Below are 72,089 nucleotides of genomic sequence, written 5' to 3' on the forward strand. Positions count from 1 at the left end.
TTACTCCAGGTAGATATAGTTGGAATCCACCTAGAAGGATATGCGTACGCTGAAAATAGCTTCGGAAAATCGATATTTCTCTTTAGGACCGGGTATATGCTCAGCGGCGACGAAGGATAAATCACGTGAATCCCGTGTGTCCTGTGAAGGAAAGAGTGTGCGAGAGCGTGGTGCGTCTCGGTGTCATTGTTCGATTTTGGCGGGATAATGTGTCACATTCACGAGTCCTTGACCAATGATCCTGCAAAGACGTATTCGACAGTTATACAAGAGCTCATAGACACTGTTCTCAATATTTGAGTGTAGTTGATCAAGTGCTCGCTGGAGTCTGGACTTTTGATTAGAATGTTAACTTTAACGCGAAATTCTGTCTACTGCAGCTAGATGAGGGAGCTGAGTGGGGAAGTGGCCCCTGTCCTATAACTTTATCTCTAATGTACACGTTCAACGTTCTCTATCATTTGTCGGTTCTAAAATCGGGAATGAAATAGCCAGCTTCATTATTAGAAAACTTCCAAATACTGTTCCATTATTAAAACGTCACTTTAAACCATGTGTATAACATTATCTATCTTCGCTGTCGCTTTGGATTGTAATTTATACTGACTTTTATGGTATGGATTCAAAACAAGCCACATATAGGCTAAGGATCCAGATGATACTGTCAACCACATTGTATTACACTGTGCCGGAATAAATACTTCTCTCGAAGAACGAAAGAAAGTTTTAATACTTTCGTTTCACGTGCCCCTACGCATACCGAAGGCTTTACTAAAAAGCGTCCCGTTTTATGTAAGGAGAAAATTGCAGCCCAAACTTTATCGTGGCTGCGAACTAAAGCGAAACCGTCACACTTAAGAGACGACGAGAACCATGTTGTGATCTAATAAACTATTGATACCAAGAATGTCTTATGACAAACTGCTGATCAGAATTAACGAGTTGTTTAAATGCTGCTTTCTCCGGGGCTGGTATAGACTGCATTCCCTTAGCGCTGGAATGAGTTGCAATTTTCTACCAAAGAAAGAGCTTTACAGCGAGAGCTTTAATCTTTGGCTTCATTGTGCGATTACGTGGTCATCGTTCGATTCTAACCGCATAAGCTTGTCTCTTATTGGACGAGAGACGTGGAGAGGGCGACGGAGCGTGAAAAGGCTGTCGCCGAGCGGAGAGCAGGAATGTGTAGCGACAGAGCGTGGAAGGAGGGAGAGGAGGAAATAGGTGGGCGCCGCCACGATGGGAGGGGCGTTATCGGGTGACGTCACAAGAAGCCTCGGTTTTAAAACGAAGCTTTCTTGGCCGTAGCCCACCACAGTTTCGCATCCGGGAGTGGGTCGGCGGTGGGTACCTCGCCTGATTGTAGATAGCAAACCGGCCTATATACCACAGAATTGACTATTATAGTACCAGTGAGCGCGCATCTGTGTTCATTGTAAACCTTTGCGCAACGACATAAAACCTGTACTCACAATATCGTCCAGTGTAATTTCTCAAGCACACTCCCTTCAATCCCCAAATTGGTATTTACATTGGCTAAGCTGTCTATAGCTTTCCTCTGTATGTTATGCCTCCTCCTCCTCCTCAACGGCTTCTTTATTATTTGAATGACAATTAGATTATTAGAGTCATTAGATTGTTAGAATCGCGCGCTTGTCGGTCGTTTGCCCTTAAATTTTAGAAAAATGTCTCCTGAACGCATACTCAGTCCTGCCGGCATACGTATATATTCGCGCACAAGTAGCTCGTCATTTTTAGGCTGATAAGAGTGCATTGAGCAGAAAGAGCGTTGAGGGGAACCTGACACGGAACGTCAAGTGTCCATGCGTGAACACGAGAAGCAAAAGAATCTTCGTCGTAGACGCGAGCATTATCGCTGTCGTCAAGAAGCGATGAGCGAAGAACTGGGTAAAACACTGCCGATGATTACGAAAGTCAGTGACATCTCTCTGTAATTCCGCTCCATCACTACGATATTCTACGTTATATGACATTACATGTCATATAACATGACATTACATGACATGTCATGTAACTTGCCAAAGTGCGAATTATTTACTGATCGTAGGAGCTCGTCACGCTGCCCATATATGGTAGCTTCTTTTATCTCGCACCCTCATATCTTTGCATCATGAAATAAAGGTAATTGGATTGAAAAAGAACGTGTCGTGTTAATGCAACGGAGTTCCAGAAAGCTCTCGATGACTGTCATAATAAACGGCAATGATTTCTACCGTATTTTTTTTTCCGTGAAGCGATTTCCTTAGATGGAAGGCCGGACGACCAATTGAAGGAAAGCAATTACACAAACAATGGTTCCCGACCTGCATCACAGCTATCGCCATTAAACGCTAGCGCTTTCCGGGAGCCGTGGTGGACAAGTTGCGAAGCACACTCACGCATTTCATGCAAGACCACGCGTGGCGGTCTAGCAGCGCCCCTCGCGGCTGATTGGGCAGTCCGGCGGCGCGCAGGCAGCGCAGGTGGTAGCTGTTTCCGCAGATGCGGCACTTGAGCATGTCCTCGAGCAGCGTCTTCGGGTGGGGCGGGTGGTGGCCGTGCGAGTGGCACACCTCGCACAGCGGCTTCCCCACCACGCGCATCTGCAGCGAACGAGAGCGTCAAGATATATATATATATATATATATATATATATATATATATATATATATATACACACACGTCGGGTTCGTTAATACGCCATCCTGCGCAGGACTACACGAGAGTGTGGCAGGGACAGCAGCATGCTTGTGCGACTGCGTCCCTCTTGCGTACTGCGTCGGGCGCTGTGCGTAAGCTTCTCGAAGGGGTTTAAATGGTTCCTATAGGGGCCCGATCTAGAGACGCGTAAGGAGTGTTAGCCTCTCAACAAAAAGACACAGGGAACCGTATTGCGATGCACGGTGGCAGGCTGCGTCCTCCACACCAATTCAGGTCAATTCGGCGAGGCCAAGGCATCAAGCCTTGGCTGTTTTGAGCTGAACTGTTCCAGATTGCGTCATTGCGTTCCTCATAACTTAGTATACCTGACCACGCGAATAACTTAAATAACAATACTGGATGCATACTGAGAGCAGGAAATATATCACTTCGTTATTGTCGACCTAGCTTGATGCATCTTTTTGTTTGTACTTGCACTAGATTATTATTGCGATAGCAATTATATTCTGAAAGCGCGCGAGGGACGCGCGCTTTCACGGAGAGCAAACGCACAGCGGAGAGCAAACATGACGTGCTCCGTCGTGCAAAATTCCGTGGGGGGATGTGAGGGAGGCAGGGGAGGCAACGTTTAGCTGCGGCACCAAATGCGTATCTTGCGACCGGGCGCAAGGGGAACTAGTGGCTCAATCTCCCATGCGAGAGGAGGAAAGTCAGAAGGCAGCGCGGAACGGAGAGGCGCGGCTTCTACTCTGTCACCAAGTGCGTACTTGTACTTTGCGCGGCTGCGGACTGTCACGCGCACCGTATCTTGAAAGCGATCTCCACACGGCTCTTACCTTTGTATGCACTGTGCTTTCGCCGCTCAGTTTCCGTTGAAGCGATAGACTACACGGACCTTCGATCGCTGCAGCCGCGCATGCTCACGCCAGCGTTTTGACAGTGGTTTTTGGCGGTCATCGAGTGTGATTTATTCATGCTTACTTGTGCGCGCTGACACCATGCTTGCTAATTCAGTTAGTAAGCGAATGTGTCCAAGTGTATGCAGCCGATAAAACTACTATCCTTACTCCGTAAAGCTCTCTACTAATTTCCTACCGCAATTGATGCTTCGGCTTTCAGATGAAACAGCGACTTTTTTGCTCAGAAGGCGCCAATGTACAAACCCTGCCGGCGTGTGCGTTATGGGGTCTGTGATATTCTGATTGGTTGATTGATGATATATTCGCATTGATATTCATTGCACGAAAATACCAGTTTGAAGAGAAGAAAACTTACTGTATTTCCGTTATGTAATCATCAACATACCAACTGACCCGACATGCCACCTCAGGTAAACTGCTAGTACGAATTGCAAGTTGAGAGACGAGCGTTCTTGCTTGAGGTGCCTGGCGTGCAGAGCTTCCGGCCTGCGCGCTTTTTTTCCCGCGTATACTCACGATGGGCAAGTCCTGCTCGTAGTCCAGATAGTCCGGGCTGGATGCAGGCTCCGTCGTACCCGGCGAGTGGTCGCCCGCCGGGTCGCGGTGCTTGCGACGACGCTTGCGTCCTCTGCACAAGAGGCACAACCACATGCAAAAGGAGCCTCGCACGATGACCAGAGCACTTACGTTACATCATTTTTCGAAACTCCCCAATAAGCCCCATGTATGGAAAGCCGGACACAGTGGCAAACAGCGGAGGGGGCTCAGCTGAGTGTAGCATCACCTATGAACATTAAAACTAAACATAAAACGCCGTTTTCTCACCGCAACAACAATACGAAACATTGACACGTACTCTGAGCAAAGGCGAACGGTATTCTCAATCAGCACCGTTTTTATAGTCCGATTGTTTTTTTTTATTTCAAGCATTCTTTAGTAGGAAATGAGTGGTTACGAGGTTGATTTTGTAGCTCATAGTATTAAGGACAGAGTCAGAAACATGGATGATAAGAAATGGGCAGCTAGAGTGCAGAAACATCCGTACCTCAAAAGTGTAGGCACGTAATGGAGGAAAAGGTAAACAGAACTGGCAACCAAGTACTGGTAGCTGGACGGGAAACTTGGCCATTCAGAGTCATGAAAAAGACAAAAACGAAGATGGCAAATTGGATTCAAAGGAATGTAGCAAAGAAAAAAGTTCATCCGGCTTTACAAGGGCGGTAGACAAGAAATCCTGAACGAAAATTTGTGGAACACAAAGGGAGACGCAAGCTGGCTGCATGATCACTAAGACATACAGGAAATAATGTTACAATAAACTGGGAGACGAAGATAGCCCAGCTAAAGTTGCAGAAAATGTCCACCTCTCAAGAGCACCGGGGTTCTCAGAGCTGATACATGAGCGTGAATTTGGAATCAATTGAAGGCAGCAAGAGCCGATCGGAATTTTGGAGCAAATAAAGCCGGGCATAGATGGAAACGAGATCGTGAGATGTATAGGTAACTTAACAAGATAAAGCACGAATAGGCAAAATTTCTGGACTACCGTATTGCGAGCACGTACGTATTGCGCACATGTTATAGGTCGCTATTTGTCGTCACCCAAATTCGAGCGTAATGCATTATCGATAATTATCGTCATCATTATCACCGGAGTTTGAGACTGTTTCGGGACTTGTGTAATTGAACAATACCGACGACAAGCTGCGCAAATAAGTGGTACTCTGGCATGAGTTACCGATGCGCGTTATTGTTCGCACTAACAAACACCGGGAACATTCTTTTTGACCAGTTATAGACGGCAAGGTACCGCAGCTGCAACTGATTGAGTGGCCGAGGCTTGTTTCTCCAAACTCAGGCATTTCCGTCATATACCTGCTCTTTATTTGCTGTCAAGATAACTTTAAAAAAAGGAAAGAAAGATGCAGTGCGGGGCAATCCGTGAGCTTATAGCGGGTACAACGAATACAATGTAAGCTGCGGTGCGTAAATACGAGGAGATATATCGTTAATAATTGCGTTAGAAATAGAGAAACTTGCATCAGGAAGCTGCACAGTTGGCGGTGAGAGAGAGCTTCGAAGGAATTTGAACTACGTGGCGTTCAATACTGTGCGGGATGATTTAGCTATACGAGAACGCGTTGCGTCTCATGCCTATCGCATCACGGCCGCCCTGGAGGGAGTCGAACCTGTAAACTTTTGGCATCAGAACACCGTAGCCCCGGAGCCACCGCACTACGGGCTAAAAATCTGAGACATGAAATCTTAACGTGCAAGCGAGATATCTATTAGCGTTTCTCGTCACTTACAAGATTGCCGAACTTCCCCACATACCTTGGACTCTGGTACAGCCGAAGAATGCACGCGTCTTCCTCATATACAAGAAATGACGAGCGTAGACAGATGTCTTGCGAACAATGGAGAGCATGCTTTATTACGGTTCATTTACAAGCTGAGTGGCTTTTGATGTCGAGAATGGCCTGGCAGGTGCCACGCCTACGCACGGGCTTCATTCACTACGAGCAAGTCGCAAATGTGGGAGTTGTAAAAACTCCCACACCTAAAGCATGGGAAAGGGGTGGTAGGGGGGGGGGGGGTATTGCGTTGCAGGTTTGTGAAAGGGTAATCTCGAAGCGGCGGCGGATTCAGTATCTTACGTATATGGTTGAGTGCGCGGATGAACGGCGAACCGAGAAAGGGGAATCCGCCGCGAGCGTCGAGTTGGTGGTGCGAAACGGGCAGTACAAAACACGAATCCTAAAGTCTGAATCAACGCGTAAAATTGGAGACCGCCTTGCACTATTAAGATGGTGTAGATGGACTCTTACAAGTAGAGTAGCAGAGTAGGCTTTTGCCCTAGAGGGTAAGCGTACTCCATCATGATGTAGATGTAGTTTGCCTGTAGACAGCACTCACTTGTCCTTTGAGTGAGCTACACTTGTTGATTATGTTAAATTACAGCCGCTGTTAATTACTGAGTACAGTTTGCGGATATGTGCAAGTGTCGCTTGTGCGAACACGTGGCTGCTCCTGTGCCCGAGCGTTGTTTTTTCATCCACGTATTTTGGCGTGGCCAAACGCGAATTGGCTTTCCGAACACCACGACCCCTACGCATAAACTCCCGGGAAAAAAACATCGTGCACAGCTGTAGCAGGAAAACTTGGGCGAGTTGGTGGAAGTTCATGTTTGACAAGCAGCAGTCCTAAAAACATCTAGGATAAAAAATTGGCAACAACTTAAGTTTCCTTGCGTGATTTGAATACGAAAGCTTACCGACTTCAACTAATTAACTGGTTACGTCCATGACACGTGACGTCATACAACGTCATGTCTCCTTCACAACTCTACCTTAATCCACCTTGCTCTAATTTGTACCAACCCTAATCCACCTTAGTCCACTTGAATCCACCATAATTCACCTTAATCCACCTTACTCTATTTGTACCATACTTCTTTCACCTTAATCCACCTTATTCCACCTTAATCGACCTTGCTCTAGTTTGTACAAACCTTAATCCACCCTAATCCAGGCTGATGATGATTTTTGTTAACACTTTTTGAGGACAACGCCGGCTTCTCTGCCTCATGGGACATATGCCTTCGCACTAATAAACTTTTAGTTGAGAGTCAGCGCGTGCGCTGTGATCCTCTTTTCTACGTACTCGTCTTTTTAGCTCTGCTGCTCGTCAAATCGTGCCCAGCATTCCGCGTGCTTTAATTTGTGAATCACGCCAGCATATATACAGAGACGCGGCGCAACTCACAGAGGCGATCCGAATTTGTTGAGGAACTTGTGCCGGTGCGAAGACGATGGCTGGGACCAGCGTTCGTTGAACGAGGCTCTCTCGGCGTTCGTGTAGAGTACGCCGCCCGTCGACTTGCCGGCTGGACGGCTCATCGTAGGGACGCGTGGTCCCACGCTGATTGCCGCTCCCCGCGGCACAGCCTTCTTCCTCTTCCTCTTCGTGCCTCAAGACGAACAGATGATGGTGATGATGATGATGATGATGATGATGCCTCAATCAATGGCACAACCCACTTTGGGAGATAGGCCACGAACCGGGTGGTATTATGATCGAAATTTAAGATAAATTAGTTTAGAAATAAATAAGTAATAAATATTAAAGGAAAATAAGTGAATAATTGAAGATGGGAAACGAAACAATAATAAAAGAACTAAGTAGTCTATAATAAGTTAGTCAGCCTTGCCTAGATAGGACTAGTAATATGAATTTAGTAATAAAATAAATACAGTAAAGCATAGACGTAAATTTTGAATAATCATATAATAATAATATAATTATGATTTTGTGACATTAATTTCTGCATTTGTTAAATCTATAATTTATTGAAGAATAAATAAATCAATGGTGGAAAAATGGGAAAAATTAATGAGGCAATCTTTTTGTATCACAAAGAAAATTATAAATGGCTCGGCAAACATTCCCGTGGCCATATCCTAACACCGTGACTCCAAGTGAGAGTATAACTGAACTGCTTAATGGCAGTCCTAGATTGTGAAGTGGGATTTCCAAACATCGTTGTCGATTATTAGAAAACCTCCGACACGATAATAAAAAGTGATCGATGGATTCTGGTTCATTGCAGAGGTAGCATAATGGGGATGCCGCCAGACCACATCTGGCGGCATCCATATGGTGCTATCACCTGGTGGCACAGAAATCAAACCGACAAAAAAAAAAAAAAAACTACTGTTGCAGTAACCAAGTGTATTCTACTTCGCCGCTGGTGTAAATGTTCGACAGTGGCCTAATCGTGTTGCCGCCGAAAATTTACACCAGCAGAGAAGTAGAATGCACATGGTTACTGCAATATTAGCTGTTTTTTGTCTGTTGGATTTCTGCGCCACCAGGTGGCAGCACCATACAGGCCGCTCACGTTCACGGTTCCGGCAAAACGCCCCAACGCCCGATCCGCCCGCGTTTACCCGATTACCGGACAAGCTAAACCTCTCTATTGCTAACACTGACGTAATCACCTTTATCGTGAAGTGTTATTTTCTTTTCTTTATTTTTTTTTGCTCTCAGGTAGTTGACAAGATAATTCTGGATGCAGTAACGAGGGATCACTTAGTTCCGTTAGATGTGTTGTGGAAGAAACATTGTCGGGATCGGATAACATAAGGTCAATTATGTTAGAACACTGTTCGTTTTTTCGCGTTGGGGTGGATACTAGCTGCGTCAGACCAAAGGTGAGGCATGTGTTAAGGAAATTACTTTCGAAGTTATTTTTAGACAGATTTATGGCTGGTTCAGACCATCTTATACCGGGAAGGTTAAGAGTAGTTGCGCATGACTGAATGACGCCGTGACAGATTGCATTGCCTCGTGGAAGTGAATAGAGAAGGAAGGATCGGCGTCGGGGGGGTCGATAGCATACACCGATAAGAATTTGTTGGCATGAATTCAACTGTACAAAATGAATAAAACTTCTAGAGGTGAAGTGATATCAACAACCGAGCAACATTGGCTGCGATGGGCAGCTATCAGGACACCTCCTCCGCGTTTGCCTATACGATCCCGCCTGAAAATATCAAAATCTTGGAGGAATAAGTTAAGTTCTGTGTTATCGACGGGTGAATTCAGCCATTTTTCTGTTAGTACTAGGAGCTTACAATCTGAAGAATGAATGAGGCTACGAAGTGCTTCGCACTTGGGCGGCAACCTTCTTATGTTAGTATAAATAAATGATACAGAGATGCTATTTGGCTTTGCAGTAGTGCGCGATGGTAGCTATATATGAAGTTGATATGACTGTTTGTAGCGTTATCGTACTTGTATGCTCTGTTTTCCATGATTAGTTTATCACACCGAAGTTTGAAAGGTTTCTGCTGGGACTTGCCGAACTCGATTAGTTGTTTACGTGCATGCCGAGTGTTAGATGAGTAGTCTTCTGATATACTATGGTTGGACCCTCTTAGTTGTTTAGCATTTGAAAGAATATTTTGTTTCACTTTGAAATGTGCTAATTTGACAATTATAGGTCTATTTATATTAGTGTTGTATTTGCCAATTCTGTGGGCACGCTCGATATCTAAGGGGCCTAACTTGATATTGAGTTTAGAATGGCAAAGTTCAGCAATCTTGCTTTCCGATTCTTGCCATGTTTCCCGCTCACTGTCAGCGACGCCAAAAAAACATAAGGTTAGACCGCCGAGCCCGATCTTCTGAATCATTAAGTCCCGATGATATGTCGGAAATGGCTTTTGTGTTCTTATCCACAACTGTCTTGACGCAACTAACTTCGGCCTTCAGTGCAGTTATGGAGGAAACATCATCTTCAATTTTTGTCAGTCGCATCTTTATGTCGTCAAAAAGTTTCTCGTTCTTCGATATTTTGGCTCGAATTGATTTCATTTCGTTTAAGAGAGACGCCTGACCTGACCTTATCTCCTCCAATGCTGCAATTATGTCGCAGGATGCCTGCGTTGAATTGGAACGGGTGCTGGGGCCGGGATTCGATTCTACGTCGCCAGAAAGTGCGAGAAGTTGTTGGACGATAGACGTGCAGTCGCGAACAATAGTAATGCAGTAGCCTGGGCTTGGCAGCACTAGCAAAACGGAATAGCGGGAACGACGCGCATACATAGTGCAATGATTTGTTACCTGTAAGGCTAAAAGGCGTCGGACGTCAGTGAACCGCATTGTCGTAGTGCCACAAGCCCACTGATGAGAGCGAGGGGGTGACCTGTTTTATGCGTGAAGGTTGATGTGTGTGCCGATGCGTCGGCAGCATGAAGACGATAAGTGCGGTAGATTTCCGGTCAAGGGCGGTGCGGCGCAGTAGCCGTCGCTTGCTTCGGTTTCGGGGCCTGGAGGGTAGACGAAGTTGGCCCGGCTGTAGCGCTAGCGCATTGAAGGTAGGGCGAACCTACACCTCTAACGACGGCATACGGCAGGCTGTAGACGTGAGGCGGTATGTAGCGGTGGTCAGGAGTGGTATTTCCTGGCCCACTATTCAGCAGGCTCCGCCGGGCAGGTGTACCCCGTAAGCCAACACACCGTAATGGTGGGCGTGCCCTCAGACTACGATGGTGGCTCCTGGAGCACAGCAGGTGCCAACGGGAAAGCAGAAAACTGTGAGCACCTGTAAGGCGAAAAGGCTTCGGACGTCAGTGAACCGCATTGTCGTAGTGCCACCAAGCCCACTATCAGGCTTAGTCCATCCTAATCCACCTTAATCCTCCTTCGTCCACCTTAATTGGTGGATTGGTGAGTAGGCTGTGACGTAAGGGTCATCCATCACTGGTTTTGACACTTATGCTAAGGAACCTACTTACATAGGCTACTGTGGGTTCAGTTTTGTCGACGCGACTTTTTTTCTACACATCCTGTCGACGCCCGCACTTTTGGTCAGAACCTAGCCATACACAGTTTCACTGTAAAATGTTGAGATTTAGTTCGTATGTCAACATGAGCTCACCCTGCGCACGCTGATTCGCCGTTTCAAACACAGAGGACAGGGCCAGGTTACGCGCCAGCGCCGCTTATTGTTACAAACGCTTTATGGCAATACCGTGACAACTCCGGCGCGGCGCGGCTGAGCGCGGCCGCGCGGGCGCTATCTCGAAAGCCATCTGCGGTGGGTGCAGAGTGTAGGCGCGCCGAGGCAACACCACCTAGATAGCACAAGGCCTGTTCATTCTGATCCATGACGTCACGCTTATTGGCCCGAAATCTCCATTGCCAAGGCTGGCGTGACGACAGCGATGACGTCAAAATCAATGTCGTTTACTCGTGAGCATCCCCATTAGATTCTATGGCAGTCGGGCCAGGTAGCATCACGTCATGGATCGGAGCGAACAGGCCTTGTGCTATCTAGGTGGTGTTGACCGAGGGCTGATAGCGTCGTGTGTGCTGTGCTCTCGCCGTTTAGTTCGCTTTGAAGTGAGAGTCAGTACGAAGGGCAATTTTCTCGCTGCGGCTGCTGCCGCTCTTCCTCAAGAAAGTGTTTACTCCGCGAGTGTCCACGACCATCCAGTGAGTATGTTCATGTTTTCCTGTGCGCACGTGACTCCATGCCTGTTAATTTAGCTCGTAATCGACTGCTTATGTGTTTGTACGGTCTGTTAAACTGCTATTCTTACTTCTTATAGTTGTATATTAACTTGCTATTACAATCGATGTGTCGCCTTTCAGGCGAAACTGCGGCATTCTTTTATTTAAGCGTTTTCATTTCAGCTCGCTCGCTGTATTATTTCTATCCGTAGTGTAGGGCCAAAGAGAATCGGATATGTATATCGTTTTCCAAAGGCGAACGTAAATATTAAAATAATTAGGAATGCCGAACTGAAGGAACAAATAGCCGAGCCCCTCTCCAAAACACATTACCACGAGGTCGCTTCTTATTTTACGCTAAACCGCGCACTATCGCACTGTCCGAACGTGCGAAATGCGCTGCATCCTGCTATACGTCAAGCGATGCAAACTTCTTCTTTGACCTATCATCTAGTTTCTAACGGGATTATAGAGGTATCAAATAACGTTAGTCATCCATTTGCTGCCATATGAACTTCACGGAAACTTTACATATTTCACTTTGCTTAGAAATTGGAAATATCTGGTTTGCGATTCGGTATTCTAAGACCGTTTCCTTCGAATATTTTAGTTTTTTGTTCGTTTAGAAAACTTCGCTATTCCAACGCCCATACAAATTAGACATGACAGAGATTTACAGGATTCCAGAAACTTGACCATGAGGCCAATTATGACTTCCCTATAGTCTAGATCCCTTGAAATGCGGTTGAAACGAAACCCTTCTCTCACCAATTCAATGAAATTTGATAAGCCAGTTTTAATGATAGATGCGCCGGCTTCTTTTGTACATATCAGGCACATAAGAATGGATAAAAACCACATAAGTGACAGCGTTTTTCTTCTTTTTTCTTTCTTTAAATACTCGATGTGCCAAGATTAGTACGCCAGAATAGCTTGGCAGAGCTGATGTTGGCGATCCTTCGTGCGCGTCGCAATTACTTCAGTTCGGTTTTTCCGGTCTTTTTCAGATGTTTCATACCCGTGGGAAGGGTCAGTTTAGCGACAATGTTTCTAACCTCTTCTGCTGCGATGTCCACGGGCAGAGTGGTCATCAGTATAGGTCTACAAGATTAATTCGGTGACCTCCCACAAACTTTTCTTCCGAGGGGAGGTGGGACGACAGAAGCCGTAATGACGTGGCCCTGTTCGGCCACGCCCGCGCTGACCTCAGCAATCCCTCACACGGGACATCCGGCAGACGCCGCTCTGCCACCCTTCCACGCGGGCCCGACGAACCGGCCTTATGCGCTCGGGTGCGTTCTGTCTTTGAGATTATACTTGGTGAACCGTGCTCATTAGAGAAGCGTGAGATTACTCGTCCTTCCTGGGATGGTACAAGGGGGATGGTCCAGTGGCATGAAACAACTGTGTTCGCGAAGCTTGAAGACTTTTAGTAAGCACGCTGTGCTCATACGCATGTTTGGTTCGGTTTTATTTTTACAGCAAAGCTGTATATGGTATAGGTTCTGACCAAAAGTGCATGCGTTGACAGGGTGTGTAGAAAAAAATCGCGTCGACAAAAATGAATCCACAGCTAGGAGCCTATGTTTGTAGGTTCCTTAACATAAGTGTCAAAACCACTGATGGATGACCATTACGTCGTAGTCTACCCACCAATCCACCAATTAGGGTGGAGAAGGAGGCACTCAACCATGCGTCTCGTTGCAGTCAAATGCCGTTGCTACTATAGATCTCAAGAACGGCTTCCTCTATCTCTTCTACAGCCTCACCGACAGAAGTGGTTCTTCTTTCAGTTGAAGGCGATCGAAGAACATCGCAGAAGACGTGACGTAAAGTTAGCACGACAGACACAGTGCTGGCGCTTGTCACCGTGCATCAGAGCGAAGTATACGACGCATCCAACATTTCTTCCAAGCTTCTAGACTTCTGGAAGCAGGTAAGAAATCTAGGAAATGCGTGAATAGACGTGCATTGCAAGACGCAGTGACGAGAAAGTTTACACGTACAAAGGATTACCTCAGAATATTATTAAATATCGTAAAAGCGTCCGATCAACTAGAAAAGAACTGCAGGAATGTCCTGAACTTGCCTGGCTGGCACGTACGTTGAAGGGAATCGAACAGCGCAAAATACGAGATTTAAAGCCACGCGCTGCGTCTGTCGTCCTTACTCAAGCCACATGCTCGTTTTTTTTTTTTGCTTTTTTTTTTCATTTCGATTCAACACGCATCAATCATCCCTGTTCCGCACACTCCTGTAAAGTTCTTACCGCTCGCGAAGTTAGGCAATGCGCTCGATTAATTTTGGAACTCAAAACTGCAGGCGGCAATCCTCTACAGTGTATTCGTAGCCGGCTATACGCTTTACTATTAAACAACAAGCGCAACGCCAGCGTATTACGTAAGCGTAAGCGCATATTATGTCCGAAACACATCATTGCAATATATGCCAGGAGAAACCATATCGTGTTCAAACTTTCCTTTAAAATGAATAAAGTATATATACGCTGCAAAGGTTCGCGCCACAATAAGATCCAAGACGCGAACCACCGAGTGTTGGCTTGTACATCTCCCACGCAGTCAACGCATGCGAAAGTGTACGAAAGGCGAGACCTCAACAGCGCAATAAAGGAATGGCGCGTTGGCGCACCCGAACGACACCGCCCATTGTGCGTTTCTCCCGAAAGACCCTACCGCGTCGTAACGGTCGTCAACCGGCGCTAAAAGGCCTCGACGACAAGGCTAGAGCCACCGGCCGATGCTCGGACAGCATAAAGAGGCGACGTTCTTTAACGGGAGTAGGATGAAGCCGTGTATTTCTTGTCGGCAGTGAACCGAGGAAAGAGCTCTCGCGGACCATCGGTCGCGATACAGTTCTGCGCGTGCTTTTTGCTGTGGAAGAGAGCCGTCGCGTTCTTCCGCCTCGCAGTTCCTGTATGGCTGTCCTCGTAAAAATCGGGCCGCCGCCACCGCAGACCGTAAAATTTTCGCGGAGGCGGCGGTTTCTCTGCGCCGATGCGTGTGGCTTTGTGGGTCGCTCGGTTTGCGAGCCCGGAGCTAAAGCTGTGCGGCTGCGCGGTGAAAAACTCTGGCTGGTAAAGCTTTGCGCGAGGCTTGGCTTTCTTTCTCGCTTGCCTCGTTGCGATTATTACACGCTTTGCAATATATAGAACGTAAGTGGCGCGATGAATTGCGGGATAAAACTTGCTCCATTTGACGAGGCAGGTAATGGCGTTACAGTGGAGCCCCCTATCGACGACTACGGTGATACGCGATACCCCACTGAATACATTTTTTCTTAATTTGGTAGTTGTGAAAGTCCCAATTTCTGAACCAAAGAAACAAAACAAAAAACAAAAGAACATGATAGAGTTGCGTCATGGGCAATCATAGGACGCAGAGCTATGTATGTATGTATGTATGTATGTATGTGTATGTATGTATGTATGTATGTATGTATGTATGTATGTATGTATGTATGTATGTATGTATGTATGTATGTATGTATGTATGTATGTATGTATGTATGTATGTATGTATGGTATGTATGTATGTATGTATGTATGTATGTATGTATGTATGTATGTAGTATGTAGTATGTATGTATGTATGTATGTATGTATGTATGTATGATTTATATATTTTACGCATGCAGTAAGCACAACAGACGTATATACAAGTCGAAATTCGGTAAACTGCGCGTCAACTGCGCAGCACGTTGAACAATCAGCAGGTAACAGGTAATGCAACCAGGGCACTTATGGTTATAAGTTAATCTAGGTAAAACGTATTTTAGCACATTTGCCATTCGTAGGCTTCATTTTATAATTTAGAGAAAGCGGAGTACTTTGGAGCAGTATTTTCTTCTCTTGAGGATGGCCAGCTGAAGATGCTTTTTTATCCGCCATTTAGATAGATGCGTATCTTAACAAAGAAGTGTACTTTGACTGAGGGAAGAAGTTTTAGGTACTGGACGATTGAACGCAGTAAAAAAAAAAAAAAAAAAAAGAAGAAGAAGAAAGAAAGAAAAACGCGCGGCCAATGGTTTACATGTGTTCCTTGCAGTCAAACCTTCTCTATCATTTCGAAGAAAAAAGAAAGCAAAACTAAAACCGATAAACTTTTCGATACAGACGTAGGCGCCTCAGCAAAAATTGTCCAGAGACGTATACTGGCCGCTGAGTGATGTGCGATTGTCGTCGCTTTTTGTAATCTATGACATCTCCGCTCTGAAGATTTTTTTTCTCTGTTTGGTTTTCGTGTCCGAGACTTCAAAATGGGGACGGACTTGAAAAGGAGCGTTTGAAAAAATTTTCAAATTGTGAAGCGTAAACGACCGTGGATGATAAAGCGGCTCGGCAGTACATTGTCTTCCTTTCTTTCTTTCTTTCTTTCTTTCTTTCTTTCTTTCTTTCTTTCTTTCTTTCTGAAAGCACCGATTTGTTGGGGAATAACGCCCTGGTGGATGTGAGATTTCCAAAAAAATGTGCTTTCTACTCTCGAATTGAATCGAAGCCGGCCGTGACGGTTTCGTCACGGGAAATCGTGCCACGTGTATCGTGCTCGATCTATTGTGTCCAACTGTGTGGACGCGTGCTGCTCCGCGCGATGTCAATAAAATGGAACGGCCGGTTCCCCCCGAGATCCATGCGTGTTGTGCGGAATGAAAGCGGAAGGGCCGCCGAAGCATCTTAAAAAGTCGAGGTCGTAAAGAAACTGCGCTGTGCTTCCGCGTTAGATACCTGAATGGAAGGTTGCATTTTTTTATTATTATTCGTGGTTCCATCTTTGCGCCTCAGCAGAGCGTTGAGTGGCATGTAAAACCCCAGAAAGAAGAGGGCAGACGCTTGCGAATAAGTTAAAGCTAAACAATAATTTCGGGCGCAAGAGGAGACACACAAAAGAACTCTCACACACATACGCAGGCGCGCGCGCGCGCGTGTGTTTGTTTGTTTGTTTGTTTGTTTGTGTGTGTGTGTGTGTGTGTGTGTGTGTGTGTGTGTGTGTGTGTGTGTGTGTGTGTGTGTGTGTGTGTGTGTGTGTGTGTGGTGTGTGTGTGTGTGTGTGTGTGTGTGTGTGTGTGTGTGTGTGTGTGTGTGTGTGTGTGTGTGTGTGTGTGTGTGTGTGTGTGTGTGTGTGTGTTTCTGTCGCGCTGTCTTAAGCATTGCTTTGCGTCCATAAGATAATGTTTGACACACCCCACCAACTTGTCAAAGAAGAAGGCTCTTTGGATAAGTTAGGTTTCACGAGTTTCATTTCCGTTTTGAGGAAGACCGTTTGTGGGCTGATAAATTGAGCACCACTCCAGTTTCTCCGCTATACCGGCACAACTTTTCGCAGGAATCTGCGTGAAATGAGAGCTTCTCGTGTATAGTACTGAAGAAATAATATACGGGAGCTTCGAGGGGGATAAAGTAGAAAGTAGAATTATTAGCCACAAGGGATGTGTTTGACATTGCAGTGTGTGTGATTTCATTGAAGCTACAAAATGTCTTCCGTGCCAATTCCTTTTGTCGTTACTAACCCAATTAAACCTCTTATTTCCGTCCAGCCTTAATCGTTCAATGAACCTCCTCTTTTTTTTTTCTTCTATGTAATCATCCGTTCATCTGGTCTGTCTTCTCAATTAAACACCAGTCGCCTGTTCCCGGTTTCATCTTTTTTCCAGTTCTTCGTTCGCTTTCTGCCATAAAACTATTATCTGTGCGTACAAATCCCCCCGACTTCAGGCCAATCCCCCGTTTTGGGTTCGTGCCAAGTTTTAAAGGATCGCCACCATCACCCTCATCATTTTCATCAACGGCGTCCTGAGAGAGTGGGACGGTGAAAGAGAGGAAGGAAGAGAAGGACTGTGGCCTGCTACTCCACGGTGAAGTATAATAAGGAAGGTATAGACAGAAGAGAGTAGTGTTAGAAAATTAGTGATCATGTAACAAACTGGGGCTTTGAAGATGTCGCAATCGCACTGCGGTGTCAAAACACTGAACCGCACCGAAGTTATGACACTTAGTGCAACGCGTGCTCCATACAAGCCTAAGCGTGTCACTGGCATCTGTGGAAGGTCGAACGGTAGAATGCTATCCTCTGGGTTTGAGAGGCGGCATGGAGCCCTTTGGTGGTCCTCTCTATATGTATACGGGTTTAACTTCCAGAAGGCACTATATATACCGTTTTTAATGTTGGCACATCAGGAACCGGTCGCAAAATGTCTCTGGTATACACGTTTTCACGAGGGCGCTTCCGACGGTCTGGCGTGGAGAGCATGTGTCAGTGTTGCCTGTTCGGTCTGGACTGTGAGCTTGCCTTGCGCTTGCATTGCGGAGTGGTAGCTTTCCTTCGATGTTTCCGGTTATTTTTGTCACGAATGACTTACGCTCGTAAATAATGGCACATATACTCATCAAAAGGCTACAGGCCAGCTCTGTGCAGTTTATGGGTGCACAAACAACCAGCGGAAAATAACGTGTCCACAACACAGCACTCCGCGAGACCACTGCCGCGATGTGGTATGTTCACGCTTTACCGGTTTCCTTCATCACCTGAGTACTTGACATTTCAGTCTAATGTGAACCAATGCACACATCAGGGAAATAATGCATTTTGGTAAACCCTTTTCGGCATATTCCCCAATAGGTTGCGAGAATTGTCAGCTGTTCGATGCAATATTTTCTCGTATGTAGTGGCAGAGGCTGAGTAGCTGGCAGTAGCGTGAACTTGCCTTGACGCTCCCCATTTCAGAATATAGATGGCAAATGACGCTGAACCCGATAATGAAAAGGCGCCTGCTCTTTACCGTCGGCGACTACCGCAGTCGAGCCTCACACTTCCAAGCCGACGATGTCTACGCTGGGAGCGGTGATCGAGTCACGTGATGCACGGTCCGCGCTTTCGTCTGTCGCGCAGGTTGGCCTCGCGATAAAGCGCCTGCCGTAAAGTCGGGAGAAAAACTTCTGTATTTTGGAGAAAAAGTGGAAAGCAACGCCTTCTATGCAATAAAAAATGGCTATAGAACACAGGTCCACCAATAAACTGAGAACCTCACTGGTATTCAGTACAACATACTGTCACTAATTCTTTAGCTTGAGAGGGAGTAAAAATAACTTTTTTTTTTACCGAAAGACGTTTTACTGTTAAAAAAATATTCTCCAGACCTTCATATACTATACCTGAGTGGTAAGAGTGATGGCCTATTAATTTGGAGTTCCCTTTTAGTAAGAGTAGATTGCCTCTGAATATCTTTATTTTTATGTACCCAAGTTACCGATAGCTTGCTACGTTCTTCTTATGGAACGCTAGGAGACCCTCAAGTATGTGCATCACCGTTTTCTTTCCCAAAATTTGAAAGTGTTTAACTTTGTGAAAAAAATTCCTGGTAATCGATATTCGATTGGATATTCGTTTTTTTTTTCCTTGTTTCGATTCGGTATTCGATTCGAAAGCTACTATTCGGCTTTCGCACACCCCTATAGTCCATAGTGGTCATGTTGTGGCATATCGCATTTTTGCTGTAACTTTTAGGATTATTAGTTATATTAGGATTGTTATAGTTATTAGGGCTATATTAGTTATATAGTTGTGGCACAGGTGTTTCTTAAAAATACTGATACGTCGTGTCAGCATCTCACAGCCGTCCTTGTGGAAAAGAAAAAGCACCAGATTGTACATCAAATTTAAGAAAGAGGGTACTTTCTGAAGAACAGTTGATGATATTTATTGTAGCGTTAGCTACACTGGCCTAGCCAAGCCCGTTTCGCGCGGCACATCAAGAGCCGTGCTGCGCATGCGCAAGGATCAGTGATGTCACACGGCTTGCGCACCGGAGCCACCGCAGCCGGCACCTCTCGCGCACTCCGCCGCCGCCGCGCGCGACTCACCGCCGCCGGTCTGCGCATTCCAGTGGAGTGACGTCGTAGCCGTGGTAGACGCACTGGCGCCGGCGCGCGCGCGCTCCCTGTGCAGTCGCCGTCTGACACTGCGCTGGAGCCGCTGCGCTTCTGACTGGCGTTTGCCAGTGTGGTATAGCCATGGAGAAGGAGAGCGCAAATGCTGCTCAACAGCGCAGAAGAACGGAGAAGCTTGACTCATCGGATCCCGAAGTAGTTGCCTGGCAATTAGCGGTTGAGCGTAGGAGACAACCAGGAAAGCTAAGAATAATCAGCTGAACCTTTGCTAACGCTACGTATATCCTGGCATAGCTGAGCTAAGCCACTGCAACTTTTATTTATACCGCTCTTACAACAATGATCTAAGGGTGACTTTTTTACGATCTTCAATGGCCATGATCATAAGCTGTGCCCACTGTAGGCTGATGCACTCCCGAAGTTATTCCAGGCGACTCTACGAAATTTCGCCCCCCCCCCCCCAGTTGTTTTCTTAAATACTTTCGGCTTAAGTACTCCCGGCATCGGTGTCTTAAATAAATCACATTTCTTTGCAAAATTTATGCTGCAGAATGCGGAAAACATTCCCTTGGCATATGATACTAAAAATATCCAGCGGGTGTCAGGGTACCTAATTCGTACGCCGCAGTAGCTGATCTGTCTGCCATTTCATTTCCTGCGATACCGCGTAAATCGGTAGCCATTGTGAACTTAAAAACTACCTCCGTCCACGCGCCAGCGCAACTTTTGCCAAGTTAACGCCAGGCTTCTACGTGCGCCTTTCTTTCCTGATACATCGCTGGCACCATTTAGGCTTCCGGCGTTTTCGCTTCCGGGAAACCGCTTCCTGAATTTCCTCCGTCACTACATGCGCGCCCGCACCTACCTCTACGCAACCTCTGCGCAGCAGTAGCTAGCAGCCGCCAGACGACTCCGCTTCCGCCCGTAACTAGAAGCTGAGCTGACGTCAGTTCCCCTTGTCGCCGGGTAGCACCGTGCCGGGAAGTGAGGGAATGAACGAGAGAGGAGGGTAGGTTCGCCGTGGTTGGCGGTACCATAGCCTCCTATATACTTTCTACGGTGGCACTTATAACCTGGTCGGCGGAAACGTTTATCGAGGGGCTTCACGTAAATTGACCTCATGACCCGCGAGAGAAGCAATCTTTAATGTTTCCTTAACTTCGTAGAGCAAGGAGTGATTGATCTACGTGAAGTAAAATAAGCTTATGATTCCCGAGGTTCCTTTGGAGTCGGAATAAATCATCCACTGCCGACTACAGCGGACGAGTGGCGCCATCATGCGACGTTAGGAGAAACAGTGGTTGCGCGTTTGTGGCCTCGGAGATCTGTGTACTAGCAGAAAGAGTAAACTGTAAAAACCGCCTATTTAAGGGGCGAGCTTATGGCCAGAACGCGTGAGCATTACTTAAGTGACAATAGTGGTAAGCACGGTCAGCAGTCGTCAAATCAAGTCTATTACTCGGGTCGAGCAGCTACTTATATATCCGTTCTTGTGTTAATGCATTGCAGAGCAGTCTGCGGGCTTGGGGAGCTTCGAGGTGTATTAGAGTAGAGTTACAGTATACGCTCCCTACAGGAGCCTTTGGTAGCATATGCAGTAACTCTATATTAGAGTTCGGGTCGGAGTAGGTCACTAGTCCTCTGGGTCGCTATCCTACGCCGTCGGAGTGCCTCAAAAGGGGGTAGCTGGGTAGATGAACATTCACCAACTAGCCTAACTTGCCCCTCTACTGATATGCTAAAGGGGTAGCACACGCAGACTTAGTGGGTCCATGTCGTCATCCTTCACATAATGACGGGAGGATTGTCCGATAAGACGTCTTAATCCGTCATGTGGAATGAACTGCACAGGATTTATTTTACTTACCTGTTATGAAGTTAGCCAACACACGTATTTACAGGATTACCGAGCACACTTATTCGTAGAATTATGGGGCACGCTTACCGCGGGTTGCTTTTCATGCGGAACACTTAAAAAGTGTCATATCGAGGTCCGTGCCGTTTCTGCAGATAAGCTGCGAGGCTAGCGCTAGGCGATCATTAGCCTTAAAAAATAAAAAGCAAACCAATGCTAAGTGGGTAATAAACTCGAACACACTAATTACTATTTACTGATTTGCTTTAGGACACGTGGAATTACCACCTCACCAAAAGCTCAGCAAAAAGCAGTCTGTCGAATGGCGGCAATTACAGACCAGAACTTATCCGAACCCGGCGATCTCACACCTCATTTACCCAGACATGTGCAAGACAGATAAATGCAAAAACTGTGGTTCTAGAGCCAATCTGGAACATATGCTATGGGAATGTCGAGGCATAGCACAAACAATAATGGGGATGCAGCCTCTCGCAATCACCTCCGCATGCACTGGGAGACTGTTGCTCAGCTCTGCCCTTGACGATCAACTTTGCGCTGTCCAGCGGGCCGAGGAAGCCGCCAGGACTCAAGAGCTCCTGGCCGTCGCCTAGGTGGGACCATTTGCCCGTCCCACAAACTCGTAGGGCCTTCCTTTAAATAAAGTTCTTTGGCTGACTGACTGACGTGGAATTGCGAAATTGATGCCGAGGACTAGCAAAGTGAAGCAAGCACAATCTTAAGTGATTCTTTTGAAGTACGCATCATCCCTTGTTATCGCTGCCTGTTTCCCAATTATTGCCGTGACTCTTTAAGGACTATATCGCTCAGTCTATCGCGAAGGCTGTCAGAAGCCAGTGTTTCCCGAACGCCTCCGTGGGTCCTGCCTAGACGTTTGGTTGCACTTCAGATCCTTCGGATTACGAAGTCCTGCGTTCCGTCTCTTGGCCTCAAGCAATAACTTAGCCTCCATCACATTTATCCATTGTATGGCTATACACCACACGTGTGCACTGATGTATCTGTCGCGGCCTATGCCGCCACTCAAACCTTCGACATCCTGCAACTGAACATCGTTCATCGGTTTAAACTACGCCATTGGTAAACACCAACTGCCACTAACTTGCTGCTATCCCGGTAGGTATTTTTCTCCGGGGAGCGCCATCCCACATCCTTGGAGAATATTCTAGCTGTTATGCTAAGCCATCTTTTCATGCCACTGATGGCGTCATGGTGCTATCTATACCCGTATTATATTGTACGGCCTCTTAGCTCTAGAAACTGAAAAATATTGAGTGCCTGCCATATTTTCTGCAGCCAATTTTTTAAAGCGAAACTTTCTTTGCATTCCATCCCGGGTTTCACCTGGGTCGGTCGGTTGCTAGTCGGGTTCTCGCCGAGTAGATTCTTCCTTAATTAAAAAAAAACAAGAAAAAAAGGAGAATGCGTCCGGAGGCCGGAGTTGAACCTCGGACCCCACAGCACAGCAGCCTGATGCTCCAACCACTAGGTCGCTTTTCTTTTCTTTATCGTCTGTACAACTAAGTACAACGCATTCTGAATGATTGTGATATTTCTTTTAAAGTGACTTTTTTTAAAACACACCCACACCCACATCAGTAAAGAAAAGAAATAGCGGAAGTTGTAACGTCCTCAGACATTCAAGTTCATCTAATACGACGAGCCAGTATGGTGGCTTAGGCTGTGAGCGCTGTAGGCCTCATGGATATGCAACGCTTACAACAAAGCTTTCTGTAGTCAAGAATTCGACGGAAGTTCGTCTGATCAGGTAACATGATGACGAAGAAATTGCAGTCACTGACCAAGTCAATGGTGAAAATAACACAGAGACGTTTCGGGACCCGTACGGGTTCCTTGATCACACTAAAAGCGGGCTAGAGCCGCAAGTTGTTTTTATGCCAAAATGTCACACTTCACATTTTGGCATAACGTCGCATAACGTCGCATAGCATCACATTTTGGCATAAAAACAACCTGCGGTTCTTGCCCGCTTTTAGTGTGATCAAGGAACCCGTACGGGTCCCGAAACGTCTCTGTGTTATTTTCAACATTGACTTGGTCAGTGACCGCAATTTCTTCGTCAACAAAGCTTTCTGTAGTGCAGAACGTGTGTTAGCTTTGCCATGATGTACTGGCATTCTTGTTTTCCAGAGGCTGTAAAGCATGATGACCATGGACATGTAGGGAACGCCAATCTGGTTGTCTACAGGTAAGATTCGAATTCCAAAATCGCGCTTATTTTTCCAGCGCTTTTTCAGCTAGCTCTTTCAGATAATCGGCACGTGTTGATGATGATTGCGAGTTCCATGCTATACCAGTTTCTTTTATGCCAAAGACGCAGGGATAGAATAGTCAAATTTATAGCATTTCAATTAACTCTTCACGAAAGCTTTGCTTCACATAGATTCCAAAATGTGCATTGAATGTGCATAATATTGGTTTTACTACAGACTATCGGCTTGCTTTTAGAGGCCGAAGAATCCGTTGCCTATAACCACATGAAACCTCTTGTACAATAAGATTGCCTTAATCTTATTTAAAAATTCGGAAGCGGTGCCAACAAAAACTTGGGCGACGATTAAGCTTCGCCTTCAAGAGTACAACACGATAGCATATTCAAAGGTCCTTGACTGCTTCTCACGCTTCCCGGCTACTGCAGCTTATATATCTAACCGTAATGTTTACTGGGAAACGCTGGAAGCGAACGCTATGCACGAAGGCGAGCTTCCTGGTTCTTTTTTTCACCTCACGGCCGGCGCCGTCGCTACCACGGATGCGTGGAGGCGAGCGCCATCTGGTGGTATTCAAGGAACCAATCGCCGCTCTGTGATTGGTAGAAACGTGGCACGCGCCGTGCGGCATTCTGTGATTGAGAGAGAGTTTTCGCTCGCGCTCAACACCGGGCTCACTGCGTAACGGGGCCCTTAGAGCTCTCGCTTTATAACATTCACGCTGAATTTGAAGCCATGTGCATGCCGAACCGCATCTCCGTGGTTTACTACCGCCACCTTTCGAGAAAACCGGCACTAACGCTTGTGTGAGACCCATCTGTTGTCATTGACCGTAAAAAGCTAAAGCCCATTTCGAATTCCACGAAATAACCACAATACAGAACGCAGCGCCAGCATACAACCGTCCGGTGTTACCTGGTAAGGTGAAAGATTGCGCCAGTTGGTCTTGCATCATGAGGTTATAGCCGCGCGAAGTAAAACATATAAACAAAGAAACAGACACAGGGCGACAAGTGCTATCGTCCAACCATCGGCTTTTGTTTAGTGGCTGGATTTATATGCACACAGGAGAAGAAAATTCGGATTTTCTTTTGGGCCGAGAAAAAGTTAGATTCTAGTGGCTGTTGGAAGTGGAATTTCGATTTAGGGCCTGAGTTTTGTAACAGTATTCTTAAAAGGCTGGTAAGTTGGGAATAAATAGACGCAAGAAGTTGACAAACTCGTAGCTTTCCATAAAGAACAGATATCACAGTTCTGTAAAGTACATCCGTTAGAGCGGCCAAAGCGGACAAATTTGATGTAATAGTTAATATCTTACGTGAATTTATTACATTTCTTACATGAGTTTTGCACACGTCCTAGTGACATATTACTGGTGTATTTGAAAGTCTTGTTTAATGCAACAATTTTGTCCGCTTTAGATGTACAGTTAGATGCAATTTATAGAACCGTGACATTTTTCCTTGCTGAGTTACAGAGTTGTAAACTTGATAGTTTCGTTTCCTGAAAATTTGCGGATTTCAACAATATATCTTCCATAATTGACAGCCTAGGTTGAAAATTCGCTACCAACAGTCACTAGATTTGAAACTTTTCTTTTAAGTACAACAAGCCTCATCAAATTTTGCACAGTGGTTACCGAGAAAAACGATTTCTCCTTTGCCGCGTATTTGAATAAGACTCCCGAGCTAAAGCTTCCTCTTAAGCCCGTAATAGTGAAACGAACACAAGTATGTACGAGAAAACTATCAGTGCGTTTTGTTTTTATGTTAGTATGGAAATCAACGAAAATATAGTGCGTATTATTCCACGCAACGTTGTTAAGTATTCAGAAAATGTTTTTTTTTTAGCTAATAGGCACGCAAGAGAAATAAGTAAACAATTATAGTTGAACGCCTTTATAACGAAGTGCTCGGGGCCTCCAAAATTGTTGTACAGGTCACTCAGTTGTAAAGGTCGCGCCTCACACCACTCACAATAGAACCGGGACACAAATATCCCACCGTTGTACAGGTCATTTCATTGTACAGGTCACTTCTTTGTAGGTGTGTTCGACTACGGAGAAAACGTTTCATTTACTGGAATTAAAGGAGTGGAATGGCTAAGCTCAGCCATTCCGGAAGTGGGAAGGATCCTACTCGCACCATTTCGAGGAGTTGATATTGGTTGTACTACTGGGGCCTCCACTCTCCGGAATGGAATTGGGTATGTAATGAAGGAACCTAATCCGTAACTCTGGTCGAAAATGGTCCGTGTGTTTCCATTGTAATAAGTCGGTACTTGTTCCGCGCTTGCGCTTTTTTGCCGTGTGATTGGCGTTACTACAGTAACGCCGGTGCAGTTTTATTGGCAAACCACGTCTTTCCGGAGACCAGCTAGTCGTTCCATGTTGAGGATGTTAGCAGCCTGCGCGTGCCGGAGGAACGTTCGCTGCCGTACCACTTGCTCGGGATCCGATCGGCAGCTGCCGTGGGAAGCCATTCGACTGTGCCTCTCCTTGATGGCCTGAAATTGTGGGCAAAAGGAATGCATTAATAACAGCTACGAGGATTTCTTTATTAAAGCGAATCTTTCTTCGACAGAGGCGGACTAGTCCGCCGGGAAGTGCGGACGCGCAAACATCGGCTCCCGTTTCCTCAAATGTTTTCGGTGGTAAAGTCCGCGAAAACCCTTGATTATTGTGCACCATTCAACGCAGTTTGTTGCGGTGATCAAGCCGATACCAGATTTATTTCGGTAGGTGCTTTTTTGGAACTATTATACGACTTCGAACTTTTCGCGACGCCGTGCGGAGCTAACCCTAACGGGCTAACACCGGTGACGAGTACGGGCTAGGCCTCGGCCTAACTCGGTGGTGGTGGGGCATCATGCCCGAAGTCGAGATGGTGGAGGGGGTAGAAATCACCCCCGAAGAAGCAAGGTGCCCCGGCTGGACCACGGCAACGGGCAAGAATAAGAAGGCAAGGCAAGAGGCTCCCAAGTCGACGCCGAGCCCGGTAAAGCAGGGAGGCGGCAGGGGCGGCCGCCGCACGGCAGCCCCGCGGAACGCGCTGAAGAAGCTGGCCGCCGCCTCAAGGCTCCCGAACCTGCCTCGGGACCATATTCGAGTCATCGTTAGGCCACGGGGTGGCCTCGACGTGAAAAAGATCAGCACCATTAGGGTGGCACAAGCGCTGGCTATGGCGGCGGCGCTTTCCCCCGACGAGGTAGGCGAAGACATCGTCTGCCCTAACAACGTGCAAAACATCTACGTTGTCTCAACACCAGAAGAAAGGAATGCGCGTGCTTACGCGATAGTTCAACAGATCCGCCTGCGCGAAGGGGTCTTTGATGTGGCCGCGTACATGGCCGCCTCAGGACAATACGTGCAAGGGTGTTGTGAGGGGAGTCGACGCCGAGTTCAACGACGCTCAGCTGCACTCAATGATTGTAAACCACCGGAACCCCACCGCATTGGAGGTGCGTCGCATCAAGACCACCACCACGGTTATCGTCCTATTCGACGGACTGAGGGTGCCGAACTTTGTCATGTGCGGCGCGGGCATGCTGCCCTGCGCTCTATACAAAAGGCAAGTGGATGTGTGCTACGGTTGTGGGGAACTGGGCCACAGGGCCGATGTATGTCCGACCCCAAGTGTGAAGAAGTGCAGGGGATGCGGAGCAGCGTCCCCCACCGAAGACCATCAGTGTGAGGCGAGATGCGGCATATGCGGGGGCCCTCACCCAACGGCTGACCGTAAGTGCGAGCATCGCTTCCAAACGCCATATGTCGTTAGGCAGAGACGCCGAAGACGCCGGCGGAAGAAAACTGCCGCCGCCAAGAAGGGCGCCAACGCGGCATACGAGGAGAGCCAGGCACTGACGTCAGCGCTAAGGAAGAGGAGTTCTTCGAGGGGGCGCTCCCGCTCTAGAGGGCGCTCCCGCTCGCGGGGGCGCTCCGTGCAAGGAGGGCGCTCTCAGTCTAGGGGCCGCTCCAAGTCTAAGGCGCGCATCCCAGGAGGTTCCACCTGGGCCGACAAAGTGAAACAGACGAAGCCGACGGGCCAGACGAAACATGCCGCCGCACAGGCGAGCGAGCGGGCGCACGATCCCAGGATCGCGCAGTTGATGAATGAAAACGCCAGTCTCAAGGAGGAAATCCAGAGAATGAAGGCCGACTTCGAGGCATTCCGAAACGCCAGCGCTGCCCAAGCGGCCGCGGCAAGGCAACCTTCTGCGGAAGAAGGAGCCACAGCAAGGGCGGCCAAGCGCAGAGCCACCTCCTCCCAGGGTACGGTTGAGGACGTGAGCACGGCGGAGGCTGCCATGCAGAGGTCCTTGGACCGCATGCAGAAATCCTTTACCGAGCTGGTACAGAGCAACCAGACCCTTCTATTCAGAGTACAACTGCTCGAGAACGAGCTTGCCAAGCGCTGTGACGTACACTACGGCGACGCCGCCAGGCCGGAGGCGATGTCCAGTGAAATGCTAGAAAACAACCAGCAGTCGCGGGCTGACGAGCAAGATGGCATGCCAGCCCACCTCCGGTCCAACAAGCCCAACCATGGCGAGACCGGACAGTAAGCTCATCGTGTGGCAGTGGAACTGCGCCAGTTTCCGGAGGCGCAGGCCTCAACTGGTGCAGTTCATCAAGACCCGGGAGCCGCAAGAGAGGCCCCACGTCATTTTGCTACAAGAAACGGGAATGGAAACAATTACCCTCCCGGGGTACCGAGCCGTCTCCTCGTTAGCGGAGAACGGGCATGGAATCGCGACACTCATTGCAAAGAAGTGTGCCTTCCAGGAGCACGATCTGCGCCTTGGCAACACCAAGCTGGAAGCGTCGCTCGTCGAGATCATACCCAACAGCTGGCTCAAGAACAGCGTCTACGTTATGAATGTGTACTGCTCTCCTAGGGACAACCGGCAGACCTTCTACAGCCTAACGACCAAGGCGTCGTCCAAGGCGAGAGAGACGCCGCTCGTTATGGCCGGTGATTTCAACGCGCCGCACGAAGCCTGGGGCTACGTGAGAAGCATTCCCAAAGGCTGCAGACTCATGCAGGCAGTAACAGACAGCTCCCTAGAACTGATCACCGACCCCCATTACCCCACGCGCATGGGAAACTCGATATCGAGAGACACCACCCCGGACCTGGCCTTCGTCAAGAACGCGCCGAGAGCGGAGTGGCATAACTTACAAGAGAACCTAGGCAGTGACCACTACATCGTGGAAATCTCCCTACCGGTCTGCGCGGCCCCGCAGAGGGCCTTCAAAATAGTGGACTGGGACGCCTTCCGCAAGAGAAGGAAGGACGACAACGAAGAATACGAGACCTTCGCGGACCTCGTAGCGAAGCTCAAGAAGGACGTGGCTGCAGTCACCAAGACCGTCGAAACGGACCTAAAGCTCGACCGCATGGACGCTCGATTGGCGCACCTGGTCGAAGCCAAGAATTCCCTCACGGCCAGATGGAAGACGCAGAAGCTGAATCGAAACCTCCGGAAGAGGATCGCGGCCCTCAACCGCGAGATCGAATCGCACTGCAAGGAGCTCGGCCAGCAGCAATGGAACGAAATCTGCGCGTCGGTCGACGGACAGATGCGCGCGGGAGGCAAGTGGAACCTCCTCAAGCAGTTACTGGACGACACACAGTCCAAGAGAAACCACACTCTGGCCATCGACAGGCTGGTTCACAAGCTCAGTAGCGAAGGCGCATCTACGAACGAAGTGATGGACGAAGTCGCGCGTCGCTACCTCCCCATCGGGCAGTCCGGGCCGGAAGATTACCCGGCCTACGGCGGCAAAGCAGACGAGGACCTCGACGCCCCCTTCTCTGTCTCGGAAGTCAGAGAGGTCCTTCAAGGCCTCAACGGAAGATCGGCTCCCGGGCCGGATGGAATTTCGAACAGACTCCTCCGAAATCTGGACGACGACTCGATCGAACTGCTCACCAATGAAATCAACGAGGCCTGGGCGGCCGGCACCGTACCGGATGCCTGGAAGGAAGCCACAGTGATCCTTAATTCCGAAGCCAGGCAAGACACCGGCCATAGACAGTCTGCGACCCATTTCGCTCACGTCCTGCGTGGGCAAGGTGGCGGAGCATGTCATCCACAACAGAATATCGAGGTATGTCGAGGAACGACAGCTCCTCCCGCCGAACATGGTCGGTTTCAGACCCTCGCTGTCCACTCAAGAGGTCATGCTACTGATCAAGAGGCAGATAGTCGACGTGGTCACGAGAGACGTCCGAGGCATCTTGGCGCTGGACCTCGCGAAGGCTTTCGACACCGTCAAACACAAGCACGTCCTCGACTCTGTGTCGAGTTTGAACCTCGGCGAACGCTTTCACGCGTACGTCAGCTCTTTCCTCAGGGATCGTAAGGCCACGATCAAGTTGGGCGAGATCAAGTCGGACGGATACGCGCTGGGAGCCCGCGGCACGCCTCAGGGTGCGGTGCTATCCCCACTACTCTTCAACATCGCCATGAGAGACCTATCGGTCCGACTCAACCGAATCGGGGGCGTCAATCTCAATCATGCTCTCTACGCGGACGACATCACCATCTGGTGCGGGGGCGGGTCGGACGCAGCGGTGGAGCAGGCTCTGCAAGAGGCCCTGGACGTCACGGAAAAATTCCTCGAGGGCACGGGACTGGTCCTCTCGCCGACCAAGTCGGAGCTCTTGCTGTACCGGCCCGACAGAAAGGGCCGCAAGTTCGACATGCCGCTGGATCAAGTACCGATCGATCTCAGAACGAAGACGGGTCAGCGCATCCCGAGGGTTGATTATCTCAGGGTGCTCGGACTGGTCATCAACGCAAAGGGCAGCAACGTGCAAACAATCGCGCGCCTGAGGGCGAAGACGGAAAACATGCTCAGACTCGTCTCACGAGTGACGAGCCGGAGGGGTGGCATCAGCGAAGCCAACCTCCTAAGGATCTACCACGCCTTCCTCATGAGCCATATCAACTACGTGGCTTCCGCACTAAACTGGTCGCGGTCTGAGGAAAACAAGATTGACGCACTCATCAGGAAGAGCATTAAACGAGTGCTCGGTATCCCTGTGACGACCAGCACGGATAAGTTGATGCAGCTCGGGGTCCACAACACCCTGAGCGAAATCGTAGAAGCACAGAAAACGGCACAGATCGTTCGCCTGTCTGCCAGCAAGTCCGGCCGCCGAATACTCGAGATGGCGGGCCTCACCGCCATGGCCGCGGAGTCGTGCGCCGTCCCCCTCCAACAGGAAGAAAGGGACGCCTTTAGAGTCTCCACATTCCCGAGGAACGTTCACCCACAACACAACGAGGCCAGGCGCGCAGCCAGGGCCCGAGCACTCATCAAGACTGCCCTGCAGAACCCAGAGCTCGCGTCCTTTGTCGACGCGGCGCAGTATCCCAGATCAAACTCGTACGCGGCCACGGTGGTTGACCCCCAGGGCAAAATCCTGAACGCAGCGTCCATCCAACACTCGACGGCGTCCGTCGCAGAGCAAGTCGCAGTGGCGCTGGCTCTGTGCGATCCCGGGCGCACCCAGATCTTCACAGACTCCAGGTCGGCGGCGATGGCCTTTCTCGCCGGCTCGGTCTCGGCCGAGGCTGCGGCGGTGCTTAGGACCCGCAAGCCAGGCACGGTCCGTCACGTCATCACTTGGTTCCCGGCTCACATGGGCCGGAACGTCTCTCCCGGCTCGATCAACCCCAATGAGCTGGCCCACGACCAGGCGCGAGGTCTCGTCAACCGCGCCGGTCTGAGGGGCCCGGCTTTGCAGGGGATCGACCGGACCACGGACCCACTGCTTACTTTTCACGACATCACGGCTCACTACCAGCTGGGACGCAGGCAGTTCCCGGCTCCTCACCCGAAGCTCGGCAGACCCCAGGCCTCGGTGTTGAGAATGCTGCAGACGGACTCATTTCCGTCTCGATCTAGGCTGAGCCACTACGCTCCGGGTGTGGATCCCCGCTGCCCCGACTGCGGCGAGGAAAGGTCGACCTTTAATCACATGCTGTGGCAATGTTCAGCATTGCACCACTCGCCTTTTAACAGGCAAGAAGACTGGGAAGAAGCCGTCAAGAGCGACGACCTTCATATTCAGCTTCGGGCTGTCCAAAGGGCCTGCGAAAGGGCTGAAGATCACGGTCTTCCGCCCCCGGTGCAGGTGCGGCCCGCGACTACGACAAAGTAGTCCCTTAGGACAAAATAAAGTTTCTTGTTTGTCTGTCTGTCTGTTTCTTCGACACTTACACCCACTTTGCAGGTGCGTGTTTCACTGGGTAAATTTGTTTATGCCGCTTGGTATTAGGCAATTCTTGACCGATACCCCCGAATATAGGCATGTGCCAATGTGATACGTAAGCCTTAAATGCGTTTAGATATGTGTAGGGCTTCTGTGTGCCCCTCGCACACCTCTCACCAATATTTGGTCTTCGACCTGCACAGCATTCGTCGTCATGACTGAGGCAGCTAATAGCTACAGGCGACGAGGCCCACACGCGTTTCAGTCACTATACTGCTGCTGCTGCTACCTCGCCTAACTCAAGCAAGCTTTAAAATTGCAGCATTGCGTTGGATCTGCTTGTTTATTATTAACCTATTGGAAATGTTTAGCAACAACAAAATGTGCAAATTGAAAGTAATCGGCGACGATTGTCAACTTTGGTGCAGTGAGGGTGTATAGACAGAGTTAGTATTTCCACTTCCCAATTCCGCATAGGATCAAGCCGTTAACAAGCACACCTGTAGCAGTAGTATACCTGGCTATAGATACAAATAAGCTGTTATGTCACGTGTTCGCCTCCTCTCCCGCCGAGAGAGCCCTCTTTCTCAGCCGCCACAGGGGGAGAGATGAGGGCTGTCCCTCTCGAGGTGCTGCACCCCAGCATCTAAGCCTGTAATATATAAATGTTGCTTCGGGCATGGAATAACGCATCATTACAGCGATCAGTTTTGAAAGGTTTAATAATCTCCTTTACTGAAAGTGATAGTGTATGTCTATGTATTAACACGTTGCATGTCCTTGTGTGCCACTGTTGTGTCGCAGCATTCTGTGTGGGTTACAGATTGATTAGTGGGCCGTTTTCCTTGCTGACTGTTGTTGTTTAGACATGTTTACGGAAATGTGCTTTATTGCCCAACCGTTTGTCTATTTTTCTTACCATCTCATATTATTGCGCTTTGCCCATTGGACAATCTATTGTTTGTCAAGAAACCGGCGACACAACATTTACAATGCAATCAGAATCAATCAATCATTCAATCAGTCAATCAATGAGACGCCACAAAGCTCTTGCGCGACAACATAGGCGTTTCAAAAAGTTATTACAGCTTTTTGAAACTATAAAAAGCTAAAATAGCCCAACTCAGACGCCCCAGTCTTGGCATCGGCGCCATTGTATCCGCGGTGATAATCTGACCTCCGCCGATCACCAAGAAACCGGGAGCAAAAGTAAAAAGAAAGCTCTTCGCTTTCAAATTGGTAACGCTGAACCCTGAACAGCGTTCTTGCTGAGCAGCTGTGTGCGTATACCGCACCGTGGTGCATACACTGGTCCGAGCTAAAGGGACAACAAACATTCCTTTAAAATTATCGAATCCTTTCATTGAACCATAAAAAACGCCGCCAGCTTTCGGGCTAACTAATTACTTCATTGAGCCATAACAAACACCGACAGTTTTCCGCCAGTCTCATCTTTTGCACCCTGGAGGTGGAACGCCTGCAATGGCAGCGTTCCTCGTCAAGGTATAGCCTGATGAGACGCCTGGTGTCTGCCAGGGTGTTGTTTCTGCTGCACGGCAGCACTTGCCTCGTGTGCTGCGTGGTGCCAGCATGTCGCTGCCGCGCATCCTTAGAAAGCAATCCGAAGCTGGAGCATAGCGCCAGAACTTGCCGTCGCTTTCAATGTTTCGCCCTTCGGACAAAGCTGCCGATGTGTCGTTGTTGCAATTACAGTGCATTTCTGTTTATTGCTTTCAAGATATATCTACGGGTTGCTTTTGATTACCAGTGCCCCTTTGAAATCAGTATTGCTGCTGTGGCATCACTCGCAATTTCGGACTTACAAAACCCACATCTGCGACATTGCAGAGGTGATCTTTGGTGCATTCATTCATTCATTCATTCATTCATTCATTCATTCATTCATTCATTCATTCATTCATTCATTCATTCGTTCGTTCATTCATTCATTCATTCATTCATTCATTCATTCATTCATTCATACTGGAAGCCCGATGTTGGGCTGTTAGAGGGGTGGAAGCATAGAGTTTATTAGAATGCATTCAATATTCATGCAGAAGAGTATATGTCACAATACCATTAAAAAAACAAAAGAAAAAAAAACATAGCTTACACATGAAAGTGACAGCAACAGAATTGTGATGATGGCAGAGGGTCAGATAATTTCAAATTGGAGGTAATATCCAGGAAGATATTCATATATTTAGACGCTAACCTCAATATCTGGCAGCAGGTTGAATTCTTCAATAACTTTGCGACAAAGATGGTGTTCTTGAAACAGACATTTCGAACTATCGAAGAGGGAATAAAGATACCATTGCGGATTCGGGTATTCTGATTAGTCCTAATTACGATGTAACTAGTGGGAAAATACCTATTAAGAAATGAAAGATGCTATCCACGTCATGCTCAGAGGAAATAGTCAAGTAATTAGACTATAGGAAGGCTTAGAAGTGATGATCGACGGCGAATATTTCAAGTACAGAAATGCTGGGGACGAATCCCAACAAATAATGGATGTATTGATGATGAATTAGTGTGTTCAATTTTTACCTGGTGGTGTATGATTTGGAATAAATACTTTTGTCTTTCATGGGTTGTTCCAGATTCTAGATTGGGAAGGCAAGCTAATTTACACATAATGGTGCGTCAATAACAGCGACGGTGCTTGTTGAATATAAACCGGGAAGCAAGTCTTCGAATTCTGTCTAGTTTTCACCGGTTAGTTTGAGTATAAGGATCTCGCACAATTTTCACGTATTCAATACTAGGCCTGTTTATTGTTCGATAGGTTAAGCATTTACATTCGGTGTCGCACTTTTAGGTTATGTTAGGCTAAAGGACATGTGCTTGCAGGCAAATTCTTTGTTACTGCAGTTAGTGCTTTACAGTCACTACAAGTGCGAAAGAAACACGTTAATAACCTCCACGTAGTTACCTAGCTATAGCCACAGTGTAGCTTGTGTGTCATATAGTTACGACACTCTGACAATTTCACCTATAACTGTTACTACATCTTTATGGCTTCTCTGATACAGCCACGTTGACACAGCCATCGTATCTTGTGCACCCTTGTCATGAGCTCAGTGAACATACGTTGGCACCACATTTTTTATAGTTTAGGACCCGGTGGGCCAGGACACAAAATAAAAAATTCAGGCCGAACACATCCTTGATGTTTCACCAGGTAAACGTAGATTTCTTATCTGCAAGAATGGTAAGCTAAACAAACACTTATGAAGTTGTTTCACGCCAACTTGGGTCACTGCGAATGTGCCACTGGATTTGGGCCGCTCTTCAATGACAAAAAGAAAAAAACATCCGTTAAAGTTAAAGTGCTGGGCAAAATTGAACCGGCATCATATATATTCAGACAATCATGTCTGAATATATATTTAGACAATCAAGCCTGGATGTATACGTTCAGACACGCGGCGTGCGCGGAGTTCTCGGCGGTGCCGGTAGAGGGGGCAGCGTGTCCAGTGGGGAACGCGAGAGAGGATCCCGGCTCGAGTACATACGTCACGCATGACGCTCTTCGGCGGTGGCAACACGGTGTATCGCTAAAATGCTTCAGTGCCAATCGCATTAGCGCCGTCAGTCATCCTGAGATGCAGACTCTGCAGACAAAGTTGTCGTGTGCTTCGTAGCTGCGATGCCTCTGTCGATATCAATGTCGGGAGATGGCAGGAAGTCTATAGTTGAAGCGCGTGTTCTGTCACGTGTTTCGCCTTCAGCTTTAGATAGTGACGAATTTCTCAGCCTGCGGCCATGATGCGGAGTATCGCAGAGAAGAGGACGAAGTATAATTCTCTATGACTATGGCAGAATAAACGGAACATTACATTTTTTTCTTTTTACGTTTTAGGGAGCCTATAAATCTAAAAGCCTAAACTCAAGTCATGGCTGGAGCCACGTAAGCAAGTAAGTTTGTTGTGACTATTTGATACGAAAATACGTATACGATATACAGAGCGGAAAATAGGGACATATTTTCTTTTCTTGAGGATAGAGACTTATAGGCAACTGCTACCGAAAGGGGCACGACGCCTGCCTAGTCTTCAGGACGGAAGGGACAGGATGTAAGAGGCTCGCTAGACGTACACTATATGCACTTGAAATGCGGTCGTTTATTTATGAGCTGGTTTTATCTATCTCTAGCTATCTATATATCTATCGATCTATCTCAATAAACAATTATTACTACTGCTAAAATAAGCGAGGTTGAGACTGGGGCGCTATATTCTAGTTCGCTTTGGACTAAAGTCCCCATGAAGTCGGCTACTGTACTAACTTTCCACCGTTTTCGCATTCCGAAAACTTTCAAAAGGAACTGTGCATTTTCGCAATTACAAATAGTAGCCGGACAGCACACTATATAGCACCCATGCGTACCTGTATGGCCGGCCAGTGCAGCTGGAAGTGAATCATGGCTCGTGCCCAGTCGAGGAATCCCACAGCAGGCCATTTCTTGGCGTCCAAGTGAAAGTAGGCGTAGTTGCACTGCAGCACCTCGAAGTCGCTGAACCGCTGGTCGCCCGCCGACCGCAGCAGCAGGTCCGCCTCGGGACACTCGGTCAGCGCTACGTACTCGTCCAGGAACGCGCCGGTCAGGTCTCTGTACCCAGTAATTAGCATAGAGCTCGACTGTGTCGCTACGAAGACTTCTCGAGGAGATATTGCAATAATAGAACATCGGCCGGCAATTATGCGCTGATCGAGGTAGGGTGAAGAAAGGGCGGGTAAGCGTCAGAAAGTTGGTTATAAGTGCAAAATGGTTTCCTTAATATAATAGTGTAATGCCCTCTTTTCTTAACTTTCTTTACTGAGCGTTGTCGTAGGGCCCACGTGCTCTGACCTCTTCGAGTGTGAGAAATCGCTAACGCACCGAGATGGAAGATAGAATTAAATTTTAGCATTCCATACTCCTATAGTCAATTGTCCAAACGACACTCCTCCCGCGTTATCGTCCGGGTCGGTCGGTTGGTCGGGGCGGTGTATGATAAGAGAAGAATAGAGTGGAGGGGATCCTTGCACTGCACACACAAAACCGCCAGTACGAACTGCATCCTAAGTGGGAAGCCCCAAATTAAAATTAACTTTTGGAGTTTAACGTGCCGAAACTGCACAGCTTATGTAATAAGGAATGCCGTAGCAGATGGCTCCAGATTAACTTTAACTACCTGGGGTTCTTCGATGGGCACCTAAATTTAAGTGCGCGACCGTTTCTTGCATATCGCGGCCCATCAGAATGCGGCCCCGGCGCGGCCAGGTTCGAACCCCTGACCTCGTCCTCCCCAGCGCAATGCCTTAGCGACTGAGCTACCGCGGTGGGTGGACATGCATCAGGGCTGGTGTGCACAGTCGAAGTGTGTCCAATCGCCGGCCAATGAGGAAATGTCCTTACGTTAGAGAAGTGTGGAGACTATACACTCCTTGTATATATCATAATCATCACCCAGCACTCGGGAGTAGCATGTCAGGCGCATAGCCAGGCTAACACCCCCAGCATAACATTACAGAATGTTTCTCTCTCTCTCTCTCTCTTACACTCTTTGTAAGAAGCCTACCTATGAGAAAACGAAAAGATCGATGCCCAATTAAAGAAACTGTGTCGTTTCTTTTTTTCATAGAAACACTTCCATCAATTGTAGGGCTTTTCCCGGCAAGTGCCGAAACAGAACCCGTAGTATACAATGCTTAGGTAAGGCTGCAGGCCGCAAATGAAAACATGTAAACTGTGATGACCATAGTTTGCTTGTTCTGTCTCTCTCTCTTTCTTATACATTATTATTGGTATTGTTATTATTAGTAGTACTATTATTACTATTATTATTTTAATTTTCTTGTGCGCGTGCGACTATTCTGAGTGAGAAATAAACACTCACAGCGCTGCTGAACAGTTGTGCCTGACGAACTTGTGAATCGTTCAAGAAGCTTGTGACCGAAAAAATAAAAGACGAAGTGGGAGACCCACCGGTTCAGAGCGAAAAAAAATGCCTCAAAGTTTAAATTTCGGCTAAGGTACGACACGAGCTCAGTGAGTTTCCCTGAAACAGCCATTGAACGCAACTATATTCGTTCGGTACGCTACAACGACTCTTTTTCTAGCTTACAAATCAAGGATCCTAACTCACTCTGACCGGATGACGCCTTCCTTGACGGCCTTGGCCAGATGTAGGGCCATCCGGGACATCTGGTACGTGGTGTTGTACGCGGCGCAGGACATTTGCCGCTTTAGGCTGAAATGGAGAAACAGAGAAAGAAATGGGATGAATAGGTGAAGCAGGAATTATTTATTATTGCGATAGCAATTATATGGACACTCCATGCAGGCGCATTTCTAATGTTGCCGTCGCCGTGATGTTCCGTATAAAGTCTAAGGGTGATGGCATCGTCGCCCCGTGCCGTATGCTGCATGCACGAATGAAAGCGTGCGTGGGTGAGCCGACGATGGCGGCTCAATCACACCCGCGCGCGAGAGTGGGAAGCAGTGAGGAAGCACGCCGTCTCTGTCGCGCGCAAGTCACCGAGGCAGGGGAGGCAGGTGGGGGGCCTTTTACTCCGACGGAGGCTGCGCATGGCGCTGCCGCGCGGGCCCTGTCTTGAAAGCTCTCGGCGGTGAGGACAGAGTGTGCCGAGTGCTGATAGCTTCGCGTGCGCTGCGTTCTCACCGCTTAGTATGCGTTGAAGCGAGCGGCAGCACGAAGATCAAATCGCTCGCTGATGCTGCCGCACTTTCTCACTCCAGCGTTTTGACAGCGAGTGTACACGGTCATCGAGTGACATGTGTTCGTGTATGTACGCGCGTGACACCATGCTTGTTAATTTAGTTAGTAAGCAAATGTTGACAAGTTTACACGGCCGATAAAGCTACTGTGCTTACTTTGTATAGCTGTCTATTAATTTGATGTCGCAATCGATGCTCGCCTTTTGGGCTAAACTGTGACTTTTTATTTATTTACTTATTTATTTCGACACTGATATTGAAGCCTAAGGCAGGTGTGGGTAACACTACTGAAAAAGAAAGAAGAGAAAGCAACGACCTGATTTTGTTTTTTCTGTCGTGTAACTATTTAGCTACCTTTAATCTCCAGTGTGCATCATGTCATCTCCTTTGTGAGCTGATTTTAGTGTACCTATGACACATCAAGTCAATTCTGACTTTCTAGCTCTTGTTACGTTTTCTTTGTTCAGTGCCCTCTTATAATCCTATTTATTATTACTATGTATCAGTTATATGTGATATTGAGTAATCGGCGCTGCTTAAAGGCGCAAACATCTCTTAAATATCACCAAATTAAAAAAGACAGTCAATAAGCAGCGCATAGAAATAAACAAGAAACAAAATAATTTACTTGCTCAATTGGCAGTGCAAGTATGAGATAAGTTGAGATACCTATATAGACTCGTGTAAGGGCCGCACTTTTTTTTTCTCACAATTTTGGCGGAATGCGACCCTTACACGGGAAGGAACTTTTTGGTTAAAATGGTGCCGGCGCAGCCTTGACTTGTGCACAGCCCGGAACCCCGGGTGTACCATCGCATCAGATGTCAACTCGCAGCTCTCGCCATCTAACAGAGGCACACGGAAATACCCAGTGAGCAAAAAATCGACGATGCGTGCGCGCGGTATAGAGACACCGAACGCGATTGCTCCTCCGTCGAAATTTATTTTTTCCAAATTTCAGGCTACCAAGTTGAGGGTGTGCCCTTACACGGGTGCAGCCTTTACACGGGTGCAGCCTTTACACGGGTGCAGCCCTTACACGAGTCTATACAGTATTCAATAATGGGAAGTTTGTGCGATGGACTCTAAAAGGAGAGGTTAGAGCCAACATTTGAATTACGAAGAGAACAAATAGAGGATATAGAGTCAGTAACTCACAATCTCGTGCCATCGAGAGTATGCGAGAAGGAAGACTCTGTGGCGCATTTAACAAAACTGACGGGCAAGATATTTCAAAAAGTTATGTCCGGCCGTAACAAAACAAAATAAATATAGCTACTGAAGCGACGAGAATTTAACGACTTCCTCCGAGGGATTTGATCCTTTTGAATGACAGTTAGATACACTAATTTACGTATATTACACGAAAAAAGCTTGGCAGACAGTGAAAGAACGTAAAACAGATGACCACTGCGCAAAAAAATTACACTGACTAAAATCCCATGCATGCAGGAGGCTCGTGTGCTTGAACGCAAACTTCCATTCGAAATGCTTGCAATACCACTTGTGCTTCATTCTCAGAGTGCGTAGGGTCAATGTAATATTGAGATTCATTCTTCTGAATATTCATTGTAAGCTGTATGGTAATATATCCACGGAACATTAATACCCGTAAGTATTAGGGAGTTCCGTAGAGGTATCACAGTATACAGAATACCTGAACATCGAAGAAAGACAGGTCTGGCCAGCAACTCTGGTGGTGCCATCTCGTGTCGCTGACTTCAACTATAGGCACACAGATCAGTAATTAGAACGACACGTGGTCTACCTATCCCCTTGCGCACAGGCTCCGTCAGCGGCAATCGTTATGATGTACGTGATTCATTTTTATTTTTTATTTTTCTGCGGGAACTATGACACAGTGCAAAAACACAGCGCAAAAACATTTGCAATTCTTCGTTGTTGAAGTATAATGTCGCACGATGGCTCTGCCTGGCGCTGGTGTTCACGTTGTTGGTGTTCCAGCATTCCGCAAACAGTAATACATTTACGGACGCTCTGCTTCTGCTATCACTAGACTTAATCACAACTGATTAAGTCTTCTGCTTAACGCTCTACTCGAAGTATGAGTGGTACGAATATAGGAAGCGTCAGCACCTGTATATGTTAGTTGTAGGAAATGTTTTTTTTTTTTTTTGGTTAGTCGCAAAACCTTGGTGGTTCAGGGACAATCCCGCGTACTCACCTCTTCTCGCGTGTGTTCGATGTGGCGATCTCAGCACGGGCCAGGCTGGCGCGCAACTCTTCGGGCAGCCGCTCGAGGTCGCCGCAGGCGCAGGCCTGCATTCCCATCGCGCGGTACGCATCCCTAATGGAGAGGACAGAGAACAAGCGCGATAACCGGGTTCAGACAAGAGTATTTGATCTGAGGTATACACTGCAGTCAAAGAACGGTGACGGCACGGAGTTGGACAAAAGAAAATCGTAAGTGTAACACATTTTGGAAGGAATGTACATCATGGCGCACTCTTCAATGTTGCGCCAACTTAGCGCTCCGCCATATATTGCAGCTGAAATATGGGATGAACGTGTGCGGACTATACTCTGACTGTAATGCACAAATACTTGGCCAAATATGTTGTCTGGGCGATAACTATTTATACGCATGTAAAGGAATATTGAAGTTATAGGGGGCTGCACTGCATGCTAGTATGTATTGTGTGTGTCTCGGTCCTTATCTCCTGCGCTCTTCCCGCTGGTTATATTGATTTTACCATCAATTAGTTGCTTTCTTGAAGCGTTAAATCTAAATCAAATGCTTGGATTTCACGTCCGACAGCAACACAGAGCTGTGAGAGACGCCATTGTTAAGGGAGGGGTGTAGGTTGCTCTGAAATAACTTCGATTACTCGCCGGAGCCACCGACTTGACCTGAGAAAGCCTCCGGCTCCCCCGGGCCACAGTTTCTCAGTACCAAATAATGTTCTTGTCACCGTCACTCGGGGTTCCGGAAAATGTTAGGCCTAACTTTAGGGGACAGGAAGAGAGCGATGTGGATCAGTGATCAAACTGGCGTGGCTGATATTGTAGTTGACATTAAAATGGAAAACGGAGCTGGGCAGACCACGTGTCATGCGTGTGTGATAGATAATCGATGGTCCATTATAGTTACAGAATGAGTGCCAAGGGAAGGGTACAGTGCAGTCGAGGACGGCAGAAAATTAGGTGCGGTGACGAAATGATGAAATTTGCAGGCCCAACTAGCGCAAGACAGGGGTAAATGGAGATCGATTGAAGAGGCCTTCGTCCTGCAGTGGACATGGAAATAGGCTGAGGATGATCTGCTGTTCCTTACCGTTCTTCTAAATCTGAGTATGCACGAGCGCTTTAAATCGAAGCTGTTACCCTCCAGTTGGTCGGGATTTTTCGTCGGCTCATCCAAAAACAGTAGCGCCACCTATCGACCGCGGCCGCTCAGACAGACCTCATATATACGGCAGCTCCAAAAGTGCATTGTCGTTGAGTTTCCGCGTGACAGAGTTATGTTTTCTCGTATATTAAAATTACAATCCCTAGCTATCGTGTTTGCAGCTTGTGTGTAAGTCGTACTTTACGAAATTTCTGACGCAATTTACTTTCATGAATTCAATTAGTTCAATGAAGCACTTGCGATCCCGGCCGCGGCGGCCGCATTTCGATGGAGGCGAAATGCAAAAACGCCCGTGTGCTTGCGTTGTAGCGCACGTTAAAGAACCCCAGGTCGTCAAAATTAATCCGGAGCCCTCCACTACGGCGTGCCTCGTAATCGGAACTGGGTTTGGCACGTAAAACTCCAGAAAGAAGAAGAAGAAGAAGCACTTGCGCTTGGCGGAGGGCCTAACAGAATGAGGATGTATGCTGCACTTCCGCACAGGTGCGCATGCGCGTGACGTACGTCTGCACACAATGTATCTGTCGTTGATGCGTGGGCGCTCTGCCCATTGCATCGGGCGCACAGCGTCTGCTGCGACCGTAGTTGACATTACGGCAAACACTGTCCAAATCAAGGTATTTCATCAGCAGTTTGTGGTTGTCTAACACCGCTTGTGGTGATGGTGCTTGTCTAACGTCGTCTAACGTTGGTTTGGGGTGGTAGTACTTGTCTAACGTCGGCAACAGCTTCGATGTACATCTCCTTTTACAGGGTAGAATAGAGGCGGATTGCTTTTCTTTTTTTTTGCTTTCCACTTCCATCGGAATGCCGTCGTCGCGGAAAGAGATCAAATGAGCGACCCCGTGCTCACTAGCTGAACGCCATAGTCAGTGAGTCGACGTGGCAGGTTTCTTTGAAAAGTGGACATTACTGTATTTGCTACCGCAGCAGAGCTTGTATAAGGGATGAGCGGGACACTGATGCTCTCTACTGGATGACGTCTCACACACACACACACACACACACACACACACACACACACACACACACACACACACACACACACACACACACACACACACACACACACACACACACACACACACACACACACACACACACACACACACACACACACACACACACACACACACACACACACACACACACCTGGGCAACGAAACTGAAACTGGTTTTTAGGAAAGGTTAGCTTTATTTAGGGCTCACTAAGTCTTGTCAGAATAATTGAGGGGTTTAGAGGTCAAGGACGCTTCGAATATCACTGTTACCACTTCATTATCTTCTTCGTAATAATATGCTAGGCCATTTATTAGGGAAAATGAGTGTTCTTAAAAAAAAGATTTGCGTCATTCAATCTGCCTTCGGGGCAAGCCGCTCTTCAATGCGTCCCAAACAGGAACACCGTACAAATGCTGTGTCCGTTTATAGACGAATAATACTTCAGTGCACAAGCGTTAAGTAATGTGCTGTTGACGTAGAAGAAGAACTTAACATTGCCATTTTTCATAGATATGCAGTTTAGCGCGATAGGGAAAATATGAGCTACCATATCAGAATAAGCACTATGCAGTTGCGCGTGTTCGCCCTGTAAATCTAGTATATTTTCGCCTCATACTTCCTTTATTGTTCGTATTGTGAAGATTTCGTTAGATATACATAGAAGTACACATTCAGAACATAACGCAAATATCCACCTGCCACCGATTTTTTTTCTTTCTGATGGTATGCTGTCAAACACTCATGGCGAAAGACTTATACTGCGGCGGCAAGTGTCGCATGTATCTGCAGCACAGTGCTTATGCAATCGCTAGTAAGCATACGGCTAGCCAGCGAAGCGCTGTTATTCGCTCAATTTAGAGCCACTCACACGTTGTCCACAATTTCGACGTGGATCTGATTCGCCTGGTCCAGAGCGGAGGTCATGTCGAATGTGGTGCGGCTGAAGTTGCGCACGCTGAACATGAAGACGCTTAGCACGTCCACTCCGGCACGGAAGCACCACTCACGCAACTGAGAGAGAGAGATAAAAAAGGGGCTGTGTTTATTTATTTATTTATTTATTTATTTATTTATTTATTTATTTATTTATTTATTTATTTATTTATTTATTTATTTATTTATTTATTATTGCGATAGCAATTATATGGACACTCCAAAGCAGATTTCTGCCGTCGGCGTCGCCGTCGCCGTCGCCGTGAGGTTCCGTATGACGTCAATGGAGATGAAATCGTAGCCGCGCGCCGCCGAACGCTGTATGTGCGAGTGAAAGGGCGCGAGGGACGCGCGCTTTCACGGGGAGTGAACGCACGGCGGAGAACAAACGCGCGTTCTGCGCTGTGCTCCCTTAAGGGCTGCAGAAGTAGGCGTCTCTTTCCTCCTTTACAATCACAAAATATATGTAGAGCAAACGCGCCTTCTTCTGACGCACGAAAGGCCCTGGGGGGGGGGGGGGGGGGTCAGGGAAGGGAGGCGACGTTTAGCTGCGGCACCAAGTGCCTATTTATATCAGAGGCTCCGGCAACAGTCACCAACGCCGCACGCATTTTGTGCGAACGCCGGCAAAACGCCGACGGCGTCGACAACTGTGCTGTGTGTTGCCGGTGCTGCTGCATGTCCAAGTTTGTACAGCGGATAAAACTACTATCCTTACTCCGTATAGCTCTCTACTAAGTTGCTATCGCAATTGATGCTTCGCCTCTCGGGTGAAACTGCGACAACTTTTTTATTTATTTATTTATTTATTTATTTATTTATTTATTTATTTATTTATTTATTTATTTATTTATTACATACTGCAGAACAATCTGGTCCAAGCAGGACGGGCAATACAACTACAAAATATCAGTATTACATAAAAAAACGTATAGTACCTACGGAAAGAACACAAAAAAGATGGTCATCTATTCATACATTGCGTTATAAGGTTCTGTTTGGCCATTCCAGTCGGATACAGAACGCGGAAAAAAGGAAAACTTATAAATATTAGTTCTTGCGAAGAAAGTGGTTTGAAAGTCTGTTTGGTAATGTCGCGCAGGTCTTGTAGACAATGGGGAAAGAAACTGCGTGTAATCAATAACCATTTTACGGTTAAGAAGTAAGCCCAAAACGTTCAAACGCCATTTTTTGTTTCTGCTTTATTCAAGTTGTTCAATGATTTATTGCAATAACAATTATATAGGCATTCCAAGCGCATTTCTGCCGTCGCCGTGATGTTCCGTATAAAGTCTATGTGTGAGTGAAAGCGCGCGAGGGGAGCCGGCAATCGCGGCTGTCTGATGCGCGCAAGGGAGGAACGCCGACAGGAAACGCGCCGTCTTCCGTCGCGCGAAAACCGTGGGGGGATTGGAGGGAGTGAAGAGGGACGGCGTCGTTCTCCAACAGCAACTGCGCATTTCGCGACCGCGCGCATGGCGAACTGCCGATCGCGGCTTAATCTCGCGCGCGCAAGGAGGGAGGCAGCGTGGGAGAGAGGTGGGGGCGGCGCTCTACAATATATATACTCCGGCACCAACTGCGTATACTTTGCACGGCCGCGCGCGAGCGCGCGCGCGCCTTATCTTGAAAGCGATCTCCAGGCTGCTCATACCTTTGTGTGTGCAGTGCTCTAGTCGTTTAGTTAGCGTTGAAGCGATTCAAAGCACAAAGGTCACTTCGCTCGCTGCTGCTGCCATGCTTCCTGATGCTATAGCGTTTTGACAGCGAGCGTCCGCGGTCATCGAGCGCGATGTGTTCACGTTTGCCTGAGCGCGCTGACATCATGCTTGTTAATTTAGTTAGCAAGCGAATATTTTCGAGTTCGTACAGCCGATAAAACTACTATGCTCACTTCGTATAGCCGTCTACTAATTTGCTATCGCAATCAATCGATGCTTCGCCTTTCGGGCGCAACTGCGACTTTTTCTAATAACAAACGGTCACCTTTTTTATGGACGGGTATAACTTGGCCTGTCTCGCATTCATCGGGTGGTCTCACAGTTAATAATGAACACCGAAAAAATATCGAAATAAATTTAACAATAGTTTCAGCATAACGACGACGAAAAATATTGCGCAAACCGTCAGGACCACAGGTCGATTTTCCGTTCAGGTTTAACAGCGTCGCAACTACACCATGGTGTGAAAAAAAATCAACTTCGGATGATAAAAATGTCCCATGACGCCGATTCACGTCGCGTACTTGCTTGAGAAAACACACCAGAAAAAGAAGTATTAACATATTGAGCGGTAACCTGCCGATCTGTAACAGCGTTACCATCAACCGAAATCTTGACCAAATTTACATATAGGGAGCGGTCGTTTAATGAGGACTAGAGAGTTGTACGCCTAGCGTGCTATTCCAGATGGTAACAATGGGAAGCGAAATGAAATACGTCACCACACACACAAAGGATACAAGGAAGCACACCTGAAAACGCAATATACAAAACTAATTAAAGTGTGTCAAATCAGTTCTGCTGAAGCCCGTAAGATGGAGGAAGGTTCAAGAAATGAAAAATTGTCATCCACCCATATGTAGCATGAAGCTACTTGTTGATGCAATTTTGTCTCGTTGATATCATTCCATCGCAGGAAGGTTAAGAACTCCTCCATATTGCATGCTGGACGTACAGGTGGCGCCAGTCCACCATATACGCGTTGCAGTTCAAGGCTTGATCGCAAAAAGTACATTCCTTGCAAACATTGGGACGCTGACTTGTAACACGCAAAGTCTGCAAGACAATTCGCACAGTGGTATAGCTCGGTATAATGCCACGAAAGAACGCCGTCTGATAGCTCTGCCTTCGAGCGAGGGGTTATTGTGAAGCGGCCAAAGCACACGCCACGCTTCTTCGCTACAACGTGGATACGCTTAATCGTGCAGCTCAATGGCGACACGACGTTCCGCAATCCTTACAACCCTTACATGGTGCCATGGCTGCTGGCCTTGTTTGCTATGGAATTGCGCAGTGATAAAACTGATTATACCATATATCCTCATCGCCACCATTATGCGTCTTCCAGAGCACAATTCCTCTTACAAAGCAAACCTTTCTATATGCCTACTTTCCTAGAGTTTTGGCGCATCTGCTTAGTCGGTCTTTCACCGAGTGAAGTGCAGTTTACTATTGCACTGTCTGCAGGATCGGACCACTGTAGTCGGCGCACCGACCCTCAATACAGTGTCAGAGCAGTGGGTGCCAATCCTTGAGACAGTATGATGCGCGGTCACGTGGGTCACGTGGTGGGGGTCTCTTCGTTTTGCAGTCTTCACTGGCAGGCAGGTAATCGCTACACGGTGCAAAACACTGCGCCGAGTGTAATTAGTTGCATGGCGTTTGTTTAACCGCTTCACGAAAACTTCGCTTCCCAGATTCGGACATGATCGCTGAATATGCATAACTTTTTTTTAATTTATGTTTTACTTATTTGTTTGTTATATTATTTTAAAACACAACCTACGCCTGACCCACCTTGGCGTACTTGTACGCCCCGACGGCGTACACCCGGCGCAAGTCGGTGCTGGTGGCCCTGGAGAAGCGCCGGTGACCGTCCGGCACCAGGCACACGTGTCGGGGCACCACGCCCAGCGACACGAGCCACACCACCGCCCTCTGGCAGATCGCGACGAGATCGCGCCACAGCGGACTCGCCTGCTGCTCCAAGTCTTCAGTTGACGGAATCTCGGTGTCGTCCTTCCTGACGCCCTGCGTCCCTTCAGCGGGCATCACTGTTGGTCAGGAAACGTAATGCAATCGCGCATAAAATCGTTGGACTCGCAGGATGCGTCCTGTCCTGTTGTTTCTCCGTTGGAGAGTAAAAGTGCACCAGTTGACTTTTTTTTTTCTAAATACGGGAAACGTCTTTTGTTACGGTGAGCATGGGGGTCGCTTGCACAAACCATATGTAAGGAAAACATGCAATGTTATTCTCGCTGATATGTTTGGAACATTACTACCCACTTGCCTTGCCTTGGCCTCGTTGTGTAGAGGGAAGAAGCCATTGCTCGATCACGCATAAGTCGCGCGGACTGGTGGCGCGGATGTTGCGTCACGCATGATCCAATCTGAGCTAAATTTTGCCGCGTGCACGGAGTTTGGGAACGCGTATCTTGGCTTTACGCTCGCTGACTCCAGCTGGAGTGGTCCGGTTTGCGTGAGCTCGCTTTGGGTCACTCTAGGTGTAATCCACCGAAGTCATACCGGTGCTCATTACGAGTTATAAGGCCTATAAGTGTGTGATTTGCCGTGGCCAACGTTGAATAGGCATGCGCGTGGATTTTGCATTTTACGAGAGATCGGTCTAATTAAGGCAATGAAAATGTGCGGCAAGGCGTCGTAACACTCCCGTGTGTGATGGTATGCAGGTGGGGAACGTAACTACACCTCGCCAACGCACCGCGCGCATATTGCACATACTTGACATACGAAAAGGCTGTTATGACGCGGTCGATCGGCACGCCCTCCTCAAGTTTTCGAAACCGCCCGAGTCGACAAAATTGGACAGGAGAGAAGGGAATCTTGTAGGTGCCGAATAATTTGTACGTAACTTATATGCGTCGAACGGGATATATCTGTAGAAGCTGCGGCTGGTCATTCTTTGACACATACACACAAACACACAAAATCGCTTTAAGGCGAATCAAATAAAATACAAATTACAGCCGTATGAAGCGTAATTGATACTTCCAACACGACCCTGCCAAACCTTCATGTTTTGTTTTAGGTAACTTACCGTTGTTCCCATAAAGTCGACAGATATGTTTATCTCCGACGTACGTAGAAAACAACAAACAGGCCGGAAGGAAACAAAGAAAGTAGCACGGGCGTCTGTTTTCCGCGATGTAGAGAAGCAGCAGTACAGCGTCAATACCGGTTAGTCATGACACCGATATACTAAGGATCGCCGGTCACACGCACGCTGTATTTTCTTTTAAACGTTATGTCTGACGGTGACGGCTTTGTAAAAAGGCCGAATGCGGCGCTCACCCGCTGGTGCTGTAACGTTCATCCGGTCTCCTGTCCGCGGTGCCTGCCCCGACAACTGTCTCACGCGGTCATTTCTCCCCAGACGCTCGGCCCTGTGATTAAATCGCGACCGTGTTTGTAGGCAGTCCTTCTGTATGAGGAAGGGAAAGAGCACTTTCTGCAGCACTTCAGGGAGCACGGCTCAGCGTCAGAGGGGGGGGGGAGGGGGGGAGGGGGTAGTTAGGAGAGGAGAAGACGTCGCTGAGGCAGGAACGAAGCGAACCGGCCCAGGTAGGATCGCTTCGTTACTGCGACGGCGACGTGTTTCACCTTCTCCTCTCCCGTATACTTTCACCCGCCCCCCTCTCTTGTTTGGTACGTGCTCGCGCGATACGGCTCGCCTTCTCGCCCTAGTCGTCACACGTTAGTATGCGGCTCGGGTGTAAGCGATCTCTGGAAATTTAATCGCGACTGCACCCCGACCGTTCTTTGCATGCGTCGTGGTCCACTAAGATGACGGTCGACGTAACATAGTGGGCGGCGTTACATGCGCTGTTGCATAGGACACATCACAGTTTCCTACAGGAAGCACTAGAGGGAGCTCTAGCGCCAGTATATATACACTAGCGGCAGGCTTGGTGGTTCAGCCATCACCGAAATGATGATTGGTGCTGTCGTAATCTCGTTCCGCTGAGATACCATGCTGTAAGAGAAACGTTTCTTTTTGCCCATAGATATCCCGCTTACTATTTAGTATATATATATATATATATATATATATATATATATATATATATATATATATATATATATGTAACTGAATTTTTCAATGGGCCAAGCATATTTAGGAAAAGGTCGGTCCACTGACCGAAACTGTTGGGTAAATAATAAACCTAAGATAACCGCGAAGTTGTGCTTCTGATTTTCCTATATATAATATATATATATATATATATATATATATATATATATATATATATATCATATTATAAGAAGCCAACAAACAGTGACACCAAGGACAACATAGGGGAAAATACTTGTACTTACTAATTTGAAGTAAAGAAATGATAAATTAATGAAAATGAATATGGATGAAAAAAAAATGAAAAACACTGGCCGCAGGTGGGGAACGAACCCACGTCTTCGCATTACGCGTGCGATGCTCTCACCATTAAGCTACCGCGGCGCCGTTTTCCCGTCCACTTTCTGGGGTATTTATGTCTTACAACTAGAATTAACCCTGGGAATGTTAGCCAGCGCCACCACTCACAAACCTAGGCGGCCGATGTGGGACATCCTTTCTGCCGCAGGCGTCACGAGTACGTGATCTTTTTGAGTGAAGGCAACTGGTCAATAAACCCACTTATTCTACCTGAACGCATCAATGTTGCCAGATTCGAGCCCTCGTTATGTAATGAACGAGAGGAAAGGGAACCGAGGGGCCCGATTTTTAATAATCATATTACAAGAAGCCAACAAACAGTGACACCAAGGACAACATAGGGGAAAAATACTTGTACATACTAATTTTTCCCCTATGTTTTCCTTGGTGTGACTGATGGTGGGTTTCTTATATTATGATTAATAAAAATCGGGCCCCTTGGTTCCCTTTCTTCTGATATATATATATATATATATATATATATATATATATATAATACAACGGTGAAGGAAGTATTTCTTCGGATACGGTGTTGAATAATTTAAGAAAAGTGCACGCGCACATAGAAAAGCAAAACATTGCATTTCGACGTTTCGGCCGGGGTACCGCCTTCATCAAGAGTGCGATTGCCAGCACAGAGCTCAATTTATACAGTTTCTCTGTAACAAAGAAAAAAAAAAACTGGTACCTGGTCTATGACCACAAGCACGTGTACATCTAGTGACGTTATGCATACCAACACGTACATTGACTCATGTCAAACTCAACGTAAATAGGAGAAACGGCCGACACGTCGAAATTAAATGTATTTGCATTTTTACGTGTGCCTGCACTTCTTTTACTTTATTTTTATATATAACCATATCATTAGAAGCCAACAAACATAGACGCCAAGGACAACATAGGGAAAAAATTAGACGTGGGATCGTTCCTTAGCTGCGGGAAGTTGTTTTTTTTCATCCCCTTTAATTTGCATTAATTTATCGCTTCTTTATTTGAATTAGTAAGTACACGTAATTGCCCCTATGTTGGCCTTGGTGTCTATGTTGGCTTCTTATGATACGATGATACGAATAATAAAAATCGGGCCCCTTGGTCCCCTTTCGTCTCCTTCATATATATATATATATATATATATATATATATATATATATATGCGCTAGAGATGCGCTTTTGCATCGATTATAGGGCGCTAAACAAAATTACCCGTAAGGATATTTATCCAATGACTCGTATCAACGATGCTTTGGATACCTTACAAGGTGCCGAGTATTTTCTGAGCCTCGACTTGCGCTCCGGATATTGGCAGATTCCAATGCATGAGCCGGATAAAGAAAAGACTGAATTTGCTACACCTGATGGCCTTTTCGAGTTTAACGTGATGCCTTTTGGACTGTGCAATGCACCAGCTACGTTCGAACGTATGATAGATACAGTACTCCATGGCTTAAAATGGAAGACCTGCCTTTGTTACTTGGACGATATCATAATCTTTTCGTTGAGTTTCTCCCAGCACCTACAACGTCTGGACCAAGTTCTCGCATGTCTAGCAAAGGCTGGTCTCCAACTCAATACTAAAACGTGTCGCATTGCCAGCCGAAGCATTAAAGTATTGGTCCACGTCGTCAGTAAGCATGGCATCCAGCCTGATCCCGATAAAATCGTTGCCGTGCTGCAGTTTCCGCCACCAACCACGCTTAAAGAACTCCGCAGTTTTCTAGGACTAGCGTCCTATTTCCGCCGCTTTGTACGTGACTTCGCCACCATCGCCGCTCCTCTACACTAATCTCTGACTTCGAGCGCATCCTTTGTACAGTCGGACGACTGTGAAGCCGCCTTCCAGACCCTCAAACGATTTCTCACGTCAGGGCCCGTCCTCCGTCATTTCGATGCAACCGCCCCTACTATTCTACACACTGATGCCATTGGGCATGGAATTGGCGCTGTCCTGCAGCAGCGGAATCAGAAGTCTGAAGAGCAAGTCGTGGCTTATGCAAGTCGTGCTCTTTCTCCTGCTGAGCGCAACTACACAATTACAGAACAGGAATGCCTCGCCATCGTGTGGTCAATACAAAAATTTCGACCCTATCTCTACGACCGTCATTTCACAGTTGTGACCGACCATCATGCTCTCTGTTGGTTGTCGTCCCTGAAAAACTTGTCTGGACGCCTCGGCCGTTGGGTGCTGCGCTTGCAGGAATATGACTTCACTGTCACGTATAGGTCCGGCAAACAACATCAAGATGCCGACGCTTTGTCACGCTGCTCGCTGTCGCCAAACGACCATGATTCACCTTCGGTCTACACGTCACCATCTAGCCACACGTCTCAGCACACGCCCAGTAGCCCGGGACAGTCAGTTGCCTCAGTTGACTTTCTCCCGTCTACTGACCTCGTCTCACTCCAACGAACTGACCCATACTGCCGTACGCTGATCGACCGACTTACTGGCTTGGCACGACCCCCCAACAGTCGCTTAAGACAACTTTCACGTTTTAAGCTTCAAGGTGTAACTTTATTTCGATCAATCTACCATCCTCCCGGTAACCGATGGGTACCAGTCATACCTCGCTCACTTCGACTCCAAGTATTAGAAGCATTTCACGACGACGCGACGGCGGGCCACTTGGGCTTTCTTAAGACCTACGACCGCATCAAAACGCGTTGTTTCTGGCCGGGCCTTTCCATCTCTGTCGCCAAATATGTTAGCTCCTGCGCGTCATGCCAACACAGAAAACGCTCGACATCCCTTCCAGCCGGTCCTTGCAGCCTCTACCATGCCCGTCCACCCCCTTCGAAATTGTGGGCATAGACTTGTACGGACCCCTCCCACTCACGCCCGCTGGTCACCGCTGGATCGTTACCGCAGTGGATCATCTAACGCGGTAGGCTGAGACAGCTGCTCTTCGCTCTGGTACTGCTCCGAAGTTGCCGAGTTTTTCGTGCACGGTATCGTTTTGCGCCACGGCGCACCTCGTGTCCTCCTGAGTGACCGTGCCAAGACGTTCCTATCGCATGCCCTACGTGAAGTCCTCCAGGCCTCTCACACCACCCATAAGACCACATCAGCGTACAATCCGCAAACAAATGGTCTTACAGAGCGTTTTCATCGAACTTTGTCCGACATGATGTCAATGTTCGACCCGATCACACCAACTGGGACGCCATCCTACCTTTCGTGACGTTTGCGTATAATACTGCCGTCCAACGTACAACCAATTACAGTTCCTTCTTCCTTGTGTACGGTCGTGCGCCGTCTTTCGTCTTGGACACCACACTCCTTTCAGCACCTACTGCTCCATCCGCGTCTCTTCCTGAAGAATTTGCTGCTCTCATCGCCCGCTGCCGTGAAATTGCCCGCGCAAACACCGCTACCATTCAGGACAAAAGGAAAATTCGTTATGATGCGACGCGTCGCGTTTTTGCTTCGTTCCGCCCAGGCGACGAAGTTCTTTTGTGGACACCTGTTCGCGCACCGGGGCTCTGTGAAAAATTTCTCCACGGATATCTCGGCCCCTACACCGTGTTGCAAAGAACTTCGGCCGTTAACTACCGCGTCACTCCTGTAAGCTCAGCTACTGACCGCCGCCGCCGCGCTACGGAAATCGTTCACGTATCTCGCCTGAAACCCTACATTCGTCGTACCTACCCTTTCTAGCTTGCGGGCTTGCTGACCGCTTTCCTGAAGGGTGGGAAGTTAGTGTGAGCGCATTTTGGGCATATCGTCGTCGTAATCTGTACATACCACTCATCATCATCTTTTGTCTCGTGCGGTGCTTCGTCTCTGTCTCGGACGGCTGCTCGGAAATAAAGGCATCGTACCGGTCGATGTCTCACAATATATGTATATTAGGACTGTACTCTGCTTCTTTTCTTTTTCCAACCTTCTTCAAGCTTATTGAGCAGCACGTTACTGGATTTCTGCAGCCGTGCACATGACTGCTGGCAAGCTACACTGCGTGTAGGGTGATGGAAGGGGACAATCAGTGAAGAATGTATTAAAGATATGTGATGTAATGGGCAAACAGTGCATCCACGTCCACTGAGTAAACTTCTGCATGCATGACCATCGCCACAAGAATAACTCAGTACGCAGTCTACACGGCATGTTCAACGTTTCCAAGGAGGAGCTCGTGGAAATACATGTGCCCGCGATTTGCCTATATACGGTGTCCCAGTTAACGTTATCCAAGCTATTCAACAACAAAAACAGCAACAACAACAATACTTACAAAAAAAAAAAAACATGCGATGAAATATAGCCTTAAGGACTACGGTGTTTGGTCGTGAGACCTCAGATGACCAAATAAGGTCTGATAATTGTACATTGTACCGTTTTTTTTTTTTAAGTCTTTCCTTTATGTCGACCAATTTGGCGAGCGTTAGCTGGGACACACGGTATAGCTGTCAAAGATAGTTTCTTTCCACTACGCAGCATTGTTTGCAAGGTTCTTAGCTGCAGGCGAAGCTTCTGCCAGTGAAGATACATGTTGCGAGAAGGCGCGGCAGATGCATTGATGCTCGACACGACGTGAATTGGCCCCACGTGTACGCCCGCAATATATCTATGCTTGAGGGGGGGCACGGACGCTGCCGCCTTTCGAATTCGAAGCAAAGCAAATAAGAAAAAAAAAAGAGAAAAAAAGAAGAACAGGAAAAGAAAAGCTGTAAACTAGACCGCCATGTGCGTCTCTCTCGTTCACCCGGAAAACTGAGGATCGTATACTTTCGCCGAGCTGCCGTATCTGAGCATACGATACTTCCGCCTATACCGTGGGAGATTATGGCCACTGAAAAAAAAACACACAATAGAAGGAAACATTGCGCGCTCGGTCTCGTTAATAAAAGAGAGGTGGATGGGGCGGAACGTATGCGGAGTTAGTCGGAATTAAAAGGAGCAAGCAATGAACGATCTCCTATAGGCGCTGTAGATGAAAAGCGGAACACAGGAACGCGCATGTTGTTCAGGGTTGCTTGATTCATTCATGGCGCTTAACGTGCCAAATAAGCTACGAGAGAGGCCGTAGTGGAGGACTCCGCTTTGATTTCGATCACATGATGTTCTTCAATGCGCACCTAAACCTAGATACACCTGCGACCCTGTAATGGCTGCGACGTCGCAGGTGCAATCACGCACGCACTAGGCACACCTTTAGTAAGCCAGAACCGTGGAGCAGCCGTGGCTTCATGGAAGCGTGCTCGTATCGCACCCCACGTACCCGGGTCCAATTCCCACCCAGACTGAAATGTGCCAAATTTTCTTTGAGATGCGCAGCGTGATGGGAATGTTTTCTCGCTGCCTTCGATGCTTCAAGACCATAGCAGATTTCGATCAAATATGAGTCAGAGACACGCTGCTGCCCTGAGGAACAACGTTGGCTTTGCCCGGTAGCGTGATGGTTGCACTTCACGAAGGCTTCGGCTGTGCCTACGACATCGGGTGTCTTTAGAAGTATGCTATGATGGCGAATTTGACAATATATGGTGCAATTTGACAATGGCCAGAGCATGGAGGAAGGAAAGTGCAGGAGAGGCCCCGACCAGCACGAACGTGTTGGAGAAAGTGTCGCGGAAGTCACGTGTTTTTTTTTTTCCGCAAACGAGCAAACATCAACGTTGCCATTGCAAGCGCGCTCCTGAAGCTCTCGCTGCTGCTCCCGGCCTCTGAAAAGTTAGAAGATATTTTCGCTGGTGTCTTTCTTGCAGGACATTTTGTTCTCGAGAGACGCTGACATTGCAGTGTGGTGCGAAGCTTGCTAGTTGTGTTTTGGGTCTGTGAGTGCGAGTGTCAGCCAGCAACAGATACACTCAAGTGATCACTGCGCGGGTCTTCGTCGTCTTCTTCAACGTGCCACGGAAAAACGCAGGAGCGCGCCTGCTTCTCTCCAACTGTTACACACGTTTCATAGGCTTTGTTCTGACGGGCGTCAGCAGCACACACTTCCGGCCGTTCGTAGCAATGCGATGCTCCGGCGAGCTGATTGGAGGCGCGAAGGTAGATGGCACAACAACATGGCTGCACTTCCGGCTTCAAAACGTGACGTCAGGGCCTCCTATTCTGTTTCTTTCCTCCATGCACCAGAGTAACACCCTTGTACAGACCGGGCTGTATCCTTGGGCTATCACTTCCGGAGATAGTTTCGTACGCGTCGAACGCTTTCGGCCACGTCGAAGTAGTATACGGCCGACAGCGCTGTTGGCACTGTGAGAAGATAGCGAGCTTAAGGCACAACACCAGAAACGCCGTCGGCCATATACGTGGACGCATCGGGTGTCGAGTCACGCGAGATCTCGTGAAAGTGAAGCTATCTCCTTATGACGTATAGTACCGGTTGGCTATAGTTGTTTCGTCATGATGAATTATGGCAGCGCACTACGAAAAAAGGACGTAACGCAGAATGAACAAACGCGACCACTCGTGTTTGTTCATTTTGCGTTACGTCCTTGTTTCGAAGTGCGCTGCCGTAAAAGCAACTCCGAAAGCGACTGCCGAGTAAAACTGCCCTAGTATTCTCTTCGTCGGATGTCCCTTCATGTCCGCGATACCTGTGATACAAGTGCAGCCACAAAACTTGCATCAGTCTTCCTCCTCTGACCATCTTTCAAAAATAAAAAGCAGAACTTCTTTTTCGTTCCTCTGTTCCTGCTATGATACAGCAAATGACGCTTGCTGCTTTCCATTCAGTGTTGGTCGAATGCACTTACCTATAAACTCCATTCTCGAAACAGAAACTCATCGAGAAAAAAATTCAGAGCCTTCCGCTACTGTGAAGATGGAAGCCAGCGAAGGTGTGACTATGGCGCGTCTGCTATAGTGAATATTCCTATAGTGAATTTATATACTAGCGTTATTGACTATATTGAACGTCTTCGGCATGTTCGTCAAAGAGCAAAGACACCGGCGTCTTGTTTTTTCCCGGCGCGATGGCGACGTAGTGCGTTTACTGCGTCAAGTCCGCCCCATCGTCATAGACTAGCGTATGAGCCACAGCGTTCATAGCCGCGGCACACTGCACGGCATCATCAGGATCCTGACTGCAGGATCCAGTAATATGTGGTTAAACGCGTCCGTCCCATAGTGAGTCCGAAGGGCAACTGCTGATAACAGCGCTAGCTCGATTTCTACGTCACGAGACAAAGGGGCACAATGATTGGTGGGACGTGCCGCAGCCGTGTATCGCAATACTTCTGAGTGAGTGAGTACGAACTTTATTGAGGCCCTGAGGAGAAAGAATTAAAGCGGGGCCTCCGGCCCCGCTTTAATACTTTTGAAAGAGGCATCGGCGATGGCGAGGGGTATAACAATGGGCCATTCATCATCCGTTTTGACACCTGTGCTAAGGCACAACTGGCGGGAAGCGGCCACGCACATGGAGCCAAAGCAAAGGCTGATGATGATAGTTTTTTTTTTCTACACGAGGACACGTCCCTGGGGAACCAAGCCCTTAACAGCTTCGCTGTAAAAATATTTTTCGGTGTGTTGACACCGGTCCATGAAGGGCTTTAAATTGAATGGTTGATTAAGTATCTGGCCTTCGTGGAGTAGACGAGCAAACAAGGTGTCTGTCCGCGGACGTCTTCACACCGTCATCAGTCATCACTATGAGTCATTCCGTTGTCATGTCACCGTCGTTATGACACTGCCGTGATATTCCGTTGTGGTCATGCCGTCTTGGTCATGCTGTCGTTGTCGTAAAGCAGTCATTTCCATCGTCGTTACAACGTCGTCGTCTTCGGACTTTCAAGCCGTCTACCAAGACATGTCGATTATAATTTGCGACGGCATCGTCAAAAGCCGTTATTGACGTGAGCAGTACACTAGGGAAGTTTTGCTCGTGTACTCATGTGGTTTCTGCGGTCCGTAAAAGCTATTAGCTATTAACTTTTGACTATTAGCTTATTTTGAGGTTGAATAGTTTGTGCAACAATTATTTTCTTAACTTTGGTGCTTTATGATGTACCCCGTTGAGAGTTTGTTGTTCTTGTGTTTCATCTTCGTGCTTCTTTCCAGTACACGGATGAAAAATTACATTTCCTTTGAGTAGTCTTTTCACCTTTCTCGATGGTAAATGAGTTCAAGAAATTGCATAGCTTGCCTAGTTCAGGAAAGACGACTTTATTCCTCTTGCTTACGTCGGAACAGTGAAACACTCCGAGGATAAATGTTAAAATAAGGACAGTTTTTCTAATGCTTCATCAGTTTGAATGAACAAATAAAACTTGGTAACTCTACATGAATACCAAAAAAGACTGCTAATTTGCTCAGGGTGTTTATTACCAATAACTTATGCGCTGCGAATATTCATAATACCGATTCACACTGCATGCGATCGGAGGAAATTGGACTAGCGGGTAGCTTCGATAGCCGTGCTGCGTGTTCAAGACTGTCCTTGCGCCAGTTAGCAAAAAGAAAAAAAGTGAAACATATTACTCACTCGGGTGAAGCTTATGAACAGCTGAAAATATAAACGCGGATTTAATAAAGATTTGCAAATGATAAGTACAAACAAGAGGAAATATATAAGCATAAGCGCTTCACGTTAACTATAGACGCGCTTATGGCATGATCGGTGCTCCGCACCCCTATAACCTACAGACGCGTTTGGGGCGCATGTCCGAGTCGCGAGGACAGCGGAATGCCTTGGCGAACTCCTTCACGTTCCTTAATGGGCCGTTGACGAAGAAGGGAGCAGGCGAACGTGTGCCCTTGTGCGTCCTCAGGTGCAGGTACGCGTCGTCGTAAGCCTCGCACCGGCTTCGGGCAAACTCGTAGAAGAACAGTCTATCCGTGGCGTGAGATCTGCGACCGTGTGTCGCCGACCATCGACACGCTGTTAGAGAAGGGGAGAAGCAAAACGTACTACCTTACGACAAGCACACAGGTAAACAAATAAACAAACAGACAAACAGGCAAACAGACAAACGAAGAAGCAAATAACCAAGCAAACACAAACAAAGAAGCAAATAACCAAGCAAACAAACAAGCAAGTAATTAAAGAAACAAGCAAACTAACAAACAAGCAAACAAACGAACAAACAAAGAAGGAAACAAACAAACAAGCAAACACAAACAACCAAGCAAGAAAAGCAAAAGCAAAGCAAGCAAGCAAGCAAACCAACTAAAACAAGGGAAGTAGTAAAGCAGTTGTGCTAAATTTTGTCGATGCAATGATGTGACCAGCATTACGGTGTATGAGCAGAGCTTACGTTCCATCCTGTCGCTCAGCCTTCAGCAACCGCTTCCGGAAGGCAAGGAGAACAGAGGGCAGGGCGATGACGTCGATGGCGTCGTGGTGCGCGGCCAGTTCGCTGGCATGCTTGTCATGGTAAAACTGCCTCCGCAGGCAATCGGCGAGCAGTTCTAGCCTCAGGTGTGCCGCGGGATACCTGCGCGTATCGATTACCGACAGCCCATGTCTTGACGTGTTTAAGACTGACCCACCGACTCGAGCTGTCCAACGTTAGTGCAAAAGCGCATCAGCCTCATTTTGATTGGCACTTACAATAATCATAACGTGCAACTGCTATTTCGGATGGAACGTCGTGACGTAACGATTTCACGTGTAGTGTTTCCAAACACGTGAATTAGGCGCGGAAGTAGAACGGTGGCGATCGTGCGGTTGCCGCAGGACTGTCGGGGACCACTTCTTTTGTGATACGACGTCACCGGACGGCGCCAAGCTTCCCGAAATAGTGCAGATGCACAGTAACATACATTACTGATGCACTCCGCGACGTCGCGGAAATAAATAGCCTAGCATAGCCAACCACGTACCAAAATGACAAAAGTCGGTTTTGATCAATTCGCCAGTGTAGCAGCTTATCTTAGTGTAATTAGCTGCCTTAGCTGCGGTTTTCTGTGGGTACCAAGCTGACTTCGGCAGAGAAAACGGCAGGTGATAATGCTTTTTTTTTAAACGCGATGTCTTTATAAAACGTAACATAGCAGTTTCTTCTCGGCATACAAATAAGTTTGGCGCAAATCCTCGAGAAAGTCCATACGAGCGTCTCAGAAAGCTTCATAGTCGAAGAAAAATTTGTCCTGGTCTTAGAATTGAACCTATAACCCCTCTCCGTGGCAGTCGATTGAGCAAGTTACCAATGTTTTCCTTGTGAGGAACCCATATAGGTTTTGTTTGTACCTTTTGCTATAGGTTCAGGTAGGTGACTTAGTGTCACTTTCAGGCACATTTTATGCAGAACCCATTTCGACGTCTTTCTCACGTCGCGGATACGAACAGCACTAAGCACCGCACCGAAAAATTATCTCACTGCGAATCATGCCGTCCGCGCTTTCTTTCCTTTTCGCCTCACCTTCGCCTGAACCGGGAGGCCATCCTGAGGAAGAGTCCCACCACGGCCCTGGCCAAGTCGAGCCCGAACCTCGGCAGGTGGTGTGCATAGAAGGCGTCCCCAGTGAGATCTTTGTCAACGGACCCGGGAGGCACCGCCAGGTACCCTTCGTCTTCGTCCAGCCACGGCTCGTCGCCCAGCGCAGGTCCACGCCAGAAGGTCTCGAAGCCTCGGTCGATAAGCCTGCGCAGCGCGTTGCGCCACGTCGCCCTCAGGACGCCGTTCCACGAGACGATAGGCGACGTTTCGGCATCGGAGAACACGAGCTCGCTGAACTTCATGCGCAGGCTCGGCTTTCGCATCCACGCGGGCACCAGCAGCTGCGAGGAGTGGGTTATTGTGATGTTCCTTCCACCATGACTGACACCTACAATGTTACATATGCAATATAGAAAGCAACATGATGAACGATACCTGAAGTGGTTGGTAGGCCCAGCATGAACTCGCTAAATCAACAGAGAGATTGACTAAGAACCAGATAGGAAACAGAGAACTTGGCTATGCTACATTGTTTCACAATGACTTAGTTCGCCACAATAACGTGCTTGTGAAAGTCGAAAGATGTTGCGATTTGCTATGTAACTGGATCCAACGCTTGAAGCTCGTATTACGCGGACTGTTTGACTCCACATTTTGCAGCAAAGCTGCCATGATTCAAGCTTACTGGAGGAAAACGAGAAGCGTGCTTCCTTCAACAGTGACGTTCCTCAACTGCTTCAGCTGCGCGTCGGACAGAAGATAAATTTCCACTTGCACTTCTGACACTATGGGGAAACTAGACCCGTTTGCATGCCTGGTCATCGGAAAGTCGTTGAAAAAACCCAGAGAACGCCGACAGACCTGATGCTTGAACCCGGACACGACGTCCCTGAAGCGGCCCGTCAGCTTCGGCGTCACGTTCAGCGCCCTGACGAGGGTGAGAGTCTCGTCGACCACATGGTCTGTAAGGCCGCCGAGCTCGCTTTCTAGGTGGTGCAGACTCCTGCGATGTGAAGAAGCGGGTGCCATTTTTATCGGTCATCGGGCGGTAATAGAACTGCGGTGCTTAGAGCGATCCGCTATTACAATGGGCACATGGGCGGCGCTACCTGCGCATACGTAGGTGTCCCCATGCGGCCATCGCTTGCATAGTTTTGTTTGTTCATGAAAAATTCGTCTTTGTTTCCAATGTCTTCAGGGTGAACACATTACTTGAAGTAAAACATACATATAGGTATATCTACACAACCTGCTACTACTTTGGCCCACATGCAATGTCTATTTCAGTGCACACTTCATGAGCGTGTTCGACCAACAGCTGTCCGGGGTATAGACCTTTTCACTGATTACAAACATAGGCCCTGCACGGCTTCCGATTTTGCCCACTGACATAGCTGCTAAATGTAACTGGCAAAGAAGCAACCATGCGTTAAAACGTAGCAGACTGATAAGGCACGTGACCGGAAGTTTCTTGGGGGCGGCACGTTCGCTGTTGTTATCGCGAGCATGAAACCGTCTATACGAAAAAAAAAATCAAGAGAAAAATTCATTGAGATTTGGTGTTCCTCCCCTGGTCACCTGATGTTGGCGTTCCAAAGCATGTACGCGAAGGGCTCGGGAACCAGGCGGGAGAGGAATCGCAGGCAGCGGCGCTCGGCCCCGTGCTCCGGCGGGTCGATGTCTCCCAACCTCGGACACGCGCGGTGGCCACGTCCACCAGCGCCCGGTACCGTTTCCAATCCAGGAACGGGGCGTACCGCACATACATTCTGCGCCGTAAGCGTTTGCCTCAGACTAGCTTAGCGGTTGCATATGAATGGACCGCCTTTACAAAATTTATTTGTCTAGTATGCTGCGACACGAAGGCCAAGTATCCCTTCACCGCTCCAAGCTCAATTCACCGTGGCTTACACCAACATTCAGTTATTAGACTCGCCGTTGTGTTCAAAATTGAAATGTGCTTGAAGACGTACGGCCGTGTTAATGGGACTGCAGTGATCAGTCAGGCAATCTTTGAAGGCGGCGCCGCATTCATACCGCGAGTCATGCTTGGAACTGCATAATTCTTTACCACATTGCTTGCGCGGAACGTAAGCCTTAACTATATTTTTGTACAATATAAAATATAATGAAAATCTCATGAACAGTTTCAATTCGTGTTCGAGTCTGTGGGTGTATGCGGCATTAGTGTGTTTATGTAATCAGGCGTATATCAAATTTCTAACCCGACACCTTGAGTAGCATGCCAGAAAGTCTCTCAGACAAAAATCTTCAGCTTTTTCATGAAGGACATCATTTTTCTCTATACCGGGTGTTTCAATGAACTTTTTCACCAATTTTTAAAGGTTGCCTGTTGCAGATATAAAAATTCTAGTTCATGAGCTGGTCTGCTAGAAGAAGCGGACATTACTTGCACAAAAAGTTGAAATGCATAATAGACTAATTAACACATATTCACTGATTAAGTTTTGAAATAAATTACCTTATGGCCCATATTACAATTTACCCATTCTACCCGTGGAGTTCGCAAGTAGGATTCACTTGGAATGAATTTTCAGGATTAACACCAGTTACGAGATATTCATTCCCGAATTACCTTATGGCCCATATTACAATTTACCAATTCTAGCCGTGGAGTTCGCAAGTAGGATTCACTTCGGAACGAATTTTCAGGATTAACACCACTTACGAGATATTCATTCCCGAACTTTGCGGAGAAATGCATTGGCGTTCCAGTTACTTTTGTGCTTCAATGCATACAACGATGATTCGTTAAGAAGATTATTATAACTGGAACGCCAATGCATTTCTCCACATAGTTCAGGAATTAATATCGCGAAACTGGTGTCATCCTGAGAATTCCTTCCAAGTGGATCCGGCTCGCGAACTCCACGGCTAGAATTTGTAAATTTCAATATGTGCCATGAGGTAATTATTTAAAACCTTAATTAGTCAATTTTTGGTAATTAGTCGATTATGCATTTAAATTTTTTATGCCCGCCTCTTCGAGTATACCCGCTATCTGGAACAGGCGACCCTTAGATTTTTTTGGAAAGTGTTCGCTGAAACACCCTGTATTTTAATAAATGGTTACATGGTTATTAAAGTAAAACGCTAAATCAGCTTAAACTGGTAGAATATCCTGGCAAAGCTCCCATCCACATCCCCTTTGCGGAAGAAAGACTGAATGATATAATAAAGCGAAGGTCAAATTAGCCTCTCCATTGTTTATTTGACTTGGCATTCAGAGGTGCCGCCGATCGAGTCAGTGTGACGTCACAGACTTCAGTGCGTTTGTTCGTTTGTGGCAGTTGTTGTCGCGCAGGAATGTATCCCGAAGCTTGCGATGTCGAATGTCCAGTTTTTCTGGAAAGCAATGTGATTTATTTGCCGATTCGCGACGGTTTAGCCAACCGTTCTTCGGTTCCCGCGCCTTTTCCTGCGTACCAACCTAATCGTCACTGCAGGAGTGGCTGTTTTGCCGCCGCAGAAGGGGCAATTTACTAATGAACGAACAATCAAAGTTCAGCCGGATTCATTAACACACTGACCGCAGGGCGAGGTAGTTGTGCAGGCTGGGCGAGCCGAACTTTTCGACGATCTGCGCGAAGCGGCGCTGGAAGGAGCCGCCCTTGACCAGCACCGTGGTGCGTGTTCCGACGCTCGTCACGCCCTCTAGCGCTGTGCGCAGAAACCTTGTCCAATTCCAGAGGCGCGAGTGTTGCAACCGTTCAACCGACACCGGCACGTAGTCGTCGACGCCGGCGCGCTGTCCGGCCAGGTCGACGAGCGCCCGTTCGATCTGTGGAGGAAATAGCGATGAGATCCGGTAAAGCACTAGATACGATCGTGCTGAAGTGGACCGATTGACGCCTTACTCAGACGAACAAGTAAATGGACAAACTAGCAAGCAATCAAGCAAACAAAACAAACAAAGGTAGCAAAAAACACCGCATATCCACGAAGTGAATGAGGATGAGGGAGCGAAGCACCGGGGGATCATTCGGGTAACCGTGAATCCCCCGTATATATATATATATATATATATATATATATATATATATATATATACGGTACATGTCTACAGTATATACAGCGCTTATATAGCCCTTGTGCACCGCAGCGCCCCTAGCGGACTCCATGCAAACCAGAGCTACGGACATCGGACGACGACGAGGGACAAGGCTCGGCCCTAAGGTGCTTCGCCCTTACAAAAAACTGGCTTTCGGCGTTAGTGCGATTAGTACTGAAGCAACGTAGCGGTCACAGCGTATTGCCACCGCCGAAACGCGTCATGTATAGAGACAGGAACTTTACGAATACGACCTGCTCATACCTATTTAACATGTTATAAGCTCAAACTACGGATCTACAAACATTTTAGTTGGATATTTATGCTGCGTATAAATGCCTATTTCGATGTTGGCGCCTATATTAGATTTTCCTAACCTAAAAGTGCCATTTTGCATGCTTTCTCCTTGCTTTATTTTGTTGATGTTATCACCCGCTGGGGAACTTGGCCGAAGGCAGCCGACTATTGCCGCAAGGATTTCGACTGCAAAGATTGTTCGCAACAGCTTTGCGGAAGACGGTAGCGTCGCTGCAGAGATAATGGCTCAAACTGCTCTACTCAACTTCACACTCGAAGGTGGCCTAGCGTACTTGCGCACTCACTTAATGTTTTTAGCCAACATCATCGAGAAACTCGATTGCTCGGGCGCAACTCAGATCCCGAATGTAGGGTTTATATTTGAACGTTCAGGATAGGCTCGCCGCCCTCCCCGATGGACCTGTTGCTGATATACTTAGTTCGAGAGTTCAATCTTGGACAAAGATCCGGGGTTTTCGGTACTAAAGTAACCGTCAAAGGTTCTGAACGGCGAGCATTCTGGAATTCTCTGAGGGCGTCGCCTCCGCAGAAAGCCACGAATACTGGACGAAATATTCCCGTCAGCTTAAAGGCTGGTCTAAGTTCGGGCGCAGCGCTTCATTTACGAGTCAGTCATGCGCGAGGTGGAGCCGTCCGTGCACCTGCTCTCACTCACCTCGACCATTTCGGGCATGTCGCGAGTCCCAGCGATGCTCTGTACGGCCGCCATGAACCACTCGTCAGTGCACGTCCCGCATGCTGACGAAGTCCCGGAAGAGCGGCTGTGGCGCCCCCACGCGGATGACCCAGCGTCGAGGCGGTCGTGCGGCCGCCTCGGAAGAGCGCGTCCTGGTTTTCCTGGCGCCCTTGCGACCAGCGGCTGTCGGTGCGTCTTCCGCGGGCTTCTTGACGATCCGGATGTCGATGAGTGCGGGGAGCGCCGAGTGCGATAGGACCCTGTTTTCGTCGCGTTGCAGTGGGTGGAAGCTGAGTCACGATCCTGATCTTGTTCCACGTTGCACTGATTATGAGTTTGCTCCGTTGTAATAAGTGCGAAAGGTGAATTCCGAACTGTCGCGTTGGCTTAGTACTCCCATGGCGTTCTGCTCAGCGCGAGGTCGTGGGTACTAATCGCGGGCACGGCAGTCGTAGTTTTATGGAAGAAAAAAGAAAAAGAAAAAAACAAAAAAGAACAGAAACAGAACAAGAAGAAATAAAAGAAAGATTCTTAATATAAATTTATGGTTCACCTAATTAAGGTGCCCAGGTGATCAACAAAATTTATCCTGTGCCCTCCACTGCGGCCTCTAACACAGCTTGGGTTGTTTGAGACGTTATTCGATCAATCAATGAATCAATCAATTAACGCACATGCTTCTTCTACCTTGGTGTACCTGGCTTTATAACTGCGCATTCTAAAGCGTCCTAAAGTATCTTGATCAATCAATGAATCAATCAATCCACCGATTTCATATAACGCGTGCACTAACTATACTTGATGTTTTCCTTGAGACCATGCCGATTTTTTATAAAATAATGCGCAGAGAACGTGGCGTTTTTGTAGAAGAGTTCCTAGGGAAGGTGGACATACTCTGCCGCTACTAACATGAGCTTTAGAAGACTAATTACCGAAAATTCATTAACTTTTTATTAATGCCTTGGGGGCCGTTGTCTAAATGAAACTTCTGGTGGCAGGGACATCATTATGCAGACCTATTTAAAAAAATCTTTAAAATCCCACCTAATTCGAGATACTCATCATCAAATTTCAAAGCTCAAGCGAGGCAATATCGAGAGTGAGCGCGTCCCACTTCTCGTCAAACGGCAACGACCCGTAAAGAAGTATGGGGCGAAGTTAGAATGATGGCATGCCGCGGCAAATCCTGACGCGTCACACAGCCACACATGCTTGCCAATCAAAACGTGCCGTATCAGTCGCTCCCGCGACTGGCAGATACGTTCAGTTTTAAACTTCCCAGCGCTTCTCGTCACGGGTCGTTTCGGTCTGATATGACTGCGGGGCCGCCATTTCTGCAATCTCGCGGCGCTCGGTTTCGATATTGCCTCAATTTGGCGTTGAAATTTGATAATAAATATCTCGAATTAGGTGCGACTTCCAAGATAAATAAAATGAGGATGCATTAAAATGTGACTGCCTTCATTTTCGCCATTTGAACAACTGTCCCTAAGGCGCTAATGAAAACTTCATGAGTTCTTGTCAATTAGTCTTATGGAGCCCATAGTGAATTAGTCTTCTGAAGCTCACATTAGCGCCCGCAGTATGTCCACCTCACCTAGGAACTCCTCTGCATAAAAAAAAGACTTATAACCGTACAAGAGAACTCGTACTAATAAGGTACTAATAAAGGCACTAATAAAATGTTAATAAGTTTTTTGTGAATTAATCTTCTGAAGCTAACGTAATTAGCGCCGAAGTATGTCCTCCTCACCTAGGAACTCCTATGCAAGAACGCCACGTTTGCTGCGCTTATAACCTTATAAAACAATTTGTATTGTCAAAAAAAAAAGAAACGCAATGTATAGACGTCATAGTCACACTGCAATTTCATGTTGCAATAAGCTGTTACCAAGTTTTCTAAATTTCACATGCCAAGCGAAATCTTTCAATGCGGTCAAAATTATATTTTTGTAGGAAAAAAGAAAGTACGAGTACGTTTTAAACATCTTCAACAAAGTGGTCACCTCTAATAACAATTCAAAGCAAGTGAGTACTGGTGAAGTAACTTCATTTTCGAGAGTTTTCGGTCATTATGATAGCTTACACAGACAGAGTAAACGTACGCATTCGTGGGAGATAAAGGAAGCGTCAGTCTGGAGCCAATGTTTTCACCGGCAGACCATCTTCTTGAGGGCCTTGACGAATACAAATCCCCTTAGCCTTTCCTTGATCTCCTACTACACATGCCGCACTATGTCTGAATTGTTTCCACTATTACAAGTACGATACTTTTGAAGAATCTCTTCAAATATCTGAAGATGAGCTACTCCTGAAAAATGCAGTAGCCAGCACTGTTTTTTGTGTTTCGAGCTGAGAACACACACACGCGAGTGCCGGCCAACTCTCAGCAGCCCCGCCCTCTGTTGAGCGTACTTGGCGGCTGTGATGGAAAGGTCTCTGTGGCGGTTGGCTGCGCCGAAGGGAAAGCCTGCCAGCCCGTGCATGGCAAAGATGGTGCGCAGCACGTCGTGCGAATGCGGCTCTCCCGTGGTGGCGCTGCAGTCTCGCCACAAGCGCAAAGGCCACCGCAGCGAGCCGTCGTCGGTGCCCGAGCGCAGCTCGACCAGCAGCTGGCGCTCCAGTCGGCGATGGCGCAAGGTGTGCTCGGAGACCAGCGCCTCCCCTGTGAGAAAATTGACCGACCATTGACGTGACGGTCGAAGTAGACTCAGACACTTAAAGAGGCCCTCCAACACTTTTATATGAAAGCGCAGTATAACATTTGACATGAGCAATCAGGAATTCCATTTCATAAGAATGGAATAAACTGATTCATCGTCAATGGACATAACCCTTCAGCGTTTAAACAGGTAGCATCCACTTAACCTGTTAAATTTACTATCGCTTATGTTTACCGTTATGCAAGTGAACTAATATGTAAAGTAATTTTATGGCAATAGCAATTATATGCCCACTCCAGGTGCATTTTTGCCGTCGCCGTGATGTCCCGTGTAAAGTCCAAGGGCGATAACGCTATCGCCGCGCGCCCAAAGCTGTATGTGCGAGTGGAGGCGTGTGAGGGAAGCCGGCGATCGCGGCTAAATCTCGCGCGCGCAAGGGAGGAAAGCGGGGAGGAAGCGCCCCGTCTTCCGTCGCGCGCAAGGAACGGGGCGGAGGGGAGCAAGGGAGTGGGGGTGCGGCGTTGTACTTTATCAGCAACTGCGGAGTGCGCGGTCGCCCGCGGCTTACCTTGAAAGCGATCTGCGTTAGGGACAGAGTCTAGGTGCGCCGACAGCTCATACCTTAGTGCGTGCTGGGTTCTCGCCGCTCAGTTCGACTTGAAGCAATATACAGCACGAAGGTCACTTCGGTCGCTGCTGCTGCCGCACTTCTTCACGCCAGCCTTTTGACAGCGAGTGTCCGCGGTCATCGAGTGTGATGTGTTCATGTTTACCTGTGCGCGCTCACACCACGATTGTTAATTTAGTTATTAAGCGAATGTGTGCAAGTTTATATGGCCGATAAAACTACTATTCTTACTTCGTATATGCTACGCATTTGCTATCGCAATCGATGTTTCGCCGTCCGAGGTGAAACTGCGACTTTTTGTGTTTGTGTACAATTTTTAGTGTTCTTAAAGGAATGCTGACACGGGATTTGCTGTTTTAGATAGCTGTCGACTCTATAGTTGCAGTAGAAAGCGTCAATTCTTCGGGAGCACCACAGATGAATAATTACAGCACCTTTTGTACGGCCTGCCCGAAACGCTGGTCAAGTGCAGCGCGGCCTCGGACGTGAAAAAGGTTACTCCTCATGTCACCGATAGCGGAAGTGGCAGTGTGTGGTGGTTCAAGGCCATGTCTCCGGAAGCTGCCAAACTGGCCCCTTCAGTTGCTTACTTCTCTTGGAAACGCAGGGGCACGCTCTCTCCCCTATTGTCCTGTCGAGTACTCAATGTTCTCATCTTTTGGCACCACAACCACAGTGTGTGTGTACGCGTCAGGGGTACGTGGCATAACACGAGAGCGCCACAACAGGTTTCGGTGAATAAATAGATAATCTTTGTAGCGTTAGCTACACTGGCCTAGCCAAGCCCGTTTCGCGCGGCACATCAGGAGCCGTGCTGCGCATGCGCAAGGATCAGTGATGTCACACGGCTTGCGCACCGAGCCACTGGAGCCGGCACCTCTCGCGCACTCCGCCGCCGCCGCGCGCGACTCACCGCCGCCGGTCTGCGCATTCCAGAGGAGTGACGTCGTAGCCGTGGTAGACGCACTGGCGCCGGCGCGCGCTCGCTGTGCAGTCGCCGTCTGACACTGCGCTGGAGCCGCTGCGCTTCTGACTGGCGCTTGCCAGTGTGGTATAGCCATGGCGAAGGAGAGCGCAAATGCTGCTCAACAGCGCAGAAGAACGGAGAAGCTTGACTCATCGGATCCCGAAGTAGTTGCCTGGCAATTAGCGGTTGAGCGTAGGAGACAACCAGGAAAGCTAAGAATAATCAGCTGAACCTTTGCTAGCGCTACGTATATCCTGGCATAGCCGAGCTAAGCCACTGCAACATTTTTTTTCACGTCCGAAGCCATGCTGCTCTTGGCGCGCCTTCTGGAATGGTTGTATTAAAAGCTAACGTAATTAATTATTTGCTGCACTTTCGGGAAGTTGAGACTCCATAACGTAATTACCGGTTCGAGTACTATTCTATGAAGTAATAAAAACAAGACAAACAATTTCTATCCGTACTCCCTTAAGTAAGTCTTTTTGTGGCTTCCGATTCAGGTTGTGCGAGATTTTGTGTCAGTGATCTGCCTATTCTGCATATTCTCCCCACTTTTGTGGCCTTTAAGGGTTCAGCGCCAATATAAGGGTGCCTTTAAGGGTTAAATTGATTTTAAAGGTGCCTTATAGTTTAACGTGTTTCTAAGCGTTCAATAAATGACTGCGAGCTGAGCAACCTTGTCTGGCAAGAACTTTTCGAAATAGTTATGTAGGTGTGCAGTTACGAAGAAGAGCAATATTTCCGCTCAATCCTCGTTGTTCTGAGTAAGCTTGAAGCCGCAGTGCCTCTGAAAACCACGCTCCACCCGCGGCTGCATAAGTTGCGTGGCACATTTTAATACTGCCTCCATCCTCGTGCTGTGCACGTGACGACGACTCTGCCTGTCTCGCCAAGTTAGAGCAACGTTGTAGAAGCTACAGCTTTCTGCAACCACTCAGAAGGAGGAAATCGAAATGAAGAACTGCGGCATCTGATATTTGCTATACCCCTGCCAACTTTTTACGATCTTGACGCAAATGACCGATTGTTAGAGCCTGTTCGCGATTGTCGTATTAGCACCAATGATGTAATATTTTGGGCCTAGTTTCAGGTCATAACTTATTCCGAAAAGAATGCAAATGCAGTCGCTGACCGAATTTTCATTGCCTGATATTTGGGAGTGATTGATTACACAGACCCACCCGAGTAGCAGAGACGCCAACTTATAGAACCAGTTTATAACTTCGGGCGCCGTTACTTGAGTATTTTATTTATGCACTTCATAAAGTATGTAATACCCCTGTCAGACGGGCACACGAAAGTCTTTTGAGCAAAAAGTCTTCTCCCGAAAGAGTTTCGCCCAAACACACACGACAGGGAGCGATCTCTTTGTCAGAAGCGGTCTTTTCTGGAAGCGTAGTTCGGCGATCTCCTTTACGGCCGAAAAGGAGTAGCCTCAAAACCAGTGGGCGCCAACATTTATCACATATTAAAGAAAATAAGCAAATGCGTATTTTTCTGTCACCTAGACTCGTCATAAAGAATAATCTTATGTCTCGCAGAAGGTGTAGTAAACCCAGTAATGCTCATTTTCTTCTGTACTCTCGCAAGCAGGTCGAAAGGGTCGGGGATGTCACGTGATGACGCTTACAGATGCGCGCCGTACGGACAAGAAAAACTGCGCGCGTGACATTGTGAGCATCCAATTTATTTGAAAAACGTGTAATACAATAAGTTTTCACTTTATATTTTGAGATACATCAGGGCCCGAATTCGCAAAAGCTTCTTACGCTAAAATTTCTCGTAAGAAAGAATTTTAGCGAATCCGGGTGCCAAACATTTCATTAGCGAAGCCGGCCAGCCAATGGCAAAGCGAACTTACGAAATAAAAGCTTCGTGAATCTGGCCCCAGTTTTTTTTTTTTTTTGCCAATTTTGTTTCGAACGCTAGCGCCACGCTTTTGGTAGCGTGTCCAGAAGGAAACACTAAAAAGAGGTCGTTGGTGCCGTGTGTCTGCTGCGCAAGACCTCTTCATTAAAAAGTTTTTCATCTTGGTAAAACACCGCTAACGTAAAAGAGTTTCTTGGTGCTCGTGGGACAGAGGTATAATAAACATTTGTTGAATTTATCGTTCGGTTAAGAGCGTCCCTATACAGCGCGAAGTCTGCGAATATTAAAACAATCAAATTCTTCAAATTAAACAAGTTTTATTTTTTACAAAATTTGCTAGTTTTTGGCTACGAGGGTAACATCGCTTGAATGTCTAAGAATGGCAGGTCTGAAATTCATAACCTTGTAGTATGTCGACTAGATTAAATATGTTGAAGACACATTAATGAAAATTAATAAATTATGGACTTCTTACTGCTATGGATGACGCCGTAACTCATTGAGCTGTTAAATTACATATATTTAT

At 47.6% G+C, this 72,089-nt stretch overlaps 2 protein-coding genes and 1 non-coding gene across 3 annotated transcripts; all 3 read right to left on the bottom strand.

Annotated features, from left to right (window-relative positions):
- Positions 1-25,791: 25,791 nt before the first annotated feature.
- On the bottom strand, positions 25,792-48,997 carry LOC119432569 (dehydrodolichyl diphosphate synthase complex subunit DHDDS). Its single transcript, XM_037699730.2, has 7 exons — positions 48,898-48,997; positions 47,383-47,639; positions 43,800-43,942; positions 40,745-40,867; positions 37,967-38,071; positions 36,225-36,447; positions 25,792-26,109 (listed from the first exon to the last, which is right to left on the bottom strand). The coding sequence occupies exons 1-7, from the start codon at positions 48,917-48,919 to the stop codon at positions 25,948-25,950; spliced, it is 1,035 nt and encodes a 344-aa protein (XP_037555658.2). The 5' UTR covers positions 48,920-48,997; the 3' UTR covers positions 25,792-25,947.
- A 993-nt stretch (positions 48,998-49,990) lies between these two features.
- Trnat-cgu (transfer RNA threonine (anticodon CGU)) lies at positions 49,991-50,062 on the bottom strand. The gene has a single exon. It is a non-coding gene; the product is annotated as a tRNA-Thr (tRNA).
- Positions 50,063-58,621: 8,559 nt separating this feature from the next.
- LOC119434035 (uncharacterized) lies at positions 58,622-61,399 on the bottom strand. Its single transcript, XM_049658305.1, has 4 exons — positions 61,232-61,399; positions 60,353-60,711; positions 59,246-59,425; positions 58,622-58,838 (listed from the first exon to the last, which is right to left on the bottom strand). The coding sequence occupies exons 1-4, from the start codon at positions 61,397-61,399 to the stop codon at positions 58,622-58,624; spliced, it is 924 nt and encodes a 307-aa protein (XP_049514262.1).
- Between the last annotated feature and the right edge of the window lie 10,690 nt (positions 61,400-72,089).

Source organism: Dermacentor silvarum, chromosome 11, assembly GCF_013339745.2.
Source record: "Dermacentor silvarum isolate Dsil-2018 chromosome 11, BIME_Dsil_1.4, whole genome shotgun sequence".
NCBI classification, from domain to species: domain Eukaryota; kingdom Metazoa; phylum Arthropoda; class Arachnida; order Ixodida; family Ixodidae; genus Dermacentor; species Dermacentor silvarum.

Bases quoted from the DNA above. Each gene is read 5' to 3' on its own strand.
- LOC119432569 (XM_037699730.2), bottom strand. From the start codon at position 48,919: ATGAACGTTACAGCACCAGCGG. The intron at 38,072-40,744 runs GTGAGTACGCGG...TCTCCATTTCAG, and splicing joins TCGAACACACGCGAGAAGAG to CCTAAAGCGGCAAATGTCCT. The intron at 26,110-36,224 runs GTACGCATGGGT...CCACAATTTCAG, and splicing joins TGCACTGGCCGGCCATACAG to GCCATCAAGGAGAGGCACAG.
- LOC119434035 (XM_049658305.1), bottom strand. From the start codon at position 61,399: ATGGCACCCGCTTCTTCACATCGCAGGAGTCTGCACCACCTAGAAAGC. The intron at 60,712-61,231 runs GTCTGTCGGCGT...CACTCCTCGCAG, and splicing joins TGTCCGGGTTCAAGCATCAG to CTGCTGGTGCCCGCGTGGAT. The intron at 59,426-60,352 runs GTGAGGCGAAAA...CGATACGCGCAG, and splicing joins GCCTCCCGGTTCAGGCGAAG to GTATCCCGCGGCACACCTGA.